Source organism: Oculina patagonica, chromosome 10 (genome assembly GCF_052425735.1).
Source record: "Oculina patagonica isolate OP01 chromosome 10, crgOcupat, whole genome shotgun sequence".
NCBI lineage: Eukaryota > Metazoa > Cnidaria > Anthozoa > Scleractinia > Oculinidae > Oculina > Oculina patagonica.
The window spans coordinates 2665663-2736560 of record NC_135767.1 but is presented as its reverse complement, the minus strand read 5'-3'; the positions used below and the strand labels follow the sequence as shown (position 1 = coordinate 2736560).

At 39.8% G+C, this 70898-nt stretch overlaps 8 protein-coding genes across 11 annotated transcripts; 3 read left to right on the top strand and 5 right to left on the bottom strand.

Moving 5' to 3' along the window:
• Positions 1 to 1289: 1289 nt before the first annotated feature.
• LOC144628605 (protein SSUH2 homolog) lies at positions 1290 to 10405 on the bottom strand. 3 transcript variants are annotated; one of them, XM_078486732.1, is made up of 16 exons: positions 10299 to 10382; positions 10155 to 10212; positions 9382 to 9450; positions 9197 to 9248; positions 9105 to 9166; positions 8222 to 8365; positions 6937 to 7012; positions 6324 to 6453; positions 5806 to 5866; positions 5251 to 5375; positions 4509 to 4571; positions 3945 to 4036; positions 3206 to 3298; positions 2951 to 3056; positions 2392 to 2496; positions 1290 to 1759 (listed from the first exon to the last, which is right to left on the bottom strand). In XM_078486732.1, exons 2-16 carry the CDS (start codon positions 10165 to 10167, stop codon positions 1613 to 1615), a joined length of 1338 nt encoding a protein of 445 aa, XP_078342858.1. In that variant the 5' UTR covers positions 10168 to 10212; positions 10299 to 10382; the 3' UTR covers positions 1290 to 1612. The 3 variants fall into 3 exon arrangements, with proteins under 3 accessions (XP_078342858.1, XP_078342855.1, XP_078342857.1); XM_078486729.1 differs by having other exon boundaries at positions 9105 to 9248; XM_078486731.1 differs by lacking the exon at positions 10155 to 10212 and having other exon boundaries at positions 9105 to 9248; positions 10252 to 10405.
• Positions 10406 to 12541: 2136 nt separating this feature from the next.
• Positions 12542 to 23480, bottom strand: LOC144628602 (protein SSUH2 homolog). 2 transcript variants are annotated; one of them, XM_078486725.1, is made up of 14 exons: positions 23372 to 23480; positions 22707 to 22766; positions 22341 to 22652; positions 20540 to 20683; positions 19829 to 19904; positions 19103 to 19232; positions 18937 to 18997; positions 17629 to 17753; positions 16826 to 16888; positions 16229 to 16332; positions 15131 to 15223; positions 14702 to 14804; positions 13545 to 13649; positions 12542 to 12878 (listed from the first exon to the last, which is right to left on the bottom strand). In XM_078486725.1, exons 1-14 carry the CDS (start codon positions 23427 to 23429, stop codon positions 12732 to 12734), a joined length of 1581 nt encoding a protein of 526 aa, XP_078342851.1. In that variant the 5' UTR covers positions 23430 to 23480; the 3' UTR covers positions 12542 to 12731. The 2 variants fall into 2 exon arrangements, with proteins under 2 accessions (XP_078342851.1, XP_078342850.1); XM_078486724.1 differs by having other exon boundaries at positions 22341 to 22766.
• A 6012-nt stretch (positions 23481 to 29492) lies between these two features.
• Positions 29493 to 30415, bottom strand: LOC144627962 (rho GTPase-activating protein 25-like). Its single transcript, XM_078485989.1, has one exon. The coding sequence runs from the start codon at positions 30135 to 30137 to the stop codon at positions 29517 to 29519; it is 621 nt and encodes a 206-aa protein (XP_078342115.1). The 5' UTR covers positions 30138 to 30415; the 3' UTR covers positions 29493 to 29516.
• Positions 30416 to 33205: 2790 nt separating this feature from the next.
• On the top strand, positions 33206 to 34435 carry LOC144667438 (switch-associated protein 70-like). The gene has a single exon (XM_078528853.1). It carries the CDS (start codon positions 33351 to 33353, stop codon positions 34059 to 34061), a length of 711 nt encoding a protein of 236 aa, XP_078384979.1. The 5' UTR covers positions 33206 to 33350; the 3' UTR covers positions 34062 to 34435.
• A 17111-nt stretch (positions 34436 to 51546) lies between these two features.
• LOC144628447 (histamine H2 receptor-like) lies at positions 51547 to 52715 on the top strand. Its single transcript, XM_078486539.1, has one exon. It carries the CDS (start codon positions 51632 to 51634, stop codon positions 52673 to 52675), a length of 1044 nt encoding a protein of 347 aa, XP_078342665.1. The 5' UTR covers positions 51547 to 51631; the 3' UTR covers positions 52676 to 52715.
• Positions 52716 to 53664: 949 nt separating this feature from the next.
• Positions 53665 to 61117, bottom strand: LOC144628608 (uncharacterized). The gene is made up of 13 exons (XM_078486738.1): positions 60823 to 61117; positions 59578 to 59664; positions 59262 to 59369; positions 59053 to 59143; positions 58509 to 58570; positions 58300 to 58353; positions 57920 to 58006; positions 57180 to 57230; positions 56599 to 56678; positions 55545 to 55672; positions 54390 to 54763; positions 53850 to 53884; positions 53665 to 53738 (listed from the first exon to the last, which is right to left on the bottom strand). Exons 1-13 carry the CDS (start codon positions 60883 to 60885, stop codon positions 53675 to 53677), a joined length of 1284 nt encoding a protein of 427 aa, XP_078342864.1. The 5' UTR covers positions 60886 to 61117; the 3' UTR covers positions 53665 to 53674.
• A 2399-nt stretch (positions 61118 to 63516) lies between these two features.
• On the bottom strand, positions 63517 to 64915 carry LOC144667489 (BTB/POZ domain-containing protein 3-like). Its single transcript, XM_078528910.1, has one exon. The coding sequence runs from the start codon at positions 64911 to 64913 to the stop codon at positions 63582 to 63584; it is 1332 nt and encodes a 443-aa protein (XP_078385036.1). The 5' UTR covers positions 64914 to 64915; the 3' UTR covers positions 63517 to 63581.
• A 126-nt stretch (positions 64916 to 65041) lies between these two features.
• On the top strand, positions 65042 to 68366 carry LOC144667490 (ragulator complex protein LAMTOR5 homolog). The gene is made up of 4 exons (XM_078528911.1): positions 65042 to 65155; positions 65243 to 65304; positions 66540 to 66657; positions 68206 to 68366. The coding sequence occupies exons 1-4, from the start codon at positions 65121 to 65123 to the stop codon at positions 68264 to 68266; spliced, it is 276 nt and encodes a 91-aa protein (XP_078385037.1). The 5' UTR covers positions 65042 to 65120; the 3' UTR covers positions 68267 to 68366.
• Positions 68367 to 70898: the final 2532 nt, after the last annotated feature.

Genomic DNA, 70898 nt, shown 5'->3' with positions numbered 1-70898 from the left:
CGAGGTTGGCGAGACCAACATTTGTAATTTACACCCATCCGTAGCCAGGACGACGAACATTTCCGGAACTTTTCATTTGGGAGACCCCCAAAGCGGTGCTGCCAGAAGAGCTAAGCTGATTAAGCGCGCAGTCATCAACCAAGAAATTCATAAGCTGACTTTCATTTTTATTTCAGAAACTCTACGCAATTTAAGGAAATTCCATTTCCTGATTTGATTCGTAAGGTTTCAGTTTGAAATCGCTATGATAGAAGTGTTTACTTTTACTTTAAGTTTACACAAGGTAAATCGTCACTGTGAGAAAATTTTTTTGTAAAGCCGACTTTTTATACGTTAGCCTTTCGTCGGCGGAAATTCCATTCAATCAAAAAGATTTACAATTTCGCACCTCGAGTTTTCGGCCAAAACTGTGCAAGCTTTACGAAACGAGCGACTCTCTAGAGTTTCTTTACGTAACTTTAATTAGTTTTAAGGAGGAACACGAACTCTGGCTAAGAGATTGAGAGCTTTGTTGAACTTTTGTGAGCACTGAGAACTAACAAAGGAACTAACAGTCGATCACCTAGTAAATGATTTACAACAGTTTGATCTAGTTCTTGGTCGTCCCCCAACTACCCCCTTGGTCATCTACATGTCATCTTTTCATAACAACAAACATGTTACGCTAAACTTGAAGGCAACGGACAGAAAGCTTTTAAGACCTGAATTTTATTCGTACACTTTACACGCTTTCAACTGTGGTTGTAAGTTAGTAAGCAAAATCAATTTAATTTAATTCGAGTCGTCCAAGGCACCACTTGTGGCCATAGAAAACTTACAAAACCTAACTTGTATTTAAATTTCATTTCAATACATATATGTTCGCTGCTCCTTCATTGAGCAACTTACGCAACCTATCTTGTATCTAAATTCGTAAGAAATACTTCATTTTAATACATATATGTTTCCTGCTTGTTCATCAAACAACTTACAAAACCTGTCTTGTATCTAAATTCTTAAGATATACTTCATTTTAATACATATATGTTCGCTGCTCGTTCATTGAGCAACTTACGCAACCTATCTTGTATCTAAAATCTTAAGATATACTTTATTTCAATTTCATTTAACCCGTGAAACAATATTTACCAGTGTTCCGAACTGAAATGTTATGTTAATTTTGTGCAAGGCGCGTTTTGTATTTACCGAGTGGGGACTAAGTCCTAGTTATGAGTTTATGACATGTTGAAAAAGATACGTGTAGTCGAACACGTTGCGTTTACGTTTTTATGGAATAAATCGTTCAATTTTCAACCAGTTTGTACGTAATAGTTAAACGGAAACAAACGAAAACAATGGAACTAGTGTCTAATAGTATCTAAAAGTGTTATAACTATTTCACGGGTTAACTGAAATCACTCTATTTCAATACATATATTTTTGCTGCTCGTTCATTGAGCAACTTACGAAAACTATCTTGCATCTAAATTCTTAAGATGTACTTCATTTTAATACATATACGTTTGCTGCTCGATCATCGAGCAACTTACAAAAACCTATCTTGTATCTTAGTTCTTAAGATGTACTGCACTTCTATGTATATATGCTTGCTTCTCGTTAATCAAGCAACTCTCTACAGGATGTTGCATCCACAACAGCACTTCTGAGGGTAGTCTGGGGCATACACTTTGTGATCATGACCATAGACCCAGAAGCGACTGGACGTCTCTTTCCACTGGTAATGAACCTCAGACACGGGCACTGCACGCAATAGTTGTCGCTGAAGAGAAGGAGAAAGCGTTACAAAACAGATTAATTATTGCAATGTTTCTTTTCACACCAGAGAGCACCCCCCCCCCCAAAAAAAAAAAAATAGATGACAGCCAATCGGAGCGACCCTAACAATGCCTTCTGTCAACCAACCAATCAGAGTGCAGTCCCCACATTCCGCAGAAACAGTCAGCTACCGGAACACGATTAGAAAACAGCATTGACAGATGTCCCTTTTCCGCGCGAAGAAATAACAGATCGCTGCACGCAAGCCAGAGAGGTAGTGAATCACGAGGGCCTGACAAGACAAGACTAGGAGCATATTAGACCAGAGCTTCTTCTGGTTTCCATGGTTATGAAACAAAACCTGTAAACCTGTCGCGTGTCTACAGGTCTTGCTTTACTTTCAGACTCTAACACAACCAAGTACTTCCGTGATTCTTGGTCAAACTAAAACAACGCCGGATTACCTTCATTTTGCACTAAGGTGGCGGGGGGAGGATTCAAATTCAAAATAGTTTTTCGCGTATCTGCTGCCCGTTGCATGCCTACTCTTTGAGTTTCACAGTCATGTGGTAGGCTCTGTAAGTTATATTATTCTATTTTTAGTTCAACTGTGTCAGGAAATAACAGGTTATTTACCTGCAGAAGAATACGTTTGGATGGCCACTTGTTACTGTGCTCGTCTACCAGCCTCTTGGAGCCCATATTCACTTGCTGGTCAAAAAAGTTCGTAATTGGCCATACCTTGATAACAAACAAGAGAATTCAAGGGAGGAGGTCAGTTTTATGCAATACGAGATACGTTTAGAAGAAATATTAATAGAACAATAAAAAAGTACTAAATATAATTCATTAAATATGCCACCCTATAATAAGAGCAATATGGTTGATAACAACTCAATTTCGAACATTTCATTGTGTTCATCTTTCCCAATTTACTTTACATTCACTATTAAATCTCCCATCTCTTTCTTCTTCTTCACAAAAAGTCTTCAAAATCAACAAGAAAAAAATCGTTAAAGTTTATGGAACCTTCCACATCAACTACTCAAATGACGGCATTTCTAAATTGCAAAAAATCTAAGAGCCAGAGGTAATGGTAGAATAGTGCTAAACTAAATGAAAACAAAGCAACAAATGATAATTCTCCCCTTAAACCACTATGTATTATTTTACCGGCTTCCAATGGAACACAAACCCTTGGTAGTTCCTGGCTGAATATCTCAGTTCCTTCAGATTTAACGATAAGCTCTGCAGGCAGACGATCGGTTCTCTCCACAACATGGTTGGAAATATTATTCTCCCTTTACAACAAAAAGGAAAAGAAACGAATTCAATCTAAAATAATTTTGATTCAGGTTTACTCTAATTCATCTAGTAGATCTACCAACAACTTGAATTGTGATCAAAACTTCTGTAAACTTCTGCGATGCGTATGAGTTCACCCACTTACCATTTTACAGTCATCTCAATAAAGGTTTTCAACTGAGCTTGTCCCAAACAGGTCCAACATTTCACGCGACCATGTCCATTACAAATGTCACACCTGTTGACAAAAGCGTTAACAATTGTTATTGCTGGATTTACTGAGACTGAGCAGTGAGAAAAAAACAAGGCTGCAGAGGTCATTAAATTTTAAACTAAAATTAAGCTTACTGCACATGCATAACTCATTGTTCAACTGCTCATATTGTCACTTATTTGGAACTGTGGAGAGGGGCGGGAGCCTGGGAGAATGAGGGGGCTGGATGGGTATGGGAAGTGGGAAAAGAGAGGACAGGAAGCAGGATTCCTAAGGAGGCAGGAACTGGGAGAAATTGAGAAAAATTTTGCAACATTTTGTAACATTTTGCAATAGAAATAGCACAAAGTGGTGGGGACCACTATGGAAAGGGCGCGAATCAGCAGTAACAAGTACAGGAAGCGGGAAGTTCAGACCCCTCTGTTCCCACCCCACTCCCATCCACACCCCTGTAGAACTTTGCACATTTGTGATAAGCTTGTCACGCTTCTTTGTTTGAGCATTAAGTCATGTTAGACAAAGGGGAGTACTTTTCACGCTGATGGTTCTTAAAACTGTAATATCTCATTTGTGTCTATAGTATTCTCGCTTTGCCTGTTAATTATGTCAAACCAATTTCGCCTATGTACGCACAACGGACCTATTTTTTACAGAGGGACTGGGGACTTACATTTTCCATCCCCTGCCCATACAGTTTGTACACTGTTCTCTTTGTTCCATTCCTTCCACAAGACCAGAACCCTGGCACCTGGAACATCGCAACTAAAAACAGAGAAATAGTTCAAATGAAAATGAAGGTTGAAAAAGGTTCCTTAGGTAAACCTACATGTATTTCAGCCAGACATAATCAAGAAAGAAGAACTGAAGAGTTTAAGTAAAGAGAAAATCAACATGAGAGTAAAAATATCTGACAAGAAATACACAGATTGTGGACTGTGAAAGTGAGATAAGCATCATGCTTACAACTCAGGGATGAGAGTGAAAGAAGTACTCAGAATCAAATCTACTGGAGAAACAAGATATCTACATGGACTTTTGAAAACCTAGTATGCAAGCGGCTTTTTTTTTTTTTTTATACAGGAGGCTTTCAGCATGGAAGAAATTAACCCATCTGTCATGGATATAATATCTCCAATAATCAACACAATTTTGGATTTTACAAACTGTTTTGGGACCTTTAGGTTGTACTCTCGGAAAGAGGAATCAAGCTAAATGATGTTAAGCAGTAACCTACCCTTCCACGTCCACAGCACTTGTAACAACGCTTGTATCCCACAGCCATACAATCATGACACGGCTGAAACAGAAAGTCAAGAGTCAGTGTACGATTTTAAGAAAATATAACAATCAAAATACAGGTAGGTAGGAGAAGTTTGCATCCAGGCCTGGTGGCGCATCAGACTGGAGCTTATATAATCCAATTTCCTAAGCATAAACAACTAAAAGTATTTCTACTCCTCTCTGGATGGGGTGCTGGTCCATCGCAAGGCTACCCTCAGCATTACATTTGCCAGTACCCATTTTTATGCCTGCAGGGCAGCAAAAAGTACTGTGATAGTAGAGTGTCTTGCCTAAGAACACAATACAGTGATCCCAGACTGGGCTCGAATCTGGACTGCCACTGGAAGTATTGCTTTTCCCCATGGATGGGATGCTAGTCCATCACAGGGTTACCCCCAGCAGTAAATTTGCCAGTACCCATTTATACACCTGTGTGGAGAGAGGCACTGTAAGAGTGAAGTGTTTTGCCCAAGAATGCAATGCAGCGCCCCGGCCAGTGCTCAAACCCAGGCGGGTCGACTCGGAGTCGAGTGCGCTAACCATTAGGCCGCCGCGCCTTCCACATAATTCTGAGAGGTGTGTTGACCTAATTAATGGTTTAAGTGCATCACTTAGTCCAGTTTCAAGCCTTGCCAGGCTATTTCTCCTAGTCATCTCATGCTCAAGCTGGACTCAAGTTTTGGATTCTCACATACCTTGATATTAGCTGTGTGAGGAACTTCAATTTTGGTCTGAGAGTCAGAGAACATCTGAGGGGGCTGTGCAGGAATGGTCCATGGAGGAGGAGCAGGACCATTGACTGGACTGTCAATTGGCTGACCTGAAAATTCATAAATTAAAACAACAGACAATTATAACAAGTTTTCTTTTTAATTAAGTGTCTGTGTGAAAATCTGATTATAAAAAAGAGACAGAAAGAAAAAAAAAATGAAAATAATTTATGACTGAGACAGGTTTCTTATATTGAAACAGAGATGTCTCTGGGCAGCTGACTTTTAAACGTTTGCAAAGTGTTAACTTGTATTCCATCAAAAATCTACCAAAATTAATATGTCTGATTAGACTACTAATGAATAATAAAGTTATCATTCACTTGCATGACTTTAAACAGTTTCCAAAGAAAACTGGCTTGCCCGCAATCAGCCTTATGTAAATCCTGTAAATTGCTATTCTAATCTCGGTGACAAAAAAATGTAAAGCAACTTCAAAGAGCATTGCTAAACCCTAACTTGGCTGTTCAGTACATGTACCTCTGTAGGGTTCATACTTCCACTCAGTCTTTCTTGATTCACAGAAACTTGTCAGAGAATACTACCAGAAAAATAACAAAGCAAATTTTTAGCAAGATATTTACTTAAAAACCTCTGTACAAGTATTTCAGTATCTTATATCTGACTGCTAGAAAAAGTTACTCTACCAAGCTATTAGAGAAATATGATTCACACTGAGTTGAGATCTGCCACTTTAGCTTGCAAAGCCAGAAGAAAGATTTTCCAGATTGCCCCTCAGGTATAAATGAAAGCCTTTGATTGCTAGTCCTAAATGAAGTCCTTTCTCAATGACATTATCGTTGGCCAACTAACAAGTCCAGAATCTTTTGCATTAAGGAAGTGATGAATAAAATCCAGCAGCCTTGGACTATGGCACAAGACTTTCTTTGCACACTGCACTTTTGTTAAAGAAGAAATTAAGTACAGCCAGGCAGAGTGCTGGAGGTTACTCCTAAAATAATATAATAATTTCAATTTTAAATTATTCTGTGACTTACATGATAAGCACTTGAAGGAACAACATCCTTAATGACCATTTCTTGTGCCGGGGCTTTTCCATAACAACAGTGTTCACTCACAAACTGAAACATTGCATCACGAGCCTGGTCTTCTGTTATTGCTGTGGACCTAAATCATCAAAAGCATTTTTAGCTTTAATTAAAATTTTGATGCCACCTACCAACATAGGAATGCAAAGCATACAGGGTAATATGTAGCTGACGCCTTTTGCACACATTGCAGACCTATGGAACAAGGCATTGCCTGGACAGAATAAAGGGACAAATCACCCCCTCCCCCCCGCCTCTCCCCACCCTTTGTAAGCCTAAATCATATTCATCCACTACCCAAAGGGAACAGAATTAAGAAATGCAGTCAAATATAATTTTTATTCTGGTGTGTCCAGGCAGTGAAGTACCTATTACTACAGAGAGGTACTTCAAAGATCTCTGCACAGCTTCATTATTAATTAAAAGAATTTCCCCCCTTGAATATCTCCCTGGAGTAATGGCCATCATGCTTTCAAAGAGAAACATCTTACAGTATTTCCAAGCTACTATGACTGAATCTAGTAGCATTGCTTAAAGTAACAAACATATTAAAAAAACTCACTGTTGGAAGTGCTGTTCTGGCATCTGTGAGTTAGGTGGAGGCACATATGGGGGTGGAGGAGGGACAAATGAACTGCCTGCAAAAAATTGGATCATTAAGGACATTTTTAATGAACAATGTCCATTCGTCTGATACTTGCACTTAATCACCCTTTCATCCCCAATTTGCTGCTGCACCAGTTATCAATCTTGAAATTTTTATCAATATGTGACTATGATAATTTTTGAAAATAAATCTGCTCTACATCACTGGGCCAGGCTTTTTCCTGGTTTCTGTATCATGAAGGTACTCTGTACTTATTCTGGATAGAATGATATAGCTAACTCATCTAGATTGCAGGTTACCCCATGCCCAGAATGTTTGGCAGGCTGCTGGCTAGCAGTTGGTCATGCAGTGCCAATTAGTACTCCAGATTAAAGAAAGGTACTATATGAATGTTAAGTGTCTTGCCCAACAACACTCCAGCCTGCACGAGTTCTCAAACATACCATAAATGATCTAATAAATGCCTACTCTCAAACAAATGCCTTGTATCTTATAGACGCCTCTGCTGACAGAGGTGTTAAGTTTGTAATAGACGCCCCCCTCTAATAAACGCCCTGTCTAATAGATGCCCCACCAAGATTCGCCTGAAAAACCAAGGAAACGCCTCATAAAGTAAAATCACACAGTAAATTTTAATTAGTTTCTTGTTTGACTTGGACATCAAACACCTCTCTCAAATAAACACCTCATAATATCTATTTAATGCCCTCTCTTGGACACCAAAAATTTAATAGATGCCCCGGGCAATTATTATATCATTTAGGGTATACCAACTGCAAAGCTGTGCTCAAAGAAAAATTGCAGGGTGCCGAAGGCTCTTATTAAGAAATCTTGGATACCCAGCTCTTAAAAGCTTTTATTATAGCAAAGTTGTACAATTTGGCCAAAGACAAAAGTGGGTCACCTGTGGCACCCAGGCTCTGCTAGAGCACAGCTCTGAACCCACCCCAGAGGCTAAGGGCTAACATACTTAAGGGGCACCTTGCCTCAGAAACAAGGTTCTTTTTAATAACAAATAAAATAATAATAATTATTAAAATGGGAATTTGCAGTGGCGCTTCCACAGGGTGGCTCTTCGTCCACTGATTCCGATCGAGTTGGAATTCTTATATCAGGAGACAAAAACTCTAACAATTCTAGTACTTGTTAAAACAGGTGACCAAAAGGAAAAAAATTCTTTTAACACCCTTCATAATAATGCTTATCACTTTAGGCTGATAGAATAAACATTGCTTCTTACCATACTGTGTATTTTCATATCCAGAGTAGTGTGCAAACATATCAGGCGGGGGTGCAGAGGGAACAGGAGCCTTGGCAAACTGATTATCAAACACATCCTGTGGCGGCACGTCTGACCCTGAGTATGTGGGTCGGTCAACTCTCCCTATAGTAAAACAAAATGGTTCATAAACTCATTGATTTAACTAATATCATACAGTCAACTCTCCTTATAGTGGACATGCTCGGGGCATCATTGACTGTCTGTTATAGTGAGAGACAGTATTAGCGGGCGTCATTATCAGTCAAACCTCATTCGCCGGGGATCTCGGTTTTTTTTTCTGTAATAGCGAGTGTCTGTAATAGCGGGGTGTCCGCAAGGCAAGAGTTGACTGTAATAATAAAAAAATGGTAAAGTCTGGATTGAACCAAGTGGCCAATATATGCTGGAGTTTATCCCAGTTTCTGTAGCATTAAACATTACTACGGCTATTTCTACTCCCCCTGGATGAACTGCCAGTCCATCGCAGGGTTACCCCCAGCATAGTTCCTAGTACCCATTTATACACCTGGGTGGAGAAAGGTATTATGAGAGAGTAAAGTGTCTTGCCTAAGAACACAACACAATGACCCTGGCCAGGGCTTAAACCCGGATCACTGGATCCGGAGTTCATAGTCATTTAGGCCACTGTGTCTCCACATAATACTATCCCCACACATTAATAATAATTTATAGCAAAAAGAGCTTTACCCAAGAAGTCAACCCAACACCGTGATCTCTTACCACTTAGCTGTCTCAATCTCTATGCATATTTATTTAATATTTTATATACAAATATGAAACTCCTTAGGCTGATAATGTTTACAGTCTGTTAATCATTAATAGAACATTAAGTTCTGCTTACCACTGATGGCCAAATTGAAACCCCCATGCTGAGGGGGTGGGGGACCATGGCCATGCTGCTGATGGGGTGGGGGTCCATAGCCCTGTTGCTGAGGGGGTGGGGGTCCATAGCCTTGTTGAGGAGCAAAACCAACCTGAGGTTGACCTGCGAAAAAAATAATTTTACGTAACTAACCTCAGTAATACATTATGTACAAAAAAACAATGGAAATGTACAATCTGACCACTGAGTGTCAGCCTTACATAATTATTCACTGGAAATTAATAGCATTATTTACCTGATTGATATCCTTGTCCAGGTCCGTAGGCATATCCAGCAGGCGGATAAGGTGCTTGACTCATGGTGCCTAGGATTTTAATTTTCATGACATAAGAAGTCAGAGTTTTACTTTCATGAAGCAAAATACGTTTTTTGCAATGTGTGCAGTACAGTTACTTGTTGGTTAATATTATTTTAATTAAATATTTATTGATTTGATAGGCTGAAAAGTTGTTTTTCTTTGGTGGGGGGGGGGGGGCAATTGATGCTGTTGGGTAGCCTATTAATAATTTAAGCTTTCACATTTTTTTCCTTAGAGCAAAGCTTTTATTATATATTATTTAGAAATTCTGGTTCTTTCCGCCTTGCTAATTTTTCAGACCATTTTTAATCGATTTAATAATTTTTTCCGGTTTCGCACGTGTTTCACTTAGTCTCTGAGCTGCAAAATTACTTTTGTTCTTTTATACTAAAGAACGTTTGAAACTAAAAAAGCTTATTTAAGTGTTTTAAAGTTATGGTCAAATTTTAGTCGTTTCTGTAACGTAGAAGCTTCCTTGCGTCACTCTTGTTTATCATGAAATGGAAGCCATCATGTACTTTGCGAGTGGATCATATTCTTGTAAGACAATCTTGCACGCAAGCAAATTTTCCGCCACAAGCTCGACAGACTATTCAAGCCTTACTAATTTTACCTTTCAATAAAATACATAATAAAATCACCGAGTCTAAATGTAGTTTCGTTTGATGATCAGCGTGCAAAAGAAGGTAGCCACTGCATAAAAAGCTTACCGTAATCAGTCATTTCAGCTGAGGCTAGCTAGCACAAAGGCGATCCAATTCTATTTTTCTACACAAAAAACAAAGTATTAATTACATGTCACCTTACCTTAGTTAGCGAACGAAGGTCTGTAAAGTATACTTTCTTTGAATTACCTTTCTCAGAACTCAGAATCTACAGCGCGCCAAACGCACCCGAAACGACACCGATCTGTTTGAACTACAAGCTGCCGGAAGAAAATCGATATTTTGTCTGCAGTTGGCAAGCAAAATGACACCATGGGAGGGACGGTAGGTAGTCCAATCCGACGCGAGCAGAAATGGTCGATAAGGGATTTCCGGAGTTGTAGCGAAAAAAAATGCTATCTGTGCCATGAGATAAGAACATAAATAACATCATTTCAATATTGGGTACTTTCCGATCCGTAGGTTAGCTCACGTCGAAGAGAAAGGGAGGGGATGGAGGGGGGATTGGAAGGAGGCGTACGTGTCAAACCCAGCCGGGGACGTCACGCAACGTTCCTGCGCTTGTTTGATCTGATAGGTCCGCAATGTGTACACGTGGCTATCGATCGTTTCTTTGTCGATTCTTTGTTTGTCAAAAGAAAGGAAAAAAAAAACATGTCTCGCATGGAAATATCTGTACTTTTATCCCCTTATGATTATTTTCATTCCCTTTATATCCCTCTCACCTACCTCCAAATTCCATGATTATGTTGTGGGTCAGTTTTACCCTTGATACAATTGGGTTAGTTTACCCTCCAACCACAATATTCTCTTTACTTAAGCTTCCTTACGTCTCCCCTTGAATCGTCCCAGGTTTCCCTTTCATCTGTCAGCGATCCTCCACATCAAAATATTGTACCTTTCTCCTTGATGTTTTCCTGTTTGTTTTTTTGCTGCACAGGGCGATAACTTTCCTAAGTTATAAGCTGGGCGACAATTTTTCCGAGTCGGACGATATGTTGTCCGAACAGGGCCGGGTGGCTCGAAAGGTAACTTGTTGAGCTGGGTGATAACTCACTTATAGCTTGTCTAAGTGAGAGCATAACTAGTCCCGAGGCTGAAGGATAACTTAGCTGAATTGGTCGAGCTGGGTGAAACGTACCGCGTTGGAGATGGCCATTTATGATCGTCCGAATTGAACGTTTAACTTGTGTGAGCTGAGAATAACGGAGAAGGGCATAACTGTCAAGCTAATCGTCCGCTGAACCACATTCTAAAACTCGCAAGAGGTACAACAGAGTGTTGCCCAGCTCTCATAGGCTTGTTTTTCTAATGGTCCTTCATTGTGGATTTGCTACTGTGTTGGAGGCTAGGCGCATTGTTCATGTTGTTTGTTCTATTGTTCTCCGAGCCATTCATGTGAGACCTTACAAGAGCTGCTACCCGACCAATGAGGTACATGGGTATTTTTGTTAAGAAAATGGTGTTCAGTTGGCGCGCAGCGATCAACTAAGAAATTCAGAGAGGAACTAAGTAACATTTTTATTTTAAGAATTTGATGCAGTCTAGGAAAATTTTTATTTCCTGATGCGCGTGCAGATACGATGTCGGTTTTAGCGTGACATTCTCACGTTTGAAGGGAGTTTTTACATTACCTGACGTTAACATAAAGTTAAAAAAATCAGAATTGATTAAAACAGACTCGTTACGCCCCCCCAAGAGGTGTCGTTTGTGAGTCTAAAAACTGAACTTGCACCTATATGCTTTAACACAACATATGGCTTGAGCTCAAGGGCATTTGTAGTTCGTATAGTGTGATCGTCCGGGTGAGAGTAGTTCTGAGAAGAACTGTTGTTGGTGGCTGACTATTCGACAAGCTGAGCGGAAGTCATCTTCAGAGCCGTGGGAAAAGATCTTTTCAGAACTTCCCTCAACCGGAGTAGCACACTAACGGCGATCTATGTTTCAAATTCGTTTTCGTAATTTGCATCAAACTTCTTAAATCAGCTCGCTCGGGCAAAGGACTAACTCTTGAGTAGTCAACTTTTAAATTCAACTTTAAATTTACCATCAATTTAGTCAACTATAGTTAAAATTATACACAACAATCTAATTACTACTCCCCCCAACCCCTTCCCCTACGTCATCTACACGACCTCTATTCACAATAATGAAATTTGAAAACTCAAGACCTTAATTGAATACGTACACTCTACACTCTCTCACTTTAAAATGAGTTAGCAATCCTATTAACTGAGCATTACTTTAATCTATATTAAGAGAAGAAAAACCTATAGCTATGTTTCTTTATGTGAAACTCATTCACCTAAAACTTAAAACACCAGCGCGATCTCCGCGTAAAGCCTTTCAGTCTTTACACCAGTCTGAATACAATAGCATCACCTAGATAATAAAACCACTTATTGAACAAAATTTTCCGACATCGCTTAGTGATTTTGTGTTAAACAAATTTTTCAAATGTGCGAAAATTAAGTGTTCTGAAATGTTGCTCTTTCAAACCTCGAAATTCAGTTGTGACGAAAATTCCGTTTAACAAGGTATAATATAACTACGGCCTTTAAAACAAGGTTACATTACAATTTGCTTGTTGCAAATAACAGTTGTTTCTTTTGTTTTGTTGACCTAAAGTATAGTGCAGCCACAACAGCACTGTTGGGGGTAGTCTGGGGCGTGCACTTTGTGATCAAGCCCGTACACCCAGAATCGAGTAGATGTATCCTTCCATTCATATTTCACTTCAGATACTGGAACAGCGCGTAAGACTTGACGCTGAAATGGAAAAAGAAAAAGAAATTGTACTGAGTATTTGTAACTTCTCTTTCTTCAGCTTTACTTTACTTTGTATGGGCGCTTTTTCGCTTTAAGGAGGGTGGGGGTGGGACGAAACATTTTTGTCACTAGTGATTGCCCACTGCTTCTCGCGAGAAACTGAATGATGTTCTTCATGCTGTATAATAAATGTTTTATTGACCAAGCTTGATCGGTCAAGAGGCTGGCTATTGGCGTAGTTCTTTGTTTTTTTGCGTGAAAATGCATTTTCCTACAACCGTTGCCAAAAGTATTGACACACTTCGTAGTTTTCATGTACTGGAGTACGGTATATGGGAGTAGGGGTTGGAGAAAGGAACGGTCATATTCACTTCACCTGTGACAAATCGACATCCTTATGATACTTATGATAACCACTAGTATTTTCCCAAGTGTCCCAAGGACGTTTGGACAGGATTGTAAACTGCTTTTCAGTCCATAAACACGTAAAAAACACTTTCCCAATATCCAGCCATCTTGAACTCACGCTTTGCTCAGCATAAATTGGCTTTCATTTCTGCAATGTAGTTGTTTTATAAAGAACCTTGTAAGTTAAGCATCCCGCGGGATTTCGTGGATGTGCGATTTAATTCACATTTCTTTTCAAGCGATTGCATTGTTTTATACCTGCATAAGGATTCGTTTTGATGGCCAGTTTCGAGAATGAGCGTCAACAAGTCGCTGTGAACCACCATTGACATCATGATCATGGAACGCTGTAATGGGATAAACCTGCGAGTATATAAATTCCAGAAAAAAATATATCAATTACACAGAAATTAATACGTATGGAGTTGTTGTATGGATGGTTTAAGGCAAAGTGATACGGGCTACTTTTTTCTTTCATCTTGTCTCGCAACATTGTTGGATTGCAAGTTGTAAAGTGTTGTTGCGCGTATTAACTCCCGCATTGCAAGAGTTAGCAACATGTTGCACAAAGTTGCACTCATGTCTACTTTGCGCACATGTTGCCGCAATTTGCCACACGAATGGTACCTTAAGGTTACTATTGTTAGCGGCTACTAATTTTAGCGATTTTAGCGAGTTGGGACAAAATCGCTAAATTTAGTACTCGCTAAAATTTGTCTCAGTCACATTTAATACGCGTTAATGTAATACCCCCGCCCGCCAGAGGAACACAAAATTAAATACAGTGGCCCTTTTCAACTATTTGACAACGTCAGAAGGTAGGGCAACTATGAAGGCAACAATTTCGAAGGGTTGGGAAAGAGCTGGGATCGCCGGCATCGTGGAAAATATGTCTGATTTCTCTGACGAGGACGACTTTCTAACATTTGCAATTCACTTTGTTCTTTCTGACAATGGTAATGTTCGTTCAATTTTAAGTGACTTTGTTCTATTACTGAACATTTGTTTCCATCTTAGCTATATATTAAAATTGTTTTTTTTTTTAATTTTCGGAAAATCGCTAAATTTAATAGTCGCTAAATCTTGCTCATCAAAAATCGCCAAAATTAGTAGTCGCTAAAAATAGTAACCTTAAGGTAATACGCGCAATACCACTTTACAACTCGCAGTGCAACAATGTTGCGAGACAAATTGGAAGAAAATGATCCCTTATTACTGAGCCTTTAGTCCATATGTGGCAGAACCCCGGGGGTAAAAGAGAGGGTGCGAAGAGGCGTCCCATTAATTGGGCTACCGTTTGTAGGATATTCAGATATCAAGTATTATTTAGTCTGTTAATCAAATGAATGCAGCTGAGTTCTTTTTCAAAACTATAACGAATGTTAAGGATTTTTAGGGAAATGATAAGTGCTTACCCTTGGAAGTTCTTGAGTAAAAATATCTGTCCCCTGAGATCCAACAATCAAATGATCAGGCAGATCTGTTCTCTCCGTCACATGATTATCAATGTGGCATTCCCTGAATTAAAAAGAAAACAACCAGTACAAATTCATACAACATAATTATAGGATAACATTAACTGACTAGCAACTAGAAGAAATACAACACCCGCTTCCTCTGACCGGAATATAATCTAGAAATGTTCCAGTTTAGTTACAATAGGTAAGATTTTTAAGTTCTTTCTTTGTTATCTATAACATCTACCATCCTTTTTCCATCGGTTTATTATTTAGCTTTTAAGCGTTTTTCTACCTGAGAAATCTATTAGTTTGAGGTTTTCATCAATGTGGAGGTTCAGTAGGCCCGGGTAGTGAAGGGGGCGAAGGGGGGGGGGGGGGACTCACCATTTGACTGTAAGTTGAATAAACATCTTGAGCTGCCCCTGTCCCTGACATGTCCAGCACATGACACGGCCGTGACCATGACACGTGTTACAGCTGAAAAAATCAAATAAAAAAAACAAACTTAGTTACATCAAAGTTAATTATCAACTTAAATGTTGATTAAAAGTAATTTACCTTTTTTCCAAATCTGTTAACTAGAGTTGTGACAGTGTACAGGAAATCCGTTAAACTGCGTTAGTTGTCCGTGATAAAAAACTTTCTCAAAAACGTTGGAGGTGTTAGCCTAACCGTTAAACGTTAACGTCAGCCCGTTAGAACGGACAGCATAACCATTAACAAAAATTCTGTATCCGTTAGAACGGTTGACAGAGCTGTTAGGAAAAACAAGCATTCCTTTAACGGGTTATGTAAATGTTTGGCATCCGTTATAGTGCAGCCGTTAAGAAAAGAATGATAAACTAATGCGTGCCTTACACCTCATTAACCGCCATAGCAAATTTGCAAAGCTGACGTTTTGTGCGTTTGCGCTTCATCGAAGCAATTTGCACGCTGATGCAGGTCTACCCTACAGATATCCATGTAGCATATAATATCCCATTCAAACCAAAGCTAAAACACATTTTAATAAAAGCTGTTTTATAAAACACGGTCTAAAATCGTTTTCTTCGTTGAAATTGCTAACTAATGCTTGTCCACTTTAAAGTTAGCACAATGAAAGCTCAAGCTAGAGCTTACTTGAGAGTTATGCAAAATGCAGTCTTCCACGTTGGTTGCTGATTTTCATTTTGTTAAACCTGGTTTAATGTGAATGGGATATTAGCCTCCTACGCAGACGTTCTTTTGGCTCATCACGCAATCTACGTGACGAGTCAAAAGAATGTCTGCATAGAAGGCTATGTACAGTAGCGTCTTTGATAAGTCGTTACTTTGGCGCGAAAGTCGCAACAACCGAATACTCAAGATCCAAAAGAATTGTAGCATGACCATCCAAATAATGTCTACAAAGGTAACTAAATACATATTCTCCCACAGTGCATGACAGATGTATGTTAAGGACTCAGGAGAATTTTGAAGTTGCCGGTTATGAACAGTACTTACATTCTCCTTCCTGATCCATGACACCAGGTGCAGCTTACATGATGATGATGTCCATCGCGGTACTCTGTACGGCGACCAGAGCCATGACACCAGGTACAACGAGTCTGAAAGAAAATGCAGAGGATGGTTTGTGAATACAAAAACTCACCCACTGTATTAGTTTCTGGGCAATTTTCAGCTTCCTCCTTCATCAATGCAGGCTACATTTACAGCCAAACCTCTGCTTATGACACCTTTTGTAAGCGGACACTAAGTCATGGTCCGGCAGCCACATACAACCTGAGCTACTCCATTTTTAACCTCTTATAAGTGGACACCTCTCCTAAGCCTGGCCGGGAGAGATGGAGGAATTACCCCCCTGAAAATTTGGGAAGGGGGATGTGTGGTGTGCTTTTTGAAATCCTTACCCTGCTTCAGACCAAAATATGCAGTTTTCCCTATCCTATCTCAGACCTAACCCAAAAATCAATACTTATTTCAGAACAGACCAAGAATTATATTTAATATTATTATTATTATTACTAACAAAAGTGCATAAACCATACTTTATTTCAGACCAAATAGCATTCAGATGAAGACAAATTGAAGGATTCTTACCCGTCCTCTTCCATAGCATCTGTAACAACGTTTATAGCCCATGGCTAAACATTCATGGCAAGGCTACAATTACAATTATTAATAGAAATAGAATAAGTCATAAAATAAGTAAGAGAGTTCAATATGTCTGGCTTATGAATGTGGGGTTTTAAGATTTAGAGTCGAGTTTGCTGCAAGCAGGCCCACCTTAAGTTTACACAACAAGAGGCAAAGCCATGAGAACAAGAAAGCAAACAACACCAGTCAGTGCGGCTCCCTGCCTGCTCACAATCTACAGCCAGGGTCGTACCTATTGTGCAGGGGGGGGGGGGCAGGGGGGCAGTTGCCCCGCTAGGAAAACTAAATTTCTAATAAAGTGTTTGATTTCGCTGGGCTATTTCTTGTATAGCCATATTGGAGTTCGCCCTGGCAGCTGAGTTTAGCAGAGTTTGCCCCCACAGACAAAAAATCCTAGGTACGGCCCTGACAGCCAAAGGGGCAAATAAACGGTGTGATCCTATTTCAGGATTGATGCTTTGCACACTCACATGATGCAGTAAACCATCTACCTCCCTTCTGACATCAAACACTTACTTTATCCCCAAATTTGTCAACTGGCAAACCCATCTACCTTCTATCAATTCAGTCATAACAAATGCCATTTTCTGTCAAGTCATACAGCTCTTCTTTAAATTTCCTAAGCTGTAAAATATTTTTACACGAATTATTTTAATTGGGTGTCCTGTTTGTACCCATTTCAAAATGGCCTAAAAATCCACAATCTGGTCCCACACTCTCATGACAGGCATGGCATATACAGGTACCTTAACTGTAGCAGTGTGCGGCACTTCAATGTGAGTTTCTTGGGGTGTAAACAACTGGGATGCTTGAGCGGGAATGGCCCATGGTGGAGGGGCGGGGCCATTCTGAGGACCATCAATGTGCTGACCTATAAGAGAACATTTCAAGGCGTGTGATCACCTTTTTTGAACATATTAACTAGATCAGGGGAAACTGACACTTTATGGTTTCATTTTGTAGAACAGTTCTTGATATATGACAGGAACTTGTTAGAGAGTAAAGATGACTGACTAACAGTGGTGAGAATGGAAAAAGATTAAAAATATGGACAAGCTGATATTTTGGGGACTAACAGAATATAGTTGGAGTAATAAAAATTAGTTTTTATTAGTCTTCCACAAACCTACTAAGACCCAACTATGCCACCCAACAATGTATAAGCTTAATTTTGCCCCACCCCATACCCAAGCTTCGAATAACCAGATCTATGGTAAAAGGTAACTAAAGCATTTGAGCCAAGTGACCATCAGGCCAGTGTGGAGTATTAATTTTTTTCTCTTAAATTTACTCCTCACTGGATGGGATGCTAGTCTATTGCAGGGTTAGCACCAGCATTTAATTTCCTAGTAACAGGGTTTTGTACACTTTTTCACAAACAATTTTCCGGGCCTTCTCCAGGACTCAGATTGATTTTTCCAGGATTCCAAAATTCACATTAACTCTTTCACTCCCAAGATCTCAATATTATTTCTCCTTACTGTCTGCCATACATTTCTCATTTTGTTAGTTCTGAGAATTCTGGTGTTACTTGAGTTTTCCAGAACTTTCCAGGACTTTCCAGTCCTGAAAAGTGCCACAATAAATTTCCAGTCCTTTCCAGGTTTTCCAGTAGCCATACGAACCCTGTAGTACCCCTTCATGCACCTGAATGGAGGGAGGCACTGTGAGAATAAAGTGTCTTGCCCAAGAACACAATGCAGAGCTTGAACCACGGCTTGAATCTGGACCACTCGATCCAGAGTTGAGCGCACTAACCTTTGGGAAGTCTGCACCTCCCACCACAACTCTATCAGGGACGGCGGAACATTTTTCCAGGTGGGGGGGCTGACTAGTGACTTGGAGTGGGGGGGGGGGGCTTAAGAGACTCTTCTCTTAGTAAGTCTTTATTTTTTCGGAAAAAGTGGGGGGGGGGGGCTAAAGCCCCCCCCCAGCCCCCCCGGCTCTGCCGTCCCTGTCTATAGATCTAATAGTTATGGTAATCATTAAAATACAACAGAATGACATCCATTTAAAGCAACGGTACAACTAGTGCAAATTGTTTCCAAAGTCACCTCGGTATGGCTCATACTTCCAGGATGTGGATCTGGATTCACAGAAACTTGCCAAGTTGTACTAGAATTGAAACAAAAAAGTAACCAATCAATTTGCATGTTGACATGTGCCTGGCACAGAGCTAAAAGAATTTATACATGTAATAATTACTTATTTCACACTTACATGATAAGCACTTGATGGAGTTATGTCCTTGATGTCCATGTCTGTTGCAGCTTTCTTTCCATAACAGCAGTTCTCAGCTACAAAGGCCAGCAGTGCATCCCTTGCTTGTTCTTCTGTTATGGCTGTGGCCCTTCAACAAGACAAACAATTTGATAAATGCATCAAAAATGATTAAGCTGGTAAATTTTCAACTTCTGGAATTATGAAACAGTACATGAGTTTGTGTCATTATAGCACAGAATTTTTGGGGTCAAATTTCAGAGGTGCACAGTCATGTTGCATGTTGGGTTCTTAAATTATGTACTTTATTATTATTGTTATTTTATTGTGAAGTGCTTTTGATCGGCAAATGTAAATGGCGCTCTAAAAATTATTAAATTATCATCATCATCATCATCATCATCATCATCATCATCATCATCATTATTATCACACATTCACCAAACATAAAGTTATCTTGTAACTCAAAATACACAGTTTGATGTTATCACATGCAGGTAACAAGAAACACAGCGATAACATAAAATATCAAGTAGAAGAAGACCTGAGGTCTTGAAGAGAACCCTTTAATGCATGACTTAGCCTGTGAGTTGCAAGCTCTGTTAGGGATGGTGGGACGAGCTCTTTTCCCTCACCCCCACACTTAAGAGAGCTTGCTTGCCACAGCGTAGCATGAAGTCTGCTCATTTATTCAGGGTAATTATGTAGTCTCCTTGATCAACTTACTGTTGGAAAATCTGTTCTGGTGTTTGCTGCTGTGGAGGTGGTTCATATGGCGGTGGAGGGGGCAAATAATCAGCACCTGAAAAACAGGATTGTAATAAAAGGTAAAGGTTGTGTTAAGTCTGTATTTGGGTCTAGTGGCCTGTTAGCCAGAGCTTTTCTTGGTTTGCCTAGCATTAAACGACTAGGAGTATTTCTACTCCCCCCTGGATAGGATGCTAGTCCATCACAGAGTTGTTCTCTAACATTAAATTTACCGTTACCCATTTATACACCTGAGTGGAGAGAGCACTATGAGAGTAAAGTATCTTGCACAAAAACACAATGCAGTGATCATGACCCTGGCCAGGGCTTGCAGGGCTGTCATTAAGTTTTTATGCAGCCGTAACATTGAAGTTATCACCCGTAGCATTTCGTTCTGAATGCAAGTGTAAAGTAACACAAATCAACATTTTCACCCGTAACATTGAGTGAGCTCAGCCGTAGCAGGTGTTACGGGTTACGGCCCTTAATGACAGCCCTGGCTTGAACTCAGGACCACAGTTCAAACCGGAGTCTGGCACACTACCCATTAAGCCACCATGCCTCCCACCATAATGTAGTAACTACCAGTAAATTGGGATAATTAATAAGCTCTTGCCTGATGGGCCACTCGGCCTGAACTTGGCCAGATATTGAATATTAACATTTCGAACACTGCATGTCATCACTTACCAAAATTAACATTCTCATATCCCGCAAACTTGCCAAACATATCAGCTGGTGGAGCACTTGGGGGAGGGGGTGCGGCATTCTCATTATCATCCACATCTTGATCAGGGACATCTGATCCAGTATAACTTGGAGCTTGTGCTTCACCTTAACAAGAGAGAACAAACTAAGTTAGTTTGTTTTTAGCACAGACAATATTTTAGCAACTCTATGCAACAAAATAATTAACAAGGCTTGTGCAACACCTGGCACAAAGTACACTTTAATAGGGTAATTACATGCAGTAGCCTGTGCTAGGCAATTGACAGACTATTAATTAAATTGGTCAGCTTGTTGGATTCAAGCCTTGGTCTTAAGGTGTTGTGCTTCTGTGAACTTTAACACTTGCTCAAAATGCTTCTCTTCACCAAGGGTATAGATGGATACCAGTTCAGTTATTCTAGATACCCAGCTTGTTGCTTCATGCAAAAGTAATGGCCAGCTGTATAGTTTGAACTTCTTCACAAAGGCTGGGAATTCCAGTTTCTATCAGTTAAAAGTTTTATAAAAGCCTTGCAGTGATGTTGAATCACATTTCCACCAACCAAGGTAAGGGGCTCCAAATTGAAACCCCAAATGCCAAACAAACTCCAAACCTTCGCCATTGTATGGCTAGTTGCCGTGTGGGTATTAGGAAAACCAAATTTTGTGCTGTGATTGTGGTAACCAAGTGGGCAGGAAATTGGGGCTTTCTTGTCCATTATGATATAATAAGTTGTGTCCCATAAGAAACGGAGGTGTTATTTATGGCTTTCTTTAGTGTAATTTATACAGTCCCTAACACTTTATTCACCAAGCTTGTTGGGTCAAGATGGCCAGAAATTACTTCGTGTTTTGTGTGATTGCATGTGGAACTAGACTGTATCTTGGTCCATAAAGTAACATGTTTGATGTAAAAAAACTTCTCCAATATCCAGCTTTATTATATGGAGGAGAGTGTTTTACCGGGAACTAAACCACTCGTAGATTCCATACGCCACTCCATCCGGGACCCGAGTGGCGTATTTTCCGTATGACACTCTTGCGAGTGACATATCGCTCATTGACGTCACGATTCGCGCCATTTCTATTTTGCTGAATGAACTTGGTTTCGTGTCGTTTGTTGTTAGCAAGCATCGACACGAAGGTTAAATTTGTTTAACAAAGCAACGAAAAAGAATGAGTTTTCCAAAAAAAGTTAAGAATTAGTACACAATAATGAAAACCTTGACGATTTCAAAGTTTTTAGAGGGAATTCTTCGCAAGGAATTTCACCATTGCAAGATGTCGTGAAGAAGAAAACAAAAGCAGTTGAAAACTATCGATCGGCCAGCAAGACTTTGCCGCATCGGATTCAAGTCAAAGTCAGTAATGTTTCAGTTCTTACGTGTTATTTAGTTGACCAGCATTTTGTTTGATCGGAATTCAGTTTTTAGTGTTATCCTGGGCACGGGTGCTTTGTATTTTCTATGAAGACGAACGCTGATTTGTAAAACTGGCTCGATTATTCAAAAACAATGAAATAAAAATCGGCAACGTCAACTACATCTGGTCTCCATATAATAAAAAGAACATTACACGTTGGCTCAAAGATATGAATTTTATGTTCTCGTGGCAAAAACGATATCCCACTCGTTCGCTACGCTCACTCGTGAGATATCGTTTCTGCCACTCGAACATAAAATTCATATCTTCTCGCCACCGTGTAATATCCTCTATATCTAATGACCTCATGCTTGGTCAATTTAACCCATATTATGTTATCAATAACATATCATAATGATACCTTGTGGTGGACCAAAAGCAGGTTTAGTACCATCTGTTTGTTGCATGGCACCATAACCCACTTGCTGACCTACAGGGGGAACAAAACCTTGTTGCTGAGAGGGTGGGGGTCCATAGCCTTGTTGTTGAGGGGGTGGTCCTCCAGGGTACTGCTGTTGTCCTGGCGTAGGTCCATATCCTGGCTGCTGTTGGGGAGGTCCATAACCCGGTTGCTGTTGGGGAGGTCCGTTACCCGGTTGCTGCTGGGGAGGTCCATAACCTGGTTGTTGCTGGGGAGGTCCATAACCTGCTTGTTGCTGGGGAGGTCCATAACCTGCTTGTTGCTGGGGAGGTCCATAGCCTGGTTGCTGTTGGGGCGGTCCATAACCTGCTTGTTGAGGTGGATAACCCTGTTGAGGTGTAGATCCGTAACCTGGTTGTTGTTGACCTATTAATCAGACAACAGAGGACCTTTTAAACCAGTTGATTTCAGAAGTTGTTTCCTGAGAGCGCTGCTTAGATGATTGATGACAGCAAAAAAATGTTAACTTTGCAGAGCTCGTACGTTGTTGAAAGGTGCTGTACGTTAAGGACCATAGTCCTGAGTATTGTGCTTTATAAGTAAGTTAGCCAAAGAGGCCTTGTCTTGACACAACAATCTTGAAATGTATAATGTTCAAAGGTAAAATTAGCAAAAATGTTGACCATTGAACTTAATAAAGTGACTAAGAACTTTGATTTTTAGATGAAAGTAACAGCAATATTCATACTAATTAGTATAATCACTGAACCATATTCTTCTTGTTGTCAGTTTCGTATGTTGTGTTTGTTGGAATAGTCAGGTCACTTCAGTCAATCCTAAGTGAAATTAGACTCCCTGCCCGAGCTCAGCCCTTGTGATAATTACCCACTAATATTGCTGGCTCACCCATGGCATAGTGAATTATCACACCTGCCTTGTAAGCAGGAAACCGGACTTTGATTCCTTACTGGTGAACCATATTTTCACATACTATGTTAAATTGCGCCATTGATTTTTTATACTATACCTACCTGGATACATTGGTTGTCCCGCCTGGGCCCCTGGAGGAGGGTATGGCCCCTGACTCATGTCTCAAAGCACCACTATATAGGACACCAAATGCACAGTGGATGAAAAATAACACAAATAAAACAAGCATGGTCAGGACATAATTGGTCATACTATATATACTTTTATTATATCTCTGAGATAGTACGCACGCTGTGATTGGTCAATTTTACGGGCCGTATTCTGCAGTACGGCCCGCGAAATTTGACTGAGAGTTCTCCTGATGCCGTACGCCTTTGCAAGTTGAAATGTCTCGCGAAGAAGATTTTCAAAACTTGCTACAACGTTCGCAGTCAGAGGAAAATAGCGAGGAACAAAGGCGAAGCGAAGAAGGTCTACCGAACTTTAAACTCAATTTTTGTGATCTGTTGGAAGGAGAAAACTTCCCTGATGTGGCGGACTTAGAGCAACCCGAGCAGGATTCAAGTCAAGAACTTGAAAGTTTCATCAGTGCCGAGAAATATGCAAACACGGTCAAGAAGACGAAAAGTGAATGGAAACGGTTCGACAATTATTGTCAAGAGCAGACTGATGGAACATTTCATGTAGAAACCGTACCTGCTGACGTCCTCGATAAGCTCCTCGGAGACGTACGCAAACGCGATAGAGCTGAGTACGAGCCAGACAGCATTTCAAGCTTTCAACGTAGCATTCAACGCCGCCTTAAAGAGCTAAGTTTTTTTAAGTAGTTCCTTCAAACTTTATACGTGTTTTCTCGTTCAGTATTTTCTACAAACACTGCCATAAGTTTTCGAAAGTTTGATAAGCTATAACGCATGTTGTCAATCGCGGCACTTTCGTCGCCAAGCAAAGAACTTTAGAAGTTATTCCAAAGGAAACTTGCACTGTATCTAGTTTCATCCTGTCACTGAAATTACTGTAAAACTAATTGCAGAAATAAAGTAGTAAAGGTTGGATTTAAATTATGTTTATATGCTTATCAATCGAGCTATTAAACGGCCGAATTGTTTACGACAAAGCCAATGAAATTCACTCGTCCTTTCGCCTTTGACGTACGTCAGTCAAACGAAGCCGCTTCCAGCACTCTTGACTTGAAATGTTTTCTTTTCTCCAGAGTGAGAGATATAATACCGTAAATGATCTAATAAACGCCCTCTCTCAAATAAACGCGTCTTATCTAATAAACGCCCCCTCTGAGGTGTTAAGTTTGTATTAGACGCCCCTCTCTAATAAACGCCCCGTGTCTAATAGACGCCCCCCTCCAGGAATCATCTCAAAAACCAAGGAAATGCTCCATAGAGTAATTTCACGCAATAAAGTTAGTTTTTTGCTTGACTCGGACATCGAAGAGGCCAACAACGCCAACATGGTTAACCCCGATGACGATAAAAAACGTCGATATCGAACTATGAACGGCATCTCAAGGCTTTGCATTAGCGCAGATTAGATTAGTCTCCTACTTACAAACTCTGTTATGTATCTTACTCCAGTAGAAAACTACCCATCCTATTAGTTGTCTTGACGTTGCTACTGTTAAATTGAAATAAACGCCTCTCTCTAATAAACGCCTCATATCTATTTAACGCCTCCCCTAGGACCCCAAAAATTTAATAGACGCCCCGGGCGTTTATTAGATCATTTACGGTAAATATCTTATTAACCTCGTTTTCTCGGTCCGTACTGTAAAATACGGATCCTCGTTTTTTTCCCGTCGACTTATGGCCCGCGCGCTTCGCGCTTGGGCCATAAGTCGATTAATAAGAGGTATTTACAACCCACCAATTAAATTTTGCACACAATAGTTGGACCAAACACATCACATGGTACAAAATCGAACGACGGGTATCAGACATTATTATTCACAAATGCATGTGCTTCCCATACATGGTCAAAATGTTATATATCTGTCATCTGAGATTTATAACAGATATCCTGCGATATATGAAAGTTGGGAAGATTCGTCCGAAGACTTGTAAAGCGCTGCATAGTTACAGTTTTTCTATCTGCAAAATGGGTTTTGTTGACAATTTGTCAAATAATAAAACAATTTATTATCCTGCAGCTCAATCTTGTAGAATATCGTCTGATTTTAACCCGTTCGGCTTTAGTTAGTAACAGGCGATCTTCTGCACGATTTCGCAGGATAATTGTTAAATTTTTTTATGCCCTGTTCGATTTGATATATCCATGGCCTGATTTTGTAAAGCAGTGCAAAACAAACAAAAAAGTCACTATACTTTCCCGCCTTACTTTTTAATCAGATCACAGTCTGTTGAAAAATTACATGCAGACAGCTTTACATGAGCACTAGCAATCCAGATAAAAAGATCTGTCTGCCAGGCAACCAATCAGATTACAAAAATTTTAATAAAGATGGACTTCACACTGAGCAGAAATTAATTAAAAGAAACTTTATAAAATAATGTTTTTTTTTTAGCAAATTGGTTACAGAGCTTTTCCGGTGCAAGTGAAGCAGTTACATCAAAGTTTTAATATTGTAGCTCTTTGATACATAAACCCTGACGAATTTAAATGTATACAAACATTCAACAAATCAACAAAAGCCCCATGGAGATAAGCTTATATATCATATCATGCATGCATGATCAAAAACCGAATGAAATTTCGACTAAAAACTTGCCACTCGTTTAGCAGTCATGCGAACGTTAATAAGTAAAAGTAGTAGCATATACATCCGCAAAAGCAAATTAAATATGATATTGCATGACAACAGGTTAACAAGATCCATTTCACATCGATCGATTTTGTTAACAGAGTAAGCTCAAATACTCGCCGACATTAAGTGGTCTGTACGAATCTCGATCAAGGAAAAGTTACTTTCCTTGGTTATTAATACATTTTAAGTTATCACCAGAGGTAAAATAGTTGTAGATAACTTACAAGATTTCCTGATTTTGGGCTTATAACTCTTGCCGTGTCCGTATCAGATGGCCAACCTCTTTCTGCCGGCGGCTTCCACTCCAAAGGAACTGGGTACGAGGATATGACAACACAGGACACCCACGCATTAGCAGGCAGAAGGTCACGCTCTTTTTTCCGGGGTCGCATAAAAGAATGAAAGTTTGTATGATCAGCCTTGCTTGCAGTTGTTTGTTATTTCATTTTATTGCTGATCAGATCTCTCAGTAGATCCTACGAATAGCAGCATTATCGTTTGCGGTCCCTTGCAGTTATTGGGCAATTAATTTGCGTTGGCTCTCCGAGCTGGCGTCATTTAGATTCACTACACCGCACTGAAGAGTCCCAATAAGGACGAAACAGCTGTCTGCGGTTGCAATCCTGCTGTATCTGTTCTAGTCGTGGTGTTGTCTCACAAAGTCTACAGTTTCACGTCGCTTGATCATCCTTGCTTGCAGTTGGTTGGTTTTTTATTTTATTGCTGATCAGATCTCTCAGTAGATCCTACGAATAGCAGCATTATCGTTTGCTGTCCCTTGCAGTTTTAGCCTTAAAAAATTAAACCTGATCTCAGGGTATGAGCGTGTGCTAGAACTAAATGGGTTCCAGAAAGCGGTAGTGTCTCTAAGCTTTTGAATAAAGATGGCCTGTGAGCAGCAATGACCCAGAACTTAGTCATGGATTGAGCAGGGGGCTCAAAGTAAGACAAAGTAAAAATTGATACCTTTCTGCTTGGAAGAAAATGGGGGCGGAGCAAAAGTAAGTCCCCTCTTGCGCAAATGCTGCAATGTGGCGGGGAGGGGAAGCCGAGTTTTGTCCTTCGCGTTTGGACGTCGAGCCCACATGTAAATCAGTAACTGACTGGCCTCTAAAAAAACATCATGACCTTAGCTCGAGAGCGAACGTTCATTAAATGCATCTTTAAAACGGCAATAGCGTCACGTTTAGGGCATGTTTTTGCGACATGTCCCGGACTGGTTAGATGCAAATGACGGTAGAGTAGAAAAATCTGTAAAAAGTCGTAAAAAGCAGACTCGCCAAAAGCATAAAACAAGTGTCAAAATCCCTTCCAGTACAGAGTGACGACCGCAGTAGGGCTACGAAGTGTTTATTGGGTGAATGCTGTAGTTCTTAAAATGCACTGTTGAGGCCCTTCGTTTTAGAGTTTCATGGGCCTCCAGTTGGGGAGGGGAGAGGAGCAACTGGCCTAGAGGACTGGGTCTGCTGAGAACTGACAACTGGACTGAGAGGTGCCGAGAAAAAGAGTGTGCGCAGTAGTGCCCAAATGGTTGCTAAGCGGAAATACAGTTTATGTATGATTATTTAACGGCAGGCAAACAGATGCACATTATTATTATTCAACAAATTGTCACGATGCCCAAATAAGGTCAAAAGGTTTTTGTTATCTGTCATCCGTACATAAGAAATATCCTACGATATCTGATGCATACGACCCCGTCGGTGATATTCCTTGCGAATTCACAGGAAAATTGTGCATTGAGAGTCCATTTATACTCGGCTAAGCAATGGACTCTTTGCACGATAAAAGTTGGTTTGGAGTAAACCTCACAAAAGTCATTGTAAGTCATAGCGACCTTCAGCGTGTAGCGCGCAGGTTCAATGAGGGGTCAATTTCCAGTCCCCTCTCCCTCACGCACTACACCCTCTCCCCCCCCCCCCCCACTGTCATAACAAAACACCATAAGCATATGTAGCCTGCGAGATTGTTTTGATGCGGCCTACAACGGTAAAACAACAAAACACTTGAGAAAATAACTGCCTCTTCTTCTCAGACAATACTGGCATAAAGCCAAAGATATTTGGAAGTTTTCTTTTTGACAAAGGCATCATAGCTAATCACTTAATCTTGGATACATCTGTCACAAACATAATGCCGAACATTGTTTGAATCACAAAAACAAATTAGAGTCATTCTTCACTGGCTATGTTCCGAAAAACAATAATGGCAGAGAGCCAAACTTAATTAAAACGTGAAATTTTTGTGGAGATAAGCCGAACCTTGGAAAACAACTTAAATCTGTTAAATACACTTGTTTATCAACTTCATTAGCGATACACTCAATTAGTGTAAGGGTTTTTTCCCAGGCTTCGAAAACGTGCCTTAAATTTAACTTCGCATGCATGGCCACTGTTTCATCAATTTACTCCATACATTTGCTATGATGTTTTATTATTATCTTTCGTTGGATCGATAAATTTACATCATTTTATCTTTTTGTAGTTCAAATTACGAACTATTTTACACAGTGATATTAACACAAAACTGTCCGTATATTTCTCAGTTTTTCTTTGAATATGTACCTTAACGCAAAACTGAAATTGTTACATTTGTTCATATGGATAGCACATCTCTCATTTATATTTCCTTAAATAGCTCTAAATTTCATGAAACTGGGGATTATAAATACTGCGCAGCATAGCACAGATACTTCATCTGTCACCGACATTGACAGGAAAAATTCTGAAAGTAAAAGTATTTTTCTTTTGGATTATGCGAAAACCGAACAATGCTTACTGTTGAAATAAAGGGGACATTTTCCACATAAAATTTCTTTGCATCATGTCAATATAGTGTTCAGTTAATAACAAAATGTACTTTTTTCGGTTTTACAGAACAACGATCATCGTGGTAGACTATAAATATCGAATACATTGTGTACAACTGTAAACAAACAAATTCTCCTTAGTGGTCTCAATACATTTCTTATGGTACTAGTTAGGAGAATTTGATAATATAAGCTTAAGTTAACGTACAAATTAGTTGGTTGTATTTTCAATTCATGATGACTGGCCATGGATTGGAACCCATAAAATTATAAGACGGATCGGTGAAAAATAAAAATTTTAAACCTCGAAATTAAAGACAATTGGCCAGTCAAAAGTTCTTTTTTGGAAATCGTGTAAAGTGAGATCCAATCATTAAAACTCCGTCAACCGCAGTGGAACTTCTGAGAGAGCAACTTAAGTACACTTTTCCGTTATGGTTAAAGCTCGGTAAAAGTCATTCAACCCATCAAAGCACACTTTCCGGTACGGTTGAAGCTCAGTTAAAGTCATTCAATCTTTAAAAACTGCGCAAAACATTCGCTACACATGCGAAAAATGTTTTTGCTAATGTCCCCTGCTCGACAATTTTGCCCAAATCTGATAAACTTCCTTCCAATTCAAAACCGTGAGTGCTCTTTTCGCAGTTTTAACTACGTACAGCTAAAGAACCATTAACGTGTTTCTCCACTCTTGACTCAAGCGGGGTGTAGACTTACGTCGTCTATTTAAGCTAAAGTCATCCAGAAATAAGGAACTCGGGGAATCCCTCGGGTTTCCACCAAGCGAGAGCTTGCGTCGGCACTTTTGCAAGATCTCTTTAGCGGAGGCAAGCTTCGCGCTGCTGCTAGAATTAGCAAGCTCAAAGTCCATTTCTTCTGTTGAAGCTTCCTGGTTCCCCATCCACGCAGTTGGGTCGACGACCAAAGCGATGGCTTTTGCTTGAAGAATCTGCGACAGCCATTCGTTCCTCTCATGCTCAGAGAAGCAACACAAGAAAAACGTCCGTGCAGTGATCTTAGAAGATAGCGACCGTTTAACGAGCTTTAAGCAGTACTTAGTTTGCTTTTCTGGCAACTCATCTATATACAGTGACATGTCATTGAAGAATATAACCTCCTTAGGTGCGTTTTCTAACGATTCCTTCTCTGTACGATAGTAGCACAAGCATTCTTTGCTGAGCACAAAATAACGGAGATGCCATTGTTTCAGAACTTCGCTTTGCTTCAGTAGGTAGCCGTGTTTCAAGATTCTCCCGCTAGGATTCTCGCTTGCGCTCTTCATGTTTGCCGGTGTCTTTATCCCAGACTTAATCTCCTCAAGTCCGTAATTGCAAACGGTACTTGTAGTGTTGCGTTCCTTTTAACTTCTCAGCTGTGCAAACTGAGGTGCTTCGAGCCTTAAAAATACCGGTTATCACGAAGAGGGCGGTGTGAAAACTTCCTAATAACAGCAAGCGCAAACTCTCAAAAGCTCATAGCGTGCGTGAAGCAAGTAAACGCAGCAAATTTGCACACACCTTTATGACACCCACGTAATACTAGAAACGAAGCTTTTGAACATCCCGTGTACATTAAATGGAGTGAAAGGTCAAGGAATAACAACACTATTTGACTTAAAGGATCGAATGTCTTATGACAGCCATGCGATTAGATTCCCTTGGGCGTATCAAGTGAGGGGTGCAATTTGTGCTGAACAATACTGTGCTTTGTTTGCAGTTATTTTTTTGTCTCAAAATAGTACGACTCACATGACAATTTTGCTTATCAGCACCTTGTACAAAAACATCTTTGCTTGTGTTATAAAGTGTTGACAAACAACATGATTCGGTTCTGTGAGGAATGGCGCAAAGAAAAGCCTTAGAACCATACTTTCCTTACCAATTTAAAGTGTTTATTCATGTTAACGTGGTCCCTGTATAGATAGTCAAGGGTAGTGATGATTAGAAACTGAAAGTGTCAAATGCTCAGTGCTTCACGCGGGTTTTGCCCCGTAGCCTTTTTGCTTTCAGTTTTATTTTTTGATTGACTGTTTGTTTTGGAGAGGGCATAAAGAGGGCAGAGGGGATTCAAAGGAAGTTTCATTATCATTTTCCAATAGAGAAGAGGTTTTCTTTAGTTTTTAGTTTCTTCCAATTTTTTGACCGATCTATTTCACGTGAGAAAGAGACTACATTGGTGTTCATCTGTCATCGATAGACCAAAACCCGGCATGCAATGTGGTTTGAACTGCACGCGATAAATTTTAATAACGTAATTCTGCGTAACGTTTCACGTGTGACACGTAATGAGGGGTTTCCCCACAGTAGCTTTTCCATGCTATCAAGCTAGTGAAAAAACGTGAAAAGGCACGCAAGTGAAAGAAAAACACTGAGGGACCGGTTTTTCTCCCTCTCGTTCGCACACCGTTTCGAATTTTTGCCACTTGACGAAAAGACTGGAACCAGGCTACTTGCATATGTTCATGTTCTATATACGGACTGTACGTGCAGCAAACATTCGAGCATCTGAATCGATATTTCCTTTCTCGATGAAACGCTGCTATAGGTCATGAAATGTTAGTAGAAAACGTGCATCGTTAGTGTCACATCTCGTTCTCTAAATAGACCTAAATACAGAACTTTTCTGGACTTTAACCGTGATGTAGCGACAGAAGATGTTATTAAAGAAATCGGAGATTCCGCAGGGGGTTCTCTTCTCGACCTATCATCTCAGTTGTTAAATTTAACACGGTTGTCTGATCCGCAAATTGTTTCCGGAGTAAAGGAGGGAAATAGTAGGCAGTATACAAATCGCTCTACTTGTAAAAACGTTTGGATGTAGAGGACCGTGCAGCGAAGAATAAAACTGCTTGGCTTGTCTGTTGCCGAATCTCTTGCTCGTACGAAACGTCACTTTAAGTGTGAATAAAACTAAATTGATTGAAAGGCTGGTACTACGGCAGAAAGGCTAAATTTATTTTCCAATATTTCAACTAGACGGAGTTAGTCTTCTTCTTAAGGGCCAGTGCTATAGACACTGTGTAGAGGCGATCGCGAAAATAAGGCAGAAAGCATATGGCTAAAAAATAAACGGACTTTTTGCAGTATCGCGGGCAGACGACCGAATAAAGCAATCTATTTTCATTTTAACGAACAACTATGTTTAATTTACGCCCTAAGTGTTGGAAGACAGGCGGCATACTTCTATACGTAAGGGTCGGGTGAGTGGGGTTTGAGACTCCTTAGAGGCACACATTAAGGACCCCGGCCTCCCTCCCACAATCCTGGTACTATTACTTGTGACTGTTGGAACAATAGATTGTTGACACTGTCTGACACAAATTGTTGAGAGCAGAGATTTCCGACTTTTAGAGCTTTCGAGATCTGGCTAATACTTAAATAAACAATTTTAAGGCATTAGACCAGCTACAGACATCCTGGGAAAAAAGTTTTATTAATTAGTTTATCCGATTTCATGTCTGCCGTATTCTATGAACAGTTGCCACAAAAAACCCGGACTACCGGGAGGTCTAACCTCGCACTACGAACAAAATTGCGACATCCACAAAGCTAGGAGCTCTTTAGCCAAGAGAAAGCGCTATGTGCAATTTTTGATATATTTTTTAAATAAAATCAGTAGCCATGAACAGTTTATACGCAATTTCAGGCGCAGTCTGTATTCTTTATAATTATGCCAACATCGCTTTGGCGCGCCAATAAGGAAGACACTTCACACAGCAGATTTTTTTTTTTGCGTAGATGTTTCTATCATGTTTCTAAGGTATGTTAAATATTGTAAATGAACAAGGAAAATAAAGCTTCAACAGGGAAAATAGTCATTGAGACGGTGGGTAAAGCCTTTTTGAAGACGTAAGTCGTAAGCAGAAAGCGGTGATTGCGACACGAAGTCACGCGATATAAAAGGTAAATGTATGAGTAACACGAGATCACGCAAACATAACGATTCTTGCGCGCAAATGCAGTGTAATTTCTTTTGGTCAGAGCATAACTTTGATTCTAGCCAGAAAGAGTTGAGATTTGTACCCAAAATCAATCGAAGATGGGATAGAAAATTTGACGAAGTCGTCATGGATAGATTTCAAAAACTGAACTAAAGTGACTCAGTTCTGAGAAAAGCTATTTTTGCTTCATAATTGCCTCATAGACCTCATTCTATGACAAGACGTCATAATTCCGAGAAGGTAAATGATGTTTTTGTCTACACTTAACAACGCACGAAAACAGGCGCTGATAACCAGAATTGTTGTGGGTTACTATTTCGGGGAAAAATTCCTTGCCAAACAAAAGCCTCTATTGTTTTGATTGAATGCGATGTCCTAATAACCAATAATAACCCACACAGAAACATAAGCTGGTCATGTGCTATCATATGACTTGCCATACTTGTAGAATTTGTTTGACCTCATTAAGATTCTTGGAAAGCATATCTGCGCATTTCAAGGACGAATTTCCCGTTGGCAAGCTAGACTCTTCCGCTCTGTGCAGAGAGATGTTTGATGCATCGAGATAGCAGCGCAAGTACATCTACAGGAATTATTTTCGAGATTCGATTGCAGGCGTGTTTGAGAATACTCCGTAGAAAAATGAAGGGTGCGTACAGAAAACCCTTAAAGGATGGCTACCTACTGAAGCAAAGCGAAGTTCTGAAGCAATGGCATCGCCGTTATTTTGTCCTCAGCAAAGAATGTTTGTGCTACTATCGAACTGAGAAGGAATCGTTAGAGGACGCACCTAAAGAGGTTATATTCTTCAACGATATGTCACTGTATATTGATGAGTTACCAGACAAGCACATAAAGTACTGTTTAAGAATCGTCAAAAGGTCATTATCGCCCAAGATCCCAGCTCGGACGTTTTTATTGTGTTGCTTCTCTGAGTTGGAAAGAAACGAATGGTTGACGCAGATTCTCCAAGCGAAAGCAATGGCTTTGGTTAGCGATCCAACTGCGTGGATGGGGAGCAAACGCCAAAAGCAAACAACAGAACCCTTGGACTTTGAGCTTGCTAATTCCGGTCAAAGCAATGTCCGGTTTTCCTCCGCTAAAGACGTTTTACAAAAATGCCGTAGCAAACTTTCGCTCAGTAGAGGTACGCGGGCTTCTATGATCAGCCTAGTTCCTGAGGATTTGAACATGAACACAATTTCTAAGTCAAGCAAGTCTTTAACTTTGAATCACGGGTGGAGAAACACTATTATGGTGCCTTAAAACTGGGCATAACTTATTTGCCGTGTCTGGTTCATAGTTGTGGCTTATCAGCCTTCTAAGCACTGCGCGCGATGTTTGTCTAGTGAAGAAACTACTGATGAAAACGCCTAGAGATTTGACCATAGACATGAACATATGAACGTCAGAAAAATAAATTCAAAACTTAAAGAGGAGCACTATGAATACGCAGCCTTTTTGCTGCGGTAGGTTTATTGTAACTAGCTTTACAGACCAGCCTTTTACAGGGAAAGCTTATTATTTAAACAGTTCCGGCTTGCATCATTCATGCATCGATGAACGATTCCGCCCTACAATAACTATGTGGCTTAGCAAAGAAAGAACTTGAGTCAGTTATTTATGCTTTACAGTAAAAATTGCTTTGTAGTTAATGAAGCGCGCTTATAATTTGGCGAGAGTTGCTTTGTAGTTTTAAGGAGAGCGCTTATAGATTTTGACCGTGGGAAAACATAAATTTTTCGGATAACTTGGTTGGTAAAAATCCGCCAAATTTGAAAAGGCTATTATGGTCTACAAATCACTATAAAATGGCTTGCTCTTCATTAGTAATTTGTTAACCGCAGCAGTGAACTATTCTTTGAGAGACACCGAGGGAAGACTTGCTATTTTACTCCCCTGCACTTAAGTCTGTGAAAAATATCTTGAGTTACAACGACGCTGTAGTCTGGATTAGTTTAACAGAAGCACTCTTTTCTGTCTGGTTATAGCAGCTTCAAGTGTTTTTCAAACTTCCTTTAGTATTTCACTCGAATTCTTGCCTGAAAGCAGGTTTCTATTTTATTTTATATATTTTGACATTGAATGGTTCTATTTATGTGCATTGTAATGGTATTGTATTGGCACTATAAGCTAAAGTGCTGTAATGCTAGAGAATTTCTCTTATTAAAGAAAGTTAAAGTTCTAAAACCAATTCACGTGTACAATGCACGTGCAGTTCAGTCATATATTATGTAATCCACTGTCAAATTGCAGTAACAGATGTTTTGGATGGATGCTTGTCGTATTTTAAGGGTACAAAATACTGTTCCCCCTAAGGGTGTTCGTTTTAAATGGTCTTTACCGTATCCTTTTGAGGTGTTTCAAGCAGAGGCAGTTAACCTGGGACAGCTGCACTGAAATGGGAAATCGTTAGACTGTTTCGCTCTGCGAGTTCTTGGTATTTGGTATACTTATACCTTGGGGGTTTTAGGGCCACGTTCGAAACTCAAAACTCTAATAACTTTCAGAGTTCCCTTTAAAGTTGTCGACAGTAGCCCCCACCCTCCCCCCTGATCACAACATCGTTAAGTGGGTTCTACAAGTTCTACAATTTCAAGATGGTGGCACGGACACCGCGCGTACCGTTGAAATTTTAATTCACAAAGTAGGGTACGCGTTAAAACGCTTTACGCTGTCACATCTCCACATTTTTACGACTGGAGTCACACAGTATTTTTAGATTCCACAGGTTTTCTTTTCTTTTACGGATTTCCAGCCTTTCACCGTCTTTTATTTTGCGCACATACAAAGTAAAGGACTAACAAACACGACAGCAGGAAGACCAAACTCTGTTGGAGGGTGTGGCAAATATTGTGGGTTAACAGTTCAGGCCTGTTTCATTAAACAGTTCCTATGCGGTTAGCAAAGCAGCTACAACATGTCAGTATGATATACAGTTTCAGCTGTTTATATAGTACAAGGAGTAATTTTGCACCATTTTTGTTGCAAGAAACGAAAGGTTTGAGAAATGATTTTTTTCCTCCCTTATAAGATACACGTGCATTGTTCACGTGCGCGCTTCTGTTATGTAATCCGTCACCTGTACCACTGACTGCTGAAATGCAGGAATATTTGTCGTACTTTGGGGGTTAAAAATGTACATCTAAAGAAAGTAAAAGTTATAAAACAAATTCACATGTATCATGCACGTGCAGTTCAGTCATATATTATGTAATCCACTATCAACTTGCAACAGATGTTTGAAATGGATGCTTGTCGTATTTTAAGGGTTAAAAATACTGTTCCCCCCTGAGGATGTTCGTTTCAGAAATGTTCTTTACGGTATCCTTTTAAGGTGTTTCAAACAAGGGCACTTAGCCTGTGCGAGTAGAAATGAAGAGAACACCATTGAAATGAGAAATCTTTACACTGTTTCGCTCTGCAAGATCTTGGTATTTGGTACACTTATACCTTTGGGGCCTAGAGCCACGTTCGAAACACAAGATTCTTTCAGAAGTTCCCTTAAAATTGTCGAGAGGAGCCCCCACCCTCCCCACCCCGGACCACAACATAGCAGAGTGGGCTTTACAATTTTTGTTTATCTCGTTTCTTTTCAGACGGCAACGAATAAGTAGGGATAAATGTCTGTTTTGACTATGCTGCTTATCTGTGTGCAGTGCATTGGTTAGCCATTTTGTAGCACTGAAAAATTAAACTTGGCGTACTGTAGCGATGAAAATAAATTATCATAACTTGGGCATTGCACGACCTGGCTGATGTATGGTAAAAAGGTGGGAAATCGAACAAGGAGAAGATTCTGTTTTCAAGATGCATGGTGACACCGTCACCGCGTTTACCGTGTTGCGCTTTCCGCCGTTACATCTCAACATTTTTATTAGTTTGCTGTATTTTGGAAATCCAACAGGGTTTTCTTAATTTCCCGCATTTCCAGCCTTTTACCGTGTTTTATTTTGCGCACAGTCAAAGTGAAGGACTAACAGGACTACAGTAAGACCAACTCTGTTAAAGGGTGTGAAAAATATCGTGGGTTAACAGTTCCAGCCTGTATCATTGAACAGTTCCTATGCGGTTAGCAAAGCAGCGGCAACATGCCAGTATGCTATACAGTACAAGATGTTTGATTAATACACGCAGCGCCCTTAAAATGTTGCATCATTTTTGCTGCAAGAAACGAAAGGTTTGAGAACTGAATATTTTTTCTTCTTTTAATACCAGATTCACGTGCATTGAACACGTGCGCGCTTCTGTTACGTAATTCGTCACCTTTACCACCGGCAGTGACTGCTAAAATGCAAGAATATTTCTCGTACTTTTGGGGTTAAAAATATACACAAAGGGTTTCATTTTCAATTGCTCACAGCAGTCATATCGTGATAACTCTTAAGGTATTTCAGTAAAGCTTTTAGTGTAGAAGCCCGGGAAAAGGGGTGGGGGGAGAGAGGGAAGACTCTCATATGAATGGGACAGGGATGCTCGTCGTGTCCCTTTGGTCTCATTTAAGGTGTTCAGGACAGAATAATAATATTTTTAACAGTCAAGGTCTCGCTTAATGCTGCACAAAAAAGTAATAAAAAACGCCTTCACAATACGTTGGCGGTCTAGATCGATCAAGCATGAAAATTGGTCTCTTTTATTTTTAGGGGTCAAAGAAAACTTCTCCTAATCTCTTTTATATACAAGATAATACATGATTGCGCGGAGATATGAAATTAATCTTTGAGTGTTCAAGCGATATCGATTTGAACAAACATCCATACGATCCAGACACATCCATACGATCCAGACACACCCATACGATCCAAACACATCCATACGATCCAGACACATCCATACGATCCAAACACATCCATACGATCCAGACACATACATACGATCCAAACACATCATCCATACGATCCAAACACATCCATACGATCCAAACACATCCATACGATCCAGACACATCAATACGATCCAAACACATCCATACGATCCAGACACATCCATACGATCCAAACACATCCACACGATCCAGAAACATCCATACGATTCAAACACATCCATACGATCCAAACACATCATCCATACGATCCAAACACATTCCATAAGATCCAAACACATCATCCATACGATCCAAACACATTCCATACGATCGAAATACAACCATACGATCCAAACACATCATCCATACGATTCAGAGACATCATCCATACGATCCAAACACATCCATACGATCCAGACACATCCATACGATCCAAACACATCCATACGATCCAAACATATCCATACGATCAAGACACAGCAATACGATCCAAACACCTCCATACCATCCAAAGACATCCATACGATACAGACACATTCATACGATCCAGACACACAAATACGATCCAGACACATTCATACGATCCAAACACCTCCATACGATCCAGACACATCCATACGATCCAGACACACCCATAGGATCCAAACACATTCATACGATCCAAACACCTCCATACGTTCCAGACACATCCATACGATCCAGACACACCCATACGATCCAAACACATCCTTACGATCCAGACACACCCATAGGATCCAAACACATTCATACGATCCAAACACCTCCATACGTTCCAGACACATCCATACGATCCAGACACACCCATACGATCCAAACACATCCATACGATCCAAACACATCCATACGATCCAGACACATCCATACGATCCAAACACATCCACACGATCCAGAAACATCCATACGATTCAAACACATCCATACGATCCAAACACATCATCCATACGATCCAAACACATTCCATAAGATCCAAACACATCATCCATACGATCCAAACACATTCCATACGATCGAAATACAACCATACGATCCAAACACATCATCCATACGATTCAGAGACATCATCCATACGATCCAAACACATCCATACGATCCAGACACATCCATACGATCCAAACACATCCATACGATCCAAACATATCCATACGATCAAGACACAGCAATACGATCCAAACACCTCCATACCATCCAAAGACATCCATACGATACAGACACATTCATACGATCCAGACACACAAATACGATCCAGACACATTCATACGATCCAAACACCTCCATACGATCCAGACACATCCATACGATCCAGACACACCCATAGGATCCAAACACATTCATACGATCCAAACACCTCCATACGTTCCAGACACATCCATACGATCCAGACACACCCATACGATCCAAACACATCCTTACGATCCAGACACACCCATAGGATCCAAACACATTCATACGATCCAAACACCTCCATACGTTCCAGACACATCCATACGATCCAGACACACCCATACGATCCAAACACATCCATACGATCCAAACACATCCATACGATCCAGACACATCCACACGATCCAAACACAACCATACGATCCAAACACATCCATACGATCCAGACACATCCATACGATCGAAACTCATCCATACGGTCCAAAGATATCCATACAATCCAAACACATCCATACGATCCAAAGACACATCCATATACGATCCAAACACATCCATACGATCCAGACACATCCATACGATCCAAACACATCCATACGATCCAGACACATCCATACGATCCAGACACACCCATAGGATCCAAACACATTCATACGATCCAAACACCTCCATACGTTCCAGACACATCCATACGATCCAGACACACCCATACGATCCAAACACATCCTTACGATCCAGACACATCCATACGATCCAAACTCATCCATACGATCCAGACACATCCACACGATCCAAACACATCCATACGATCCAGACACATCCACACGATCCAAACACATCCATACGATCCAAACACATCCATACGATCCAGACACATCCATACGATCGAAACTCATCCATACGGTCCAAAGATATCCATACAATCCAAACACATCCATACGATCCAAAGACACATCCATATACGATCCAAACACATCCATACGATCCAGACACATCCATACGATCCAAACACATCCATACGATCCAAACACATCCATACGATCCAAACACATCCATACGATCCAAACACATCCATACGATCCAAACACATCCATACGATCCAAACTCATCCATACGATCCAAACTCATCCATACGATCCAAACACATCCATACGATCCAAACACATTCATACGATCCAAACACATTCATACGATCCAAACACATTCATACGATCCAGACACATCCATACGATCCAAACACATTCATACGATCCAGACACATCCATACGATACAGACACATCCATACGATCCAAACTCATCCATACGATCCAGACACATCCATACGACCCAGACTCATCCATACGATCCAAACACATCCATACGATCCAAACACATCCATACGATCCAAACACATCCATACGATCCAAAAACACTTCCTTACGATCCAGACTCATCCATACGATCCAAACACATCATCCATACGATCCAAACACATCCTTACGATCCAGACTAATCCATACGATCCAAACATAACCATACGATCCAGACACATCCATACCATTTAAACACATCCATACGATCCAAACACATCCATACGATCCAAACACATCCATACGACCCACTCTCATCCATACGATCCAGACACATCCATACGATACAGACTCATCCATACGGTCCAAAGATATCCATACGATCCAGACACATCCATATACGATCCAAACACATCCATACGATCCAAACTCATCCATACGATCCAGACACATCCATACGATCCAAACACATCCATACGATCCAAACACATCCATACGACCCAGACTCATCCATACGATCCAGACTCATCCATACGGTCCAAAGATATCCATACGATCCAGACACATCCATATACGATCCAAACACATCCATACGATCCAAACACATCCATACGATCCAAAAACACTTCCTTACGATCCAGACACATCCATACGATCCAGACACATCCATGCGATCCAGACACATCCACACGATCCAAACACATCCATACGTTCCAAACACATCCATACGATCCAGACACATCCATACGATCCAGACACACCCAAACGATCCAGACACATCCATACGATCCAGACACATCCATACGATCCAAACACATCCATACGATCCAAACACATCCATACGATCCAAACACATCCATACGATCCAGACACATCCATACGATCCAAACACATCCATACGATCCAAACACATCCATACGATCCAAACACATCCATACGATCCAAACACATCCATACGATCCAGACACATCCATACAACCATACCATCCAAACACATCATCCATACGATCCAAACACATCCTTACGATCCAGACTCATCCATACGATCCAAACATAACCATACGATCCAGACACATCCATACGATCCAGACACATCCATGCGATCCAGACACATCCATACGATCCAAACACATCCATACGTTCCAAACACATCCATACGATCCAGACACATCCATACGATCCAGACACACCCATACGATCCAGACACATCCATACAATCCAGACACATCCATACGATCCAAACACATCCATACGATCCAAACACATCCATACGATTCAGACACATCCATACGTTCCAGACACATCCATACGATCCAGACACATCCATACGATCCAAACACATCCATACGATCCAAACACACCCATACGATCCAGAAACATCCATACGATCCAAACACATCCATACGATCCAGACACATCCATACGTTCCAAACACATCCATACGATCCAAACACATCCATACGATCCAGACACACCCATACGATCCAGACACATCCATACAATCCAGACACATCCATACGATCCAAACACATCCATACGATCCAAACACATCCATACGATCCAAACACATCCATACGATCCAAACCCATCCATACGATCCAGACACATCCATACGATCCAGACACATCCATACAATCCAAACACATCCATACGATCCAAACACACCCATACGATCCAGACACATCCATACGATCCAAACACATCCATACGATCCAGACACATCCATACAATCCAGACACATCCATACGATCCAAACACATCCATACGATCCAAACACATCCATACGATTCAGACACATCCATACGATCCAGACACATCCATACGATCCAAACACATCCATACGATCCAAACACACCCATGCGATCCAGACACATCCATGCGATCCAGACACATCCATACGATCCAAACACATCCATACGTTCCAAACACATCCATACGTTCCAAACACATCCATACGATCCAGACACACCCATACGATCCAGACACATCCATACAATCCAGACACATCCATACGATCCAAACACATCCATACGATCCAAACACATCCATACGATCCAAACCCATCCATACGATCCAGACACATCCATACGATCCAAACCCATCCATACGATCCAAACACATCCATACGATCCAAACACATCCATACGATCCAAACACATCCATACGATCCAAACACATCCATACGATCCAGACACATCCATACGATCCAAACACATCCATACGATCCAAACACATCCATACGATCCAAACACATCCATACGATCCAGACACATCCATACGATCCAAACGCATCCATACGATCCAGACACATCCATACGATCCAAACGCATCCACACGATCCAAACGCATCCACACGATCCAGACACATCCATACGATCCAGACACACCCATACGATCCAGACACATCCATACAATCCAGACACATCCATACGATCCAAACACATCCATACGATCCAGACACATCCATACGATCCAAACACATCCATACGATCCAAACCCATCCATACGATCCAGACACATCCATACGATCCAACCCCATCCATACGATCCAAACACATCCATACGATCCAAACACATCCATACGATCCAAACTCATCCATACGATCCAAACACATCCATACGATCCAGACACATCCATACGATTCAAACACATCCATACGATCCAGACACATCCATACGATCCAAACGCATCCATACGATCCAAACACATCCATACGATCCAAACGCATCCACACGATCCAAACGCATCTACACGATCCAAACACATCCATACGATCCAGACACACCCATACGATCCAAACTCATCCATACGATCCAGACACATCCATACGATCCAAACACATCCATACGATCCAGACACATCCATACGATCCAAAGACATCCATACGATCGAGACACATCCATACGATCCAGACACATCCATACGATCCAAACACATCCATTGGATCCAAACACACCCATACGAGCCAGACACATCCATACGATGCAAACACATCCATACGATCCAAACACACCATACGATCCAAACGCATTCATACGATCCAAACACATCCATACGATCCAAACGCATCCATACGATCCAAGTACATCCATACGATCCAAACACATCCATACGATCCAATCACATCTATACGATCCAAACACATCCATACGATCCTGACACAACCATACGATCCAAACACGTCCATACGATCCAAACACATCCATATGATTTAAACACATCCATACGATCCAAAAATATCCATACGATCCAAAAACATTGGTCGTTTCGTCCAGGGCTTATGCTTTTTAACGTTTTTTCAATTAGGTACATCTAACCATGGTTACTTTTTATCCATTCTTGATACTATATAATATAAGAGAGAGGGCTCAGTTCCTGTTTTTAAGGTGGTCGTTGTGTTTTCTACATAATTTAAACAGTCTTATTGTATTTTTGAGAACACATTGCTTTTCTTTCTTAAAACTCAGAACTTTGAACGCGTTTTGCAGTACGCACCGCCAATGTAAGGTAACGGGTAAATAAAAAATGTAGCAAAAAGTAATAACGTAGTCTTGTGCACATTTAATTTTTTAAGTTCCTTTATCTTTGCCTCGTTCCCCCTTTACCACGAACCCCATTCCCACACGTCTTCTTATTACTTTTATTTACCGGTTCCCCTCCACCTTACGGCGACGTTAACGTTTCTGTCTTACTTTGCGTATAGTACCCCTTCCGTTTCCTGCTCCCAATCTGTCCCGCTCAATTGCCCCAGAGTATGAATACCCTTCTGCATGAATCCTCCTCCCCTCCCCCTGTGGTTACGCTTCCGTTACCCTTAATCTAGCCTCTACCATTATTTTCAACTTTACATTTTTTTACTTTTATCTTATTACACTTACTCACCTAATTTGATTTTTTGCAGTTTTGTTTTATTACCTAATATTTGCAACTACAGGGTTTGAACCCAGACCAACCGCTTCAAGGCGAATGTTCTTAGGACTGTACCACGCCGCTTGCTGTTGAATACACAACATTTTTTCTAGGTATCATGAATTATTCGTCCCAGTCTCACCTCGGCCAAATGCGCAAAGTCGCTAATAACAGCAAAACGAATGTCTCAGCAGGAATACGTAGGGAAAGCATTTATGATTAAGAAATTGCGTATTCAGCACACACTTTTTCGTATCCCCTATCTATCCAACTTGTCTCTTGTAATGAAGGAATAGTTTTCGAAATTCCGAGGAAAAGAAATGAAAAATATATCGATTGAATGCTGGAGGGTGTAGGAGAGTCCAATTAATATCAGAGTCTGTTTTATTATAAAGTTTTCACATTTAGGAAATCCGGTCGCCTATTCAGAATTGTTAAGCCTTAACTGTATAAAACTTGAAAATATGGTCACACTTCCTTCAGCACGAATTATTTTAATGTCAAAAAGGCTTTGCAAAATACCGTGGAGGGTAGAGGAGGGGTGCTTAATGAAAGGGGAGTATGTTTTAAGCCACTATACTCAGACTGCCAACATTTAACGAAAATTTTCAGTATTTAAAGAACTTAAAAGAAATTCAAGCAACAGCAATAATTTCAGCAATAATATAAACTATTAAGAAAATTTAACGACTCTAAATAATAATTACTGCCACGGCTGCTAATCGCCGAAAAGTCGTTTGGCGCAACATTACAATTAGCACAATCAGACATGTCAGACGGGCAAGTTAAGAGATCAAAAGAAGTTAATGTTTGTCTGTTATAAAAGCGTGAAAGAGTCTGTATTTTTAAAGAAGGTGTAATTTAAAGCTTGATTTTTTGCACCTAATAATTTTTCACGGGAAACGATTTTAGGACTTTAAAATAGGGACGGAGCTTATTTAAAAAATTGAGGGATTTATTGGTCAGAGACGGGAGGGCTTGCAGTTTTTGATTTGAAATTGGGGAAAATACGGATCTAAAAAGCTTAGAGTTGGTTGGTTAGAAGTTGTTGATAATAAAAAATAACAACTGAAAACGAAACTCGACCGAGTGATTTGCAAAAATATTTAAAAAAGAAAAAGAAAAATCTACTTAAGATGATTTATTGAAAAAAAAATTACCGTGTTTGCTAATGTAAGTTTGTAAATCGCCGAAAAGTCGCTAAAATAATTTTCTATAAAAATAATTTGGCGATAAATGAATAGCCTTAAATTATACCTCGCTTTAATACACCGAAGTTTTCGCGCTTTCAGAAAGATCAAAGTAATTCCTTTTCATTTTTAGTTTTTTTCCGACTGATTATGCTCATTGTATTGTAGCGCCGAGTAAAGTTCTGTTTGAATAGAAAATGTTTGAACACCGTGTGGCGCTAAAGAAACAATATTTGAGTGTTTTCATTCAATGAAGGCAATTAGACGAGCGGTCTAGTTAATATAACAGTAAATGTGCGAACTGCATTGAAAAGCTCTTTCGCCAATAACGAGCGGTTTTATTGAATAATCTTTATTCAAATTCATTGATTATTGGCAGCACAAGAAATCAGGGTTCAGTGTATAGCAGCGCCGAAGAGGTTGGATGCGGAGTTGACAGAAGCTTTTGGAGTTGCAAAGAACTCTTGATCAAAATCTCTTACGATGACTTTTGACTTTTTGGCGTAGAAGCAAACTTTAACCAAGAAAGGTTTACTGACACCAGAAAAGGTTGGTATAAACATCCCGTTATAACATTGTGCATTGAATTAAAAGCGCATATTCTTTCGGGAAATTACACCGAAAAAACAATCCGGGACCAAAATGATCGTTTCTGGCAATTTAAAAAGTATATTTTTACTGGTAAATATCGCGGTAAACGACTTAAAAAACTTATGCCCGAGTTTCACCAGCAAACGCATTTTAAACCCATATTCAACGGCTGTTGAAGACATAAATTCATTAGCGCGCTCATATTCCCTCGTATCAAAACATCAGAAAGCTTTTCGTTTCATTTTCCTTTACATTATTTTGCAGTTTTTGTTCGTTCCTTTTCGGGACAACAGTTGTAATGCGTTTCTCGGACGCCAGGCCGCTTCAGCGCTCGAAAGTCGTTTGATTTACGGTTCGTTAAAGTAGAATTTTTCCGTTGAGAACTGATTGCTTAGTAACGAAATGGCGTTAATTGTTCAGCTATAGTTTTTTCAACTGTTTTCGGCCGGCTTGCATTTATCTCTTTTTCAGTGCAAACTGAGAACTGAGAAATGGTTAAATTTTAACTGATATCTGACGAAGTTAAATTGACAACTCTTCAATTCATCTTTGGCCCTTCATTACCTAGAACACCCAAGTTAAAATGAGAAAAAAACCAAATTTAATTTGGCGGCTTCAGATAAAAGTTCTGCTCAATGGCTTTTATTTGAATGGGTGGTTTTTTACTATTTTGATATTTTGTACAGCATAGTAAACAGCACCACATAAAAGTACTACTCAATAGCCTTCATTTGAATGGTCACACACTTGGATTTGATCCACATGAAACTTAAAAGTTAGAAGCATCTTGTACAGCATGATAAACAGTGGTATCACATAAAGGTACTACTCGGTAAATTTCACTTATAAATACATGTCACTTGGTATTGAAATGTTGGATTTCTTTTTCGTGTTCTAGCCAAAGTGACTCCTGCAAATCGGAGTTCTATGAATTATTAATTGAGATTTTTATGACACACGTTAGACGGAACGTTTCATTTCTGCGACGTTTTGGCGGAACTGAATTGCAATTAAATGTTATGCGAATAAGTTCCTACATAGTCCTGGATGATAATTTTGGCTTATTCTCCGACATTGTATCTTAACTTCTTGAAGCAACGGATGTTTACGGAATAGTAAAGGCATGTTCTGCTGACATTCAGCCCTGACATTCAGGGTTGTTATGCATGAAATAATTCTTGTTGGCTACTCCGGTTTTTAATGAAATACTAAAGGGGGTCAACTACGATTAAAGCTAAGACATTACGAAAAGCTCGTCGACCGTATCTACGAACTGTCTCAATGTTGGAAACTTAAGCTATCTTCGTTTGTCATAAAGAACAATTTTGTGACCTTGTCGACTTTTTTTTATTCACTTTCGTTGGGACGGTAAACAGTAATTTGTCGGTGAACCATAAATCTTAAATGCCAGGGTCATGTTTGTCACCACAGTGGGTTTTTGTATTGTAAAACGCTCCGCCATTTTAATGGTGGCATATTCAAACGGCCTAATGGGCTTACATCGCGCCAATTCTTTTAGGTGCTAATCACCTGAAAACGAAAGGCGTTAATTGACTTCTAATCACTAGAACCAAAACAAATTAAGTGTTAAACAGTTGTCAATGTGGCCGAATGAAAGGTAAATTGATTATTTTCTATGAATACAATATATTTCCAGTTATATAATTTGGTGTTACCATAAAAATTGGAAATAACGAATTTACGTTACTCTACTTTCGGAGTTCGAGGGCCACTTCTTTTCAATCAAAAATTGTATTTCATGTTGATCGACTTTGCTTTTTAAAAAAAGCAAAGTCGTTCTTTTTTAAAAAAAAATTGGCGGAAGGAAACAGAGTGTTTTTATAGGTAAAGAGGATAAACTCGCTGAAAAGAATTTATATTACTTCAGAACAGAGTAATATATTGTCTTTGGAATAAAGGTCATATAAACTGAAACATCAAATCAGGCTAGAGCTTAAGCTTAGACTATTTTATTAATTTTTGCCAAACACTCGCTTGCATTGATGTTAGCGAAGAATCGACATGACTTTTATGAATCTAAATGACAAAACCGTAGCTTTATTTAGTTAAAAACACTGAAATATGTCCATGACGTTATAATTAAAAGTTACGAAAAAACGAGATTAATTTTGAAGAAATGTTCGGCCTAACATTTTTTCAAAAACCCATCGAAATCTGTTTTAATCTTCTTTAATTTTTGTCCATACGTACCTTCTTTTGTATTTCCTGTGTTATTGAAATGTTCCTTCACTGTTTTTTATTGTTAATTTTTAAGTGGTTATTTTTATATTTCGCTCAATTTGATGGCCATTTTCTGATGCCTAAATTTGACTAAAATCCGTAAAAGCCAAGTTACGTTGGCGTTTGAGGTCAGGAGGCTCCTGTTGAGGTTGCTTCTGTGAGAAGCTGTAAGATGAGGAGGGTCACGCCTTTATGGATTTCCTAACAACGGCCGTAAAATTGTAACGTAACTTTCGGGGGTAATCACCTTCAGAACTTTAAATTAGTCTCAGTAATAATTGCAAAACACTGAATACGAGCAAGTAAAAATCTGGCCAAATGCAACAAAAATGTTGTATTTAGTGCATTTCCAAAAAGCAGATTTTTTTCCCTTAGCTTACTTCTTCTTTCTAAATATATGCAATCGTGCGCGCGGAAAGCCACTGCAGAGCTCCATTGAAAGCACTGCGGTGAAATGGACCCCCTGTTTAAATATTATTTAAGCCTTTGTGCGTCCTCGCGCGGTACGTGGTGTTTTTCAGCTTTTTCCAGGCCCTCGATAGCTGTGAAGTGCGAGCTAGGCAAGAGAAAAGGAGAACTGAGAACTAGAGAAAGTAGGCAAAAGAGAGCTGCACTCGCCTTTTTTGCTAGCTTATTTACTCGTTGGCGTATATCCTTTGGGCGTTCTAATACAACGTTAGGGCCCTCCTATCAGTTGAATTTTTAAAAATATAAGTTTGTTCCTCATACCGCAGTGCTAAACTAGGCACCTCATTGATTATTGCAAGCAGAATTTACAAGCACAAACCAAATTTATTAGTTTGCACCGAAAGCAAGCGTATTTCTGTGGCTAAAATACTGACTGTTTTAGAAGGTCCTTTAGTGGCGTATAATGATTTTGGCAAAAATAACGCTTAGTTTTTCCTGAAAACTGACCATCAGAGAACGAAATTCATAAGTAATATAACCTTTATGTGTACACTGCCGTTAAAACAAAAATAACAACAACATCCTGCAATTTCGTTACGATCTTTTCTTGAGTCGCCAGCGACAACTTTGCCTGCACAGATGAAAGCCAGCTAACATGCAAATTTTACTAAATTTAATTAAAGATAAGCGCGAGCGAGATGACACAAAGTCGTACTAACTGGAAACCCATTAAAGGAGAAGTTCACTCCAGAATGGCCATTTATTTTCTTTACGCCAATTAAAAGTTTATACAAAGATATGATATTCACCAAAATTTCAGCCTCCAACGTGCGCTATAACCCTACGGAATCTTTCTCTTAAGTAGCCCAAAACTCGACAACTGAAAGCCGCCATCTTGGAGCTGGTAATGTATGCGTGACGTCAAAGAGCTCAGCCTGAAGTTTGGCCGGGAAATTTAAATACTCGAAACTCCTTGTTTCTTTGTAGTGGCTTTTTTGTCAAAATGCCTGTTTGTGCAGCTCCATTTTGCTCAAACAGACCTCCAAGAAATATAAAAGAGGTGTTAATTTTCACCGTCTTCCGATATTTAAAAGAACAATTGCTCAAAAGCAGACACAAATATTTGTGTGTCCCGAAAACTATGTGGAAGACTGCTTCAAAGTAGATCACAGATACAGTCTCCTGCGTGGAAATACCCACAAAAGAAAGAAAAAGCCAGACGCAATGCCAACCATTTTTAAGAAATCTCCTTCTGTAACTCCCTTCAAACGACATGCAAGCGAAAGGAGGCGAAAGAATAAGGAAAGAATAGAGGTTAGTCATTTTTCTTACCGTATTTTCTCAAATCAAACACCTCCGGAGTTTATTTCAAACTTGGCCTGGTAAACCCGACGTTTAATTGAAGCCGGCTTTTAATCGGGGTCCGGTGTTTATTAACGAAGTGCAATTTTCTGTAATTTTTTCAGGTTGATTTATTATTTTCTATCCTTCGAGAACCACGATTTTTCTCGTCGTCACGGCCGACAAACTGCTCCTGGGTCTCCGAGGATGATTTTTACCAAAGCTAAGTAACAGTATTGCATACGGCCCGTGTATGTTGCAATCAAGATTTGTAACAAACAGAACATAAACAACCAATGAGTCCATAAACGGCAATGTCGCCAACGTCCTCTTCCACTGTAATAAACAACAGTGCGTCAGTCATGACAAGTGAACACGAACGCGAACATTGCTGTTTCATTTTGTTTACAGGATCCATCCTAGTTATTTTACACCGGACGTTTCTTTGAACATCATATGAAAAATTACCAAAGAAGCAAACCGTACCAGTTTGTCGTAGCAGTGCTATTTAAGAGAATATATTTACTTGTTTGCTCGACCGCAAATAAACGCCGGGATTCTCGATCAAACATCCCCGGAGTTTATTAAAAGTTAGCAGTTTTGACCCGGCGTTTATACGAAGCCGGCGTTTAATCGATGACCCGCGTTTAATCGAGCAAATACGACGACGGCAAATTATTACAGCATGAACAAAAATTGACTTAAATTGGCAAAAACACTTCTCAGAATAGAAATAACAAAACGGGCTAAGTTGTTAAAACATTTTTGAATGCAATGACTGGGTTGTGCATGTAAATAAATATAGAAGGAAAAGACAGAGAAAGAGATACAAACAAGTAATAAGTAAAGTTAAAATTTTGCTTGATCTAAAATGAAATAATTCGAACATTTCTAGCTCAGTCAGTCAACTACAAAAATGACAAAGAGCTCACTTTGGGAGTTGCAATCTTATATATGATCAAGAAGAGTTTCTCTGGTTGATTAAAAATCCTCCCTGAGAGGCTGTGGACAGTCTATATTGCGTCTGGCTCTTTCTTTTTTTTTTGTGGGTATTTTCACGTAGGAGACTGTATCTGTGATCTTCTTCGAAGCAGTCTTCCGTATAGTTTTTGGAACACACAAATATTTGTGTTCGCTTTGGCAGGGATTTTCGTCCCTACTTATTCTTATAAGCCATTCTTGGGCAATTTTTCTTTTAGATATTGAAAGACGGTGAAAAGATTTTAAGCAACACGCAGCTGCACAAAAAGGCATTTTGAAAAATAAAAGCCACTACAAAGAAACAAGGAGTTTCGACTATTAAAATTTTCCCGCCAAACTCCAGGTTGAGCTCTTTGACGTCACGCATACATTACCATCTCCAAGATGGCGGCGTTCAGTTATCGAGTTTTTGGCTACTTCAAAGAAAGATTTCGTAGGGTTATAGCGCACGTTGGAGGCTAAAATTTTGGTGCATATCATATCTTTGTATAAACTTTTAATTGGCGTAAAGAAAATAAATGGCCATCCTGGAGTGAACTTCTCCTTTAACAAGTTCATTCCAATAACAAAGAAAATGGCAAATATTCAAATCAATGGTATACCAGAAATATATGCAGGTGAATGCATTACTAATTTTTATCCTGTTTTGCTTCAATGCATGATCTAAAACATAAAACAGGTGAATTTATTACGAAAGTATATTTGAAATTCTCGTACATTTTTCAATCAATTCTAATCAAAAAAATTGTAATTTACTTTGCAGATTCATACTTGGATATTTATGGTTATTCAACAAGGACTGGTCTATTCTTGAGGTTTTACTTTAGAATTATAAAAAACAAACATTGGGATAAAGACTTGAAGCTTTAATCGTTGGTCGTTAAACGTTACAAGCTTTATAATGGATGAAACGGAGAACATAACAAATTTAACCGCAAGCGTTTGTAGTGGAGATCCGCTTCCTTCATCAGCCATTATCATTTGTGCAAGTCTTGTGGTTTTGTCTTTGTTTATTCTAGCAGCAAACTTAACTGTTATCATGTTGGTTGTACGAAGAATTTCTCTACGAACGCAAACAAATTTTTGTTTATGTAGCCTGGCGTCGAGCGATTTTATGGCAGGACTCATTGCGTTGCCACTTACGATAGCTTGTTCTTCGACCACGTGTATTATTCCAGAGCTGTGTCTGGCCATGGACTTATGTCAGAGGTTTTTGGCGATATCGACAATTATTCACCTCCTGGTCATCACCACTGAGCGGTATATCATGATTGTTTACCCAATGAAGTACCCCAGAATTCTGACAAAATCCCGTATTTTGACTTTACTGGGATATACGTGGTTTATCTCCCTGCTCGTCTCGCTAATTCAGCTCGCCTGGTACGACCCCGAATGGAAGGAAACCCCGTCGCTTCCGAACAACGATTTAATCTACGACATTTTCTGCGTGACAATTATTGTGTTACTTCCGCTTGTATTCATGATCTACGCCCATATTCACATACTGGTTGTTGCTAGGCAACAGATTCGCGCCATCAAGCGCCAAACCGACCACTTGCGAACAGCCAATCAGAAAACAGAAAAGACGAACGCGCAATTGATTTATGTCGCCATGCTTGGTGTTTTCATCACGGGATGGATCCCTTATTTTCTTCTCGCCATTGAAGCCGATTCTAACCGCACCTTTTTCGTCTTTCCTTCGTGGTTGCATGAAATTTCGTTATTTTTTAAGTTTTCCACGGGCCTTTTTAATCCGCTGCTTTACACGTACTTTAAGAGTGACTTTAAAAGAGAAGTGTTGTTGTTATATCGTAGATTGAAGATTTTTTGCTGTAGACTGCTCTGTAGACACACCAAAACCTCTGAAGTGAATGCTTGCTTAACACGAGTAGTGAATTCAATAGATGAAAACCAAGAAGCAATTCAACTAATTACTGTTGTATAAAATAATAGCTTTGCAATATTATTCAATAAAATGTGTTGTAAACCTAACATCAATCAGCGTTGTCCCTAACCAATCACATGGACGGTACATAAACTTCAAATCCAATCAGAACTCGAAGCAAACACATACAGGTTAACGTCGAAAAGGGCGGGAAATGTCACGTGTGTGAATTGTGATTGGTTTTTAACCTGATTGGCCGAAAAAGCTGAGCAAATTTTATGACAGAACTCAGCGACGTGGTTAAGTGTTAGGGGTTTGAGTTTTAAATTTTTTTGTCAGGATTCGCTTTCAGATTTATAACTGAAGCCGCATGCTTCCCCAATCTGTTTGTATGTTTAAAAACATACAAACTGATTTATATATACCTTTTATCTCAAAATAACATCATAACATAACTTTGATTTAAGTGTAAAACAACTGCGTCAAAAATTAAAGCAGAAAAACTTATACGTGATTTAATTTTTAAGAAACTGGAGTGCCACGGCCAGCCCTATTCCTACACCACACCAGTTTCACACTTAAAAAGTTCACATTGAAACTTATTTAATTTAGAAAGGATCAGCCGTATAACACAGATTTAATGACTTAATAAAGATTTCAATAATAGAACCACAACTGCAAGTATGAACTTGCTTTAACTTTGGAAAGGGATTTTTATTTTGTTAAACTGGTTTAACTAAACAGTCTAAACATGATACAAAACACGTGCAAACACCAAGCATCTCAGTTGTTATGCGAGGCCAGTTGTCCTCTTTCGTGTGATAAAGAAATTCTAAGGTTTCTCTATTCCTTTGAAAAGTTGGCGTTCTGCATCTATTTAAGACAAAAATTGCGAGCCGCAAGCGTGGGTTTTATCAGCCATTCTAGAAATTCATCACTTCGGTGACGAAAACTCATGCGGCTTAGTCAATTCACAGAGACCAGGAGGCCGCCATTGGCTTGCACTTTAATCTCCGCGTGTATAAAAATCGTTGATACTTGACGAAACCTTTTACTAAGTCACAGTTTTCGGCAGCCTGCAAAATCCGGAATTTTTGTTGGAGTTCTATCCTGCAACCACTTTCTGCGGAAGGAAACAAATAATAAAGCTAGAGATCAGTAGTCTCGGATTCTGATTTGAAAATTAGGCATTTTTTTTTTTTAAAAAAAATGAAATTTTGAGCGGTTATCTCACCTTGAGTACATTCTTTCGCTTACATATTGAAGGTCCTGAAAAAAATTTAACAGGAAAAATCAAATCATAGCAATGAAGTTAATCGCGTTTAAAGCTAGTAGCTGTAAAACCCCTTTAGTGCGGCCAATTAACTTCAGAATACCTTAACAGAAAAAGATGTTTGTTTCCCAGATCTGACTTGTTGCGCAGTTTATCAACATGGCCACTCCATTAAATTAGTTTGATTGTTTAACGGTTTCTTTATTCCCTTATAATCTTGTATTTACAGCTGCTTATATGATACAAAGTAGCTCTACAAGCGTCCCTCAAGAAGTACACAAATTCGCGCGGGTATAAATGATTTAACAAATTTAAAAACAGATTGAGATAGGTTCTCTTAGGAAACAGAGAATTTCCTCTCTCCTTGCATTGTAGTGACCGTCAGTTTTTTAAAGAGAGAGGGAGGTTAAGTAGGGGGGGAGGGCATGATCTCAGGTTACCGTCACAGAAGACATCTTATGTACGATATACAACACGAACTATTCCGCCAATAATTCTTACTTCAGTGGGTTCCAGATCCTCCTGTCTCTTACGCAGATCTTGAATCCCAATGACCCTTCTGTTGTTACATACACACGCGCTCTTAACGTTTACCACATCTCTAAGAGTCACGCGCTGGGCACGTGATTCACTGATACTTCTTGAGCTAGCCGTATGTAAAGTTGGCCTTTGTGGAAGTTGACTTTTGATACTCAGAGAATGTTTGTGATGTGAAATACTTGGCTCGGTATGCATGCGTTCAAGGTTTCTTTTTGACTGTTTCACGTGTTGAGGGGGACATGTCCGTATTCGCCGCTGTGGTTTCGCTATCCCACACATAAACGTTGGAGAATGTGAAGGAGCTGTTGTCGTTTTATTTAAAGGAGAAGGATTTTCTGAAAAAAAAAATCAGAAGTTGTTAACAAGGATGTCAAGAAAATAACCTAACAACTTCATGAATACTTTCTTTAGGGTTGAGCTTATTGGTATCTTCGAATTCCATGTTGGAATTGTGTGCGTTTCTTAAGAGAGATAGGGGTGCTTATGTGATGGTCTATCGATCCAGATTCTCGTATAGTGCATCTCTCCGCTTGGGAATAGAAGTGGATATTAGTGGATGGTCTGGACGACTTAACAAAAATGCTATAGGCCGGGGTAACCTGTGTTATTAATGACTAGCCATGGTATATTGCGAGTCCTGAGTTTTGGTTGGCTTACAGGCCATGGTACCTGATATACCATTGGCCACAAATATGATAGGTGTACGCGCCGCTAGAACAGCCGGGGAGCTCAAATATTGCAATTCTGTGGGTGTATTTAATAAAACAATTATTCCACTCGCGCTTGTTGGAAACAACCATCTACCATGTCATATCCGATCCAACGGGCGTTCGTCGAATAATTGTTAAATAGACCAGCATCAGTACAGGACAACATTATAAATGGAGGTGGTTCAATGCTACAGGAACTAAAATTATTTGCTAGAACCGGAAATCATGGGTTGCAACCTTCTTGGAATTCCGTTTTTCTTTTTTAATCAATAAACAAAATTCGCTTAATAAGACTTCCTCTACTGAACATGGCGTTTTAAAATTCCGATAAACCGACAATAAGTTAGATGCAACATAATTTGTGATAAAAGGGACTGAATATTTCTGAGAAATAAAAAAATAGTACCTGTTTGTAGTGAAAAAGTTTGTTTTGATTCAACTCTTCCCTTGGCTGACCACGGTTTTGCAGTCATCTCACTGTCGATGACGTCACGGACAGATATCGAGTGGGACACACGAACAGAAGGAAGAAACCTGCACGAAGAAAATGCAACTGATAAAAAAAATAAAACTCTGCGAGAGATATACTAAAGGCATATTTTTGTTTTTATGTCAAGTTGTATAATGAGTGTTGGTTTTTGACTGCCTATTTTCCTGTCAGCTGTCTGTCTGACCTACTGGCTGGCTGACTTACTGCCCGCCTACCTGCCTGCCTGCCTGCCTGTCTGCCTGGCTGCCTGGCTGCCTGCCTGCCTACCTGCCTGCCTGCCTGACTGACTGACTGTCTGACTGACTGACTGACTGACTGACCTACTGACTGACTGACTGTCTGTCTGACTGACTGACTGACTGACTGACTGACTGACGGACTTGCTGACTGACTGAGTGACTGACTGCCTGCCTGCCTTCCTGCCTGCCTGCCTGCCTGACTGACTGGCTGACTACTGACTGACTCTCTTCTCTGTCTCTGTGCTGAACTGTGACTGACTGACTGACTGACTGACGGACTTGCTGACTGACTGACTGACTGACTGACTGACTGACTGACTGACTGACTGACTGACTGCCTGACTGCCTGCCTGCCTGCCTGCCTGACTGACTGACTGACTGACTGACTGACTGAATGACTGAATGACTGAATGACTGAATGACTGAATGACTGACTGACTGACGGACTTGCTGACTGACTGACTGACTGACTGACTGCCTGACTGCCTGACTGCCTGCCTGCCTGCCTGACTGACTGACTGACTGACTGACTGACTGACTGACTGAATGACTGAATGACTGAATGACTGAATGACTGAATGACTGAATGACTGAATGATTGAATGACTGACAGACTGACAGACTGACAGACTGACTGACTGGCAGGCTGGCTGGCAGGCTGGCGCTGGCTGGCTGACTGACTGACTTGAATTACATTGCTTCGGCATAATCAGATGTCCAATCAAACCTACCGATCAAACAATGCCTGAAAGTGAGTTCGCAGGTCCTTGACGTTTATAAACATCACTGCATCAGGATTGACGTCACAGGCCTATCGAGCAGACGAGAAACATAGGTCTGCAATACATACACATAACAATGCGAGTTGTTCAGGGTGGGCACGAGCTTACACGGTCTTTTATGATCGTGACAAGACTAGGTGGTCCGTTACCTCCAAAAATACTAACAGTTGTGTTAGTTAGAGGAAAATACATTGAGATTTTTCATTAAATTATCGATACACAAAGTTTGATGTGTTGGAAATAGTCCACCACTTGGCTTAGTAGTTAGCGAGTAAAAATGCGTCCAACTAAAGGGAAACCTACACGATAACTAAAGCAAAAAGACCATGTCAAGCAAAAAAAACGTCTGAACATTTCTAGGGTAGATTTCACAACAGTCTCGAGGAAACTTATAAACGTTCTTAGGTAATGCGACATTTCAATGATTCGATTGATTGAGAATTACTTAAACAGCCCTTGTCCTACTGTGTACTGCTACGTTAAAGATCGCTCTTCGTTACCATTCGGAAACATTTCTCAGTATTTTTTACCTTTACAAGGTCATGTTCTTGCTTGGAGATTTTCCATTCAGTTTCTTCTCTCTGTTAACAGATGAGAGCATTTACAGCTTAAGCTAGGGTTTCTAAACACTTCTAGTCTTGTAGCAAAGGACAAGTATGCAATGTATTGGCAGAGATACTACCAAACGTCATCATTCGTAAACGTTTATATTTATGCCTCTTAGCAGGGCCGTACCTAGCGGGGGGCAGGGGGGGGGGGGCATCCCCCGCCAGGAAAACTAAATGTTCAACATAGTGTTTGATTTTGCTGGGCTATTTCTTTTAGCTATATTGGAGTTTGCCCCCGCAGCGGAGTTCAGCGGAGTTTGCCCCCGCAGACAAAAAATCCTAGGTACGGCCGTGCTTAGTAGTGCATCTCTTGACAGTTAATCACCGAATACCACAATGAACATAACTTCATTCCCAAATCCAAGCAAATTACGCATCTTCCTGCAGAAAGGCTTCGTAAAGCGCAAGTGGTCTAGATTTCGGTAATTTGCGTAAAATAACTTAAATTGAGCTTTCAATATGTGCTTATAGGAAGTCGATGCAAGAGCCTTCGCAGTATTAACGTGGCCGCTGGTTTTTCATTTTAACTGGACAATTACAATCTTTGCGGGGCACCTTAACATGAACTTGCGAAAAACTGACGTGACAAAGCTGTTGAATACTCTTGAGGCTGTGTAAGTAGACTCTCTAGCCATTGTCCATTGTAAAGCATTTTTTCTAACCTTTATTTTCTTGAAGAGCCCTCTGAGAAGCCATCCGCAAACTTGCGTTGGGCTCAACTGTATGGCAAAGCTAGCATCAGATAGAGCCTGCAGTACAAAATGATATCAGATACAAGTTAGCATGAAAGGGTAGCTGTTTCATGGCTTCTTTCTTAAAATGCAACAAGAAAATGTGTGATTCGTCCTTTTTTGCAATCCATCAACAACACTAAAATAATTTCTAGGACTATTATTTTAAAAAAATTGTCACTTAATATTCGAATAAGTTAGAAAGATCTTTTAACAAAACATAACATAAAATATGACAAAATAAATTCTCAGCACAAAAATGAGGATATTTCATCAATATCGCTTGGTGTTAGCAGTTTTATGTACATTACCTTTTCTTGTCGTTTTAGAAGGAAATTGACCAATGATCTGACGCAGAATAAATCCTGTAAAAAGTAATTAAAAACAACTCAATCAGTGCCAAAAGTCGTTTAAGAACACACACGTCTTAGCTTAAAATGCACTTATAGAAAATACCGGAGCTAGCTTTATCGCTTTGGTGTAGTTTGAGGAAAGAGTTCATTATTATAACGTAACTTACCGGATTTCTGAAATCAAGTAAGATAGTCTTTTCGATAGTGTTTAGAGCTTCGATGAGGTCCCCTGGCGAAAAAAAATGAAAAAAAATATACAGTTAAATTACTGACAAGTATCTGGCGGATGTTTTAAGCTCTTGTAGGCGAAAGACATGCACGTGCGTCTAGACCAAGTTTGAACTGACAAACCTAAGACTAAAATGATCACAGAGACGATTACTGAACAATACTGAAAAAATCAATACTGAACAGTAGCAGTAAGAAAAAGCTAGACTTTGGTAGTTGCTGGCAAATGTTTAAGGGTAATGCCAAAGGTTATAACAGTTGTTAATAACGTAAGTTTCCTTCAAGTATACACCAGGAGGCTCAGCGGGGGAATATACTAAAAAGCAGGAAATAGATTTCTTACGATAAACAATAAGACATAACAAAAGGCACAAGACCTAACTTTATTCAAAGTGGTCATGCATCTGATTCGCAGGCATGTGACAAAATAGTGAACCAAGTTTTATACGTCGTGGAAGGATTGAATAGCATGGCCTTGCAAACCTGAGTGGATGTGACAACAAGCCATCCTTGCCAGGGTAGGGACGTGCAGGTGTAGAACCCTTCCTGTGATGCAACCTGCTTGGCACTCATCCTAAAATGGAAACGTATTTGCAGCATTTGCACAAATTGTTGATACACACGTGTCAAATGAGGGAGAATCACAATTTACAGACACTTGAATGAAGTCGTACATGACGTACTGTACAGACCTTCCTCCAGCTGACCACCTCCATGGCTCGCTGAAAGTGCCGCAATGCCCTCTGGTAGTTTTGAAGGTTTTGTAGTGCGACTGCGCAGTGAAAATGGCATTCAAACAACTGTGAAATTAATCGAAAAATGTTAATTTACAGCACACGAATAAATATTGTTAAAAACATTAGAAATAAGAAAAAAAAAAAAAAAAAAAAGAAAAAAAAGGTTTAAAAAAAAAATATCCACCGGAAAGAGAGGAAGAACTACACCAATCCAACGCCGCTTGTGGAATAATTGTTAAGTATTAAATAAGTTTCTTTTCGTGCAACATACCAGCAGTCGCAGTTTTTCTTTGTTCAAATGCTTCCTCCATTTTGTTTTGTAGATCAAGCGTAACACTTCCTCGTAATTGGCTTCCGCCTGGAGACATTTCAAGAAGAATGACATCAAGTACTGTTTAGTTACATTGACCAAAAAGATTCCTTACAATATAAGATATTATTGACCAAGCTTGAAGTCCAGTAATCCTTTCTTGTTCATATGTGTACTGATGCAAAGTCGAGGTCCACATATGAGCATAGAATAAGACCAGGAGCTCTCGACAAAGACCAGTAGTTTCGTCAAAAACGTCGTGTCCTATTTAACAACTATTCACTTAAGTGGAGGTGACTAAAAATACTTCACCACTGGCCACCGACACTGAGGTGAATAGTTGTTTTAGTATATACTCCCAGAAAACAGCGAGACTAATATAGCCAGAAAGGATGACTTTTAGACTAGTTTGTTCCTGTCAGATTACAATTTTCTCGCGCGCGTTGCTCGGAGGTGAATTGCAAAGGATATTCAGAGTTTGAGAAGCCAACCTCAGCGTACTCCAAATGCACTAATCGCTATCCACCGTTTTAGTATGTACTTAATACGCTTATCTTTATGCTGATAAAGAAAAAAAAATAGCATGAGTCTTTAGTAGAAAATCATAATATACACTTTTCTAGACGCTTTTCGCTTAATATTATTTCAAGTCATGACTATACTGATTTTGAAGGTTTTTTTTCACTTCATTTATCATAGCCTGCCAGCGCAGATGAATTCCCGCTTGTGTGAATTCGAAGGAACAAAAGGAAATTTGTCTGCGTTCGCAGGCTATATTTATCCCGCTGCACTGAACTTACGTTTCCATGGCACTACAAATTTTAAATTTTAAGCCAGGTTTTAAGGAAAAAGAAAAGTTAAATTATAAATAAAAATTTTCAAATTATTTTTAAAAAAAAAAAAAAAAAATTAAAAAAAAAAAAAAAATAAATAAAAAAGACGGGTACAAACGCTTTTAACTTCGTGGGAATAACATCCATTTCAAGTGAAAAAGTAATAAAAAAGCCTAGCTTTGACACGGGTTTTCTATGCAAGAAAAATAATATTTCGGTTTTATATTAAATTTTAATTGTATAAAGCGACAGAAAGGCTAACTGTCTTACTCCCCGTTACCAATAGCGACACATTTTAATTTCCGAAAAATATCACTCTGATTGTAGTTGTCTTTAAAATTGTTTAAATAATAAAAAAGGATAAGAAAAATACCTTGTTCCAAGATTTTTGTCTTTCGGACAACACAGCCGAGAGAAAAGCTCTTTGTGCTTCCATGTTTGTTTATATGACAAACCAGTCTCTTTACTCGAGAAATGTTTATCAGCTAATTGCCTGCTAGCGATGGCAGATCGTTAGCGGAGTTTTCTGTAATTCCGTGTATTCATAAACAAATCTTTATCGGCTTGACATCACAATCTTTTTATGTTTGAGAAAAAAGCCCAAAGGCAGCAAACAAATTAAAGCGAAAATTTTGCCATTCGATCCCTAACACAATGAATGATGTTTAGTTTACTGCGGAGCAGCTGATACCACTTGGAGAATAACTTATTTAATATGAATAGGCTACCTAATTTGCATTTGAGCTGTAAACATGTCAACCAGGAAAATCTTATATACAGTTGAATCCCGATAGCTCGAAGCTTCAAGGGAAATCGAAAGAGGTTTGAGTTATCAAAGGGCAAAATTAGTAAGTAAATGACCTGGAGGGGAATCGAAAAAGGTTTGAGTTTGCGGGAGGTTCGAGTTATTAAGGGTTCGAGTTATCGAGATTCAACTGTAGCTATAGTAATAAAAAGACCTGGAGGGGAATCGAAAAAGGTTCGAGTTATTGAGGGTTCAAATTAGCGGGATTCAACTAAATAACAAAAATTTTTACAATAATGTACCTGAAATAATGTTTATTTTGCCCACAAAAAATGCGCTAGTCGCTCAAACTTGAAGTAAATTAAAAGGGCATTCTAAATTCTGCTTAAAGATAATGCGAAATCTTTTTTTAATCCATTTTGTCTATTATTTATTTTTGGTAAACAATTTATTTTTCTGAAATCGGATATTCAATTTAAGTAGATGGGTCTAATGCGATGTTGTTTCTACGCGCCTCACATTCTCATCAAAACGGTAAGCGCGAGTCATTGAGATCTGGGATCACATACGAGTTGAGACCTGGGTATAATGATAATGATAATGATAATGCATTTATACAGCGCATTTTCCATGTGTATATGTTCAAATGCGCTTTACATATACTGTAATTTTAAGATACAATTGTAAAGGCCAGACCACAACACCGGGAGCTTCGTGCCCTACTCTTTGCGAATAGTGTGTGGGTTCTTTAACGTCCCCTGTTAGAAGACTGAAGATACAGGAGACGGGACCTACGGTTTATCGTCCTTTTCCGAGAAGACTAGAATGTCTAACCATTTGCAGATGTAATTACAAAGGCAGCACATTCTCCTCAGTTATTTTAAGACCCTGAGTGTTGGTCCGGTCTGGGGTTCGAACCCACGACCTCCCGCACAGCAGTCCGGCGCTCTACCAACTGAGCTAACCAGGCGGCGGTCTATGGATATGGATAAGATATGGATAAGATATGGATATGGATAAGAACGGCGTGAAGGGAGGTTTTTCCGTGGACGACTGGGGCCGAGGACCGAAGAGTGACCTCTTTAGAGGTGGAACTAAAAACCGATTCGACAACGTTGATTGTGGTCGAGGACGGGCAGAGAAAAAACGAAAGCAATCGCAGAATCGAACCTCTGGTCACATGCAAGTAATGATAATGATAATGAATTTATATAGCGCATTTTTCATATATATATATGTTCAAATGCGCTGTACACATACTGTAATTTACTACACAAGGCCAGACCACAACACCGGGAGCTTCGTGCCCTACTCTTTGCGAATAGTGTGTGGGTTCTTTAACGTCCCCTGTTATAAGACTGAAGATACAGGAGACGGGACCTACGGTTTATCGTCCTTTTCCGAGAAGACTAGAATGTCTAACCATTTGCAGATGTAAATGTACAGCCATGTACACTCGGATGTTGCTGTTATCATAACGATGTCTCGTTTGCTTGTAGATTGTTGTTGTTGTTGTTGTCCGGTTTTCTAGTTGCCGTGACATTTTTCAACAAACAAAGAATGCGCTTACAGTATGATTACAATAAGTGTATTTATTCTGGTGGAAACTATACAGTAAATGCTAAAATTCGACTATATCATTAAACAGCGTTATATCGCGCATTTACACTTTCCAGAAACACTAGAAACTAACTTAATTGCAACAGTGACCCGTAGCTACGTTAAGGTTCACTGAAAGTTTAAAAATGTATAGCTTAAACTAAATAATTAAAAAATCAATACAAATGTGCTCGTTACAATCAAAGTACTTCGGAAAATTATTTTACGAAGCATCAACCAAATATTTTTTTCATTTGGTGTCCTCGCGCATTTTCGATTTTTTTTTTAAATCATCGAACAAAATGTTTCGAATAGGAAACGAGTATTCACCTAGATACTAAGGACGACATGAAAAGTGATTTCATTAGAATTTCATCCATTATCTGCTCAGATTGTGCATCTCAAAATGAAATGCCCTAATTAGTACTATGACTTCAAGCCATTATAGAGCAGCATCACTATGAAAGCTTGTTCTTCAAGGAGATATCTATTTCTCACATTTAACTCTTAACAAGTAGTTGAATCCAGATCTAAAATACATCGTGATAAAACTGAAAATACTGGAACCAGTATTGCGATCGGTATAGGGTATTTATGAAATGAAACGGTTTTTAAGCCGATCTGTTTTTACAAACTAAATTTTCTTGGTGACTTTCACTCATCAGAGTTCAGGAAAAGTTCGTTGGTGCTCGCGCTACCAAATTCGTGCGCTTATCACAGCGAGCGAAGACACAGTTTTCATGTAAGATTTCTTTTTGCTGGCGTAATCCCGCGATGCGATCGATGAGTCAATTCCTGGTTGGGGAGTATGTGAATAGAATTTCTGCAAATTGTCCCCTGCTCACAGAAGAACCATTCTGTGAGTTATGTGTCGCATCGAATCGAAAAGTAACTTTGTCGCAGACCACTTCTTCCTCGCCTGAAATCCCGTAGTGAGATTTCGGTCCACTGATTAAAGCTTCTAAAACGCAGGGTACACCTGGATTCAGCTGACGGCATTGCTCGAAAATGATATCAAATCCATAATACCCATCCTTTTCTTCAGTTTCTGTTTGAAATCGGTCTTCCAGGACAGTTTCACCGCAGACTTTTACTTTAACAAAATAGGTTTCCCCTCTAAATCCAAACAAACGAACTCCTCTTAGTAAAACAGGAATATCGACGGTGAATGAAATGGAATCAACACTGCCACGATTATAATACCAAAAACAGCTAGATCCGTCGAATCGTTTACAACGGTGAATAACGCTGCTTTTTGGACACCTTGGAATACACGAAAACTCTCCAGGCTTTTTATTCAAATTGAAATACATAAACATTTGAATAACCTCAGTTTTTTTTAGTATGTTGGTGTTGGGGACTTGTTCGGCAAATTCCTGTTGTAGCATTAAAGGAAAACGTATAAGTTTCAAAATTGTTTCCCCGATAACTTTCCTTTTTTCCTTTCCACTGGGCGTCAGTCTTCGCTTTGTACAGATATCCTTCGCCCAACGATTCACAGCTTGAAAGATCTTGACTTCACTGGCGTTAAGAGTATCTCTACTTAACATGGAAGCTACAAGTTCCTCATGTTCTTCAAGCAGGGTGGCGGAGGAAAAAGGCAAAATTTTCTCAGTGTGGGCATCAACAACCTTCCAACAAACACCAGTTAAATGAGCCTCTTCTAATTTATCCACTAGAGGTAACACATCCAGAACATTTTCAGCGTTAATATTTGCCTCTAGAAAGGATCTGCATTGGGACGTCAGTGATGGGATCATGTATTTCTTGGCCAAGTACAGCACTTGCATCACACAACTTCCGGTTAACCGGACATCGTCGCAGTAAATGTAACGCAAGAACTCCAAAAGTCCTTCAGAATCACAGTCTGGAAGTTCAATAGATTCTGATATCTCCTGCAGCTCTCCGTAGAACATTGCGAAGAATACAGGACTGCTGACAGCCAGGACAATCTTGTGACAAGGAATTTTAACTTTAGGGTGATCGCTTCCTTGCTTGTCTGCTACAACAAAATTGACGTCTGCCATCAACGGGTTGTTGTACAAATGCTTGATTCTTTCACTGACTGTCTTCTTTGTTAGCTGCCATTGATAAACCTCGTCAGTATTTACCTTAGCCATTTCTAGGTAGATAGTAAAACGAATGTTCTGAAAGCGTTCCAAAGCGAAAGGGAATGTCGACGAAAGGCGGAAGTAATAACGCGAGCGAACTGGCACGAGCGCGCAAAAAGTTGTCAGCGGATGATACCTAAATCGGCAGCATCTTCATATAAGCTTACTACACACTAACTGCAACATTCGAGTCGAAGATATTTTCGATCTTGAAAGATGGAAAAATCCTTAGATTCTCATTTAGATGACATGTAAGTTTGCTACATATGTTGTTTGTGGTTAGAGTAACAAGTATTTGTAGCAAAATTTGTATTGTTTTCTCCTTTATCCTCTATCAGCATGTCAGAACATGGCGTCATCGGAGTGTTGTGTAGCGATCAGCAAGGATTAGCTTTGTCAGGTTAGTATAAGGCTTACATTTTATATTTACAGACATCAGAATAAAACTTCAGTTATTTTTTTGTCAATCCTTAATTCCTAGAGTTTCTAGTAGCCTGAGCTCATAATAATTTGGTAGATGGACGTGTAAAGGAAATTGAGTCACTCGCTGATCACATGACTTCAAGTTTTATTATGGAATTTTTTTGTCAATGGGATTGCAGATCGCCTTTACGCCATTTTAATTAATGTTAACTACTTTTAAACAGTAAAAAAATAGAGAAAATGCAAGCCCTTAATTTGCGTTGCTTTAATTTATGTCATTACCTCAGCACAAATTCCACAGCAATAGGTCCACATTTGACACGGACTGAAACCTTTGGGGGGGGGGGGGGGCTACTCAAAAACGTTTTGTACGGGGAGGCTCTGCCTCGAGGTCCAACACCTTACCCTCATATATACCATTTTGACAGAAAAGGTACCCCTTTCGTATACCTTTTACCGAAAAAAGAACCCCTTACATATACTGAAAAGACATGCCATATGCCTAAACCAGGAAGTCTTGATGCCATTTTTACACAGCATTTAATATATAGGTCATTATAGGGAGCCCCCCTCCCTCCCCCCGGGAACTGACCAACATCCATTTATTATGTTCTCAGTCAAATCACCTCAATCTTACAGTACCTCTCTTCACCCATGTGGTGGCAATGATTTGTTTTAGCAGGCTTGTTCCAAAATGAAACAAGTGTGCAGGCACTAAAACACTTCATTAGGGTATACATCCAATTTGCTGAGTAACCTGACAAAATACTTGTCAGGGGCCTGGGGGGTGCTGCTGGGGATTTGAAACCCTGACCCTATTTTACACCACAAAAACTAAAAATATTGTACCTACCCTGAGTAGGGTGTATTTTAAACTGTATTTTAAGTTCCTATTTATGTCAAAGGGTAACATCCACAATCATTTATGCTTTATTGCGATTGAAGTTATAATTATTGGCTCATTATCACTTGCGCCATTCTGTGTGCCAACCGTAAGCTTTTAAACTGAAAAAAAAAAAACGCAAAAAATAATAGTTTTCTAAGGTGGTGGGCTAGTCAGAGTAAGATTAAGATGGTTAACGTCAAACTAAGAATGAAGAAATGTAATAGCCAGTTTTCTCAAGATATGTTATCCATGACAATTAGCAACAAAAAGTGCACATGTTGTATTTTAATCTTTTTTCTTATTTGTTCTGTACTTTCTTTAAACAGCTAAAGGTACTGCAAATCCCATGTATGCAGGACTTATTTGTTCTCTTGTGGAAAATGCAAAGAAACTATATCCAGACAGTGAACCTCAGCCAGTTATCTGCTTAGAGTCAGATGCATGGTAAGCATTATGTGTCACATAGGATGTATAGCAACTAAATCTAGCAGTACTGCAAGGTCGCCACAGGTCTGGAAATGGTCAGGGAAAAATGAAATTCTTGAAGGCATGAAAAGTCAGGTAATTTTATTTTGAGTCACGGCTGAGAATTGAAATCATAGCACCTCTGATTTTGTACTATTGATAGTTGGAAAAAGCATTTTAGGTCTGTGTGCTCTCAACAATGTTTTTATTTTGGTCAGTCATGTTAAAATAATTGTGGTAAGCATTTTGAATCAAACCAGCTGAGTTTTAGTCACATAGTCTAAACAGAAAATTTTATGCAAGAGCAATATACCCCAAACCCAGTTACTGCCAATTTTGCCTATTAACCTCCAAAAATTGGCCATCCAAAAGAAATTACATTTCCTTGATTCAATCATAAATGCTCCATAAAGATCCCAAACTGCCCCTGAAATTGGTTAAAGTGTGAAACTAAGGGCGCATTTTTTTATTCACAATTCTGGAATGAGAATGGCCAGAATGTGAAATGCATGCGTTTTTCTATTCCGCATTTCCATCCTGGGGGCAGAATGAACAGAATGTTGCGAATGAAATCCAAGATGGCGGCAGCAAAGCCCGCGATTTGAGGGATGTGTCTCTTCTCCTTTGTAAATAGCACTACCAGAACTTACGACAAATACATTTAAGACTCCATACTTTCTTCCTCCTCTTTATTTAGACAAAAAAATTGCTGTGATAGTGGCTGCAATGGTAACCTCTTCACAGGCTGCCATAGTTATTTGTTACGGTCCTGCTAGGACCATGCATATCATCTCGACTACATGGGCGTTTTTTAATGCAGGCACTCCCGATTATTCCTAGAATTCTATACCAGCCATTCTTATTCCAGAATTGTGGGTAAAAAAAATGCGCCCTAAGGGAGTAATCAGTAATGCAGGCAGTATTTTAAACTATTGGCTATGGTGTTTTGCACACACTTACCAATTGGGAAGGGCCATTGCCTAATGCCTAATGTATTGGAATGCCGGTCCCAGGTTTGAGTACTGGTGTAGATAACTTCCCAGGGGTATAAATGGGTGCCTGGAGGGAACCTGCCAAACATGCTAGGGGCAGCCTGCTTACAGACCGTCTCTATTCACCCTAAATTTCATCAAGAGCCTGCAAGCAGAATAATTATAAACCACAGGGAATCTGAATGCGCAAGGGGGCCCCACTCGCTATTGCACACTATCTAACTAGAAAAAAAAATTAAACAAAAAGGAACATCTCTGGACAGACTAGCTGGTGGGGTTACCTATGATGTGCTGGCAACCCATCCAGGGAGGGGGATACTCCATGATGCTGTATGCTATAGAACATGGTGCTAGGTGCTGGCTTAATCAGCCACTTAGCCCCTGTAGCAACCTTGAGCCAATGTAAAATAATTTAATTTGTTCCAGTCAAAAAGGGGCCCACTGCTGCCCTTCAACCCCGGCGCTAAATAATTATGCTTATGGATGTCATTACTTATCATGCACATTTTTTTTTTATTTTGTTTGTTTCTTGCAGTAACTTGCTTGTACGGTCAGAAGGAAACGTCACAGTTGCTATCCACAAAGTCCCATCATGAACACAAAAATAAATTGAACTTTTTGTACTTAAAATTGTTTGTAAATGAAATGTTATTAGCATTGAAAATAAAGATGTTTTAGAATGAGTTTGGTAGCAAATTGTGTGTGTGTTTACAATCTAGAATCCAACAGACCCATTGCCCCAACAGACCCAGACCTGAATCTAGAATCCAATAGACCCCTTACAATACAACAGACCCTTTGTCGACAAATTTGCACTCGGAGGGGGGGGGGGTACTCCCTATAATGGCCTCATTATTTATGCTGTGCACATAAGAGGGACTGAAGTTTTTTCCTTGCTACTTCCCCTTTCCTTTACTTTGTTGCTACCCTTTCTGTCGCTTTCTCTCCTTCCTATTCTGTGTAATGACCTTTCCCACTCATCTGGAAAACATTTTGACCTTGAACAAGTGTGGGAAATAATTCCAATGCCTAGAAGATCTGGAACTTTGATCAGGCTAGTCCCTAGGCGTCCTCTTCCCCATGCAGACAAACAAATTACACTTGAGACTGGTAAGAACCTGGGAGTGAGTCGCGAGTGTTGGTGTCATTCGGTGACGTCATGCAATTTCAGGCCAAAAGGTTGGAAGGTATCTGGACGGGAAGTTTTCAGGGGGATCCAACCCGAACCCCCTGGGGACTCCTACATGAAAGGGGCGGGGATGTTCATCGGAAATGAAAAAAACCCTAAAAGAGACCAATCTGGGTGTGGCACAAGCTTTTCTTTACCCCTAAAAAATATTAAAAATCTAAGAATAGAATTTATATTTGTAGATTTCTTTCTCGTTTGCAGCCCTAAACGAGACGAATATACTGTAGCTTAAAATATTGGCGTTTTGCCCGGAACACCCTAAGTGAGACCAAAAATCCAAAATTTACACCCCTAAGAGTATCCCCGCTCCCCCCCCCCCCCAGGCAAGAACTCCCTTTTCCCCTCATTGCAGCAAGAAAAACCCACCGTCACTCTTCACTCGCACTTGAAACCTGGTTTCGTGTTGATATTCTTGGTCCGTTCCCGGGAGCATCTCTGTAGTGGCGCTCCGCCCGAAATTAAATTTTAACGGGTACCTTTTTAAGTTTTTTTTTTAAAAAAAAAAAAAAAAATTGTTAGTCGTCATAAGCAAAATATCTCTTGCTGCAGGTATGAGAAAGGGTACCATTTTTCTTGAAAGGTTTTCAAAAGGGTTACCATTTCTGTCAAAAACATGACAGTCGTTGGACCTCGGGCCCCCACCACCTCCCCCCGGGTGCCAACTGAAGATACTGGAGCTTCTTGATTGTGACCGCGTGTAACCTGGCGCCAAGACTCGCCAGGAACAAAGATGGCGGATAATTCAATGTTTTGAACCCAAGCACGAGGACATTTTATATTGACTGTGGACTGTTTTTGACGTCTTACAGTTCTTTGGCGAGTTTTCAACACAAGAATCATCTTGTTGAGGAAGAAATGCAAGCATTAGGCGTTCTGTTTTGGACAGCTCTAGTTGGTTTATAACTAGCCTGCTTGATGTTTGAAGCACTATACAATTATTGTAGTGACCGAGGAACCAAATTGGTGAGTAACATAAGCGTTATATAAGCTTATTTCACAAAACTTATTGGGGTTAATGTACCTTAATTTCTGCATATACACGGAAAAGATAAACTAGACATGATGTAAGCTATACTGCATAAAATTACGACCTTACATACACAGCCCATAAACAATAAGTTTTTAAAGGTAACATGTAAGCCAATAGGCTCTTTAAGGCCCGGTAATACGGGCAACATTTTTGTTCAACTTGTCTCGCAACATTGTTGCAGTGCAAGTTGAACGAGTTGTTGCCCGTATTACTACCGCGCGCTCAACTTGTCTCGCAACAAATTTTGATGTTGCAAGTTGCAGCAACATGTTGCACAAAGTAGAACCGAGTTCTACTTTTTGCAACAACTTTTTTCAACTTGCAACACCGAAATATGTTGCGAGACAAGTTGAGCGCACGGTAGTAATACGGGCAACAACTCGTTCAACTTGCAATGCAACAATGTTGCGAGACAAGTTGAACAAAAATGTTCCCCGTATTACCGGGCCTTTAACAAGTGTTATTTTTTGGAACCAGAATTTAAGAGTTGGCCACATTTATTGACTTTACTCAGGAACTATTGCCATGTACTTTATAGAGCTGAAGTCAAACTTTCAAACAACATTATGTGCAAAATGGGAATTTTCACTCCTTAGGTGACACCATATCTCAATTGCTGGTTTTCACTGTCACGCAATCAAAAAATAAATTCGAAACCATTCAACTACAGAAGCTATAAATTTCAAATATTACAGACGATAAATAGATAAGCAATTTCTCCAAGTTTCAGGTCTGTGCGGTGTACCGTCCGCGAGTTATTTGCCGAACCTTTCCACGCAAATTTATAAAGCTTAGTATGGAGATTTCATAACTGTGTCCTTCCGAGGGACACAAATATGGCCGCCGTGATGTCAGAGAAACCATCTGGAACTCAATTCTGTTTACAGCGGAGGCAATCTTTCGCTCATGAGCTAGTACAGTTTCACATAAACACCACTTATTATATCTGAAATGTTCAATCTGCTGAAAATGGAAAGGAAAGGCCTTTTTTCAAACAAAACAGCTTTGT

Excerpts from the sequence above, each read along its gene's own strand:
- LOC144667438 (XM_078528853.1), top strand. The coding sequence starts at position 33,351 with ATGCATCGAGATAGCAGCGCAAGTACATCTACAGGAATTATTTTCGAG.
- LOC144628447 (XM_078486539.1), top strand. The coding sequence starts at position 51,632 with ATGGATGAAACGGAGAACATAACAAATTTAACCGCAAGCGTTTGTAGT.
- LOC144667489 (XM_078528910.1), bottom strand. The coding sequence starts at position 64,913 with ATGGCTAAGGTAAATACTGACGAGGTTTATCAATGGCAGCTAACAAAG.
- LOC144628608 (XM_078486738.1), bottom strand. The coding sequence starts at position 60,885 with ATGGAAGCACAAAGAGCTTTTCTCTCGGCTGTGTTGTCCGAAAGACAA. Across the intron at positions 58,354-58,508 it reads TACTTGATTTCAGAAATCCG|GATTTATTCTGCGTCAGATC; the intron begins GTAAGTTACGTT and ends TACTTTTTACAG. Across the intron at positions 57,231-57,919 it reads GGCTCTTCAAGAAAATAAAG|AGAGAAGAAACTGAATGGAA; the intron begins GTTAGAAAAAAT and ends ATCTGTTAACAG.
- LOC144628602 (XM_078486724.1), bottom strand. The coding sequence starts at position 23,429 with ATGAGTCAGGGGCCATACCCTCCTCCAGGGGCCCAGGCGGGACAACCA. Across the intron at positions 19,905-20,539 it reads ATATGAGAATGTTAATTTTG|GTGCTGATTATTTGCCCCCT; the intron begins GTAAGTGATGAC and ends CCTGTTTTTCAG. Across the intron at positions 16,333-16,825 it reads GATGCTATGGAAGAGGACGG|ACTCGTTGTACCTGGTGTCA; the intron begins GTAAGAATCCTT and ends ATTTTCTTTCAG.
- LOC144628605 (XM_078486729.1), bottom strand. Across the intron at positions 8,366-9,104 it reads TTTCAATTTGGCCATCAGTG|GGAGAGTTGACCGACCCACA; the intron begins GTAAGCAGAACT and ends GTTTTACTATAG. Across the intron at positions 2,497-2,950 it reads TCAGCCAGGAACTACCAAGG|GTATGGCCAATTACGAACTT; the intron begins GTTTGTGTTCCA and ends TTTGTTATCAAG.
- LOC144667490 (XM_078528911.1), top strand. The coding sequence starts at position 65,121 with ATGGAAAAATCCTTAGATTCTCATTTAGATGACAT. Across the intron at positions 65,156-65,242 it reads GATTCTCATTTAGATGACAT|CATGTCAGAACATGGCGTCA; the intron begins GTAAGTTTGCTA and ends ATCCTCTATCAG. Across the intron at positions 66,658-68,205 it reads TGCTTAGAGTCAGATGCATG|TAACTTGCTTGTACGGTCAG; the intron begins GTAAGCATTATG and ends TGTTTCTTGCAG.
- LOC144627962 (XM_078485989.1), bottom strand. The coding sequence starts at position 30,137 with ATGAAGAGCGCAAGCGAGAATCCTAGCGGGAGAATCTTGAAACACGGC.